At 35.6% G+C, this 71,669-nt stretch overlaps 1 protein-coding gene and 1 long non-coding RNA gene across 4 annotated transcripts; one reads left to right on the forward strand and one right to left on the reverse strand.

Annotated features, from left to right (window-relative positions):
- Positions 1 to 24,663: 24,663 nt before the first annotated feature.
- Positions 24,664 to 44,190, reverse strand: LOC150032017 (uncharacterized). 3 transcript variants are annotated; one of them, XR_016525084.1, is made up of 4 exons: positions 43,118 to 44,190; positions 38,806 to 38,865; positions 30,228 to 30,417; positions 24,664 to 25,034 (listed from the first exon to the last, which is right to left on the reverse strand). It is a non-coding gene; the product is annotated as an uncharacterized LOC150032017 (long non-coding RNA). The 3 variants fall into 3 exon arrangements; XR_016525083.1 differs by having other exon boundaries at positions 24,664 to 25,602; XR_016525082.1 differs by lacking the exons at positions 24,664 to 25,034; positions 30,228 to 30,417 and adding an exon at positions 32,092 to 32,651 and having other exon boundaries at positions 43,118 to 44,182.
- An 8,591-nt stretch (positions 44,191 to 52,781) lies between these two features.
- LOC120067853 (serine/threonine-protein kinase STN7, chloroplastic) lies at positions 52,782 to 58,420 on the forward strand. Its single transcript, XM_039019455.2, has 10 exons — positions 52,782 to 53,563; positions 53,682 to 53,768; positions 54,611 to 54,733; positions 55,754 to 55,855; positions 56,172 to 56,340; positions 56,420 to 56,513; positions 56,880 to 56,973; positions 57,067 to 57,123; positions 57,478 to 57,891; positions 58,030 to 58,420. Exons 1-10 carry the CDS (start codon positions 53,126 to 53,128, stop codon positions 58,189 to 58,191), a joined length of 1,740 nt encoding a protein of 579 aa, XP_038875383.2. The 5' UTR covers positions 52,782 to 53,125; the 3' UTR covers positions 58,192 to 58,420.
- The last annotated feature ends 13,249 nt before the right edge of the window (positions 58,421 to 71,669 follow it).

Raw genomic sequence — 71,669 nt, forward strand, 5'->3', positions numbered from 1 at the left:
ATATCTTGTAAAACCAAAGTTACAAGAAAACTCACCCGGCAAGATCTTGGCCAAAAGTCAGATAAGATTACTAAGGTTGAAGGTTTTTAAGTTGACGGTTCACGGAATACCTACTACCTGGAGATCGAGCCAGGGTTTGAGTTAGGTTAAACCAATTTTTTGAGCATGCGTGAGCGGTGTCAGGTAATAAAATTTGTTTATCACCTAGACATCGTAGGTTAAAAATCCAGTATAAAATTTATACTCTAGACTTAGGATATGTTTAGTTAGCCGAAATGTATCGCTAAGTATTTTATACCCTAACCATCTAGAACACTTCAGCTAGAGAGAAGTAATGTACTTTTAGCTCTAGCGTCCCTGAGAGTTCACACCGTGAGATTCTTGCTTGACTTTGGGCCACCTTGGGAGCGGACTCCATTCAGAGAGTGTTTGCATGAGTCAATACCAAGGTGAATAGGGGAAGTTGCTCATAGTAAGTGGGAGAAGAAAGTGTGTCGACACATCCTATGGTTTCTTCCATTAGGTCACACCATGGGATTCCTATAATGCGCATGCATGTCTGCCCTGAAGCGACCTTACCAATCGGAGGGCTGTAATATAGGATTTGGAACTCCGCGAACTCTAGAAATAGATAGGGTCTCTAAGGTCTGTTTTCATTCTTGTCTTTCCAACTTTGGGAGCATAATGATTCTGATCTTTAAGGTCTGAAAATGGAAGGTCACACTTATGAGAATTACTAAGTGTTAATAAATTCTTGACCAAAGTAGCGATAACTGAGTTACTATAGGAATAAGAGTTATTCTGGTGATAGTATCTAGTCAAGATAGCCTTGGTTCAATGGAGGAATAGTCAATCACCCTTCGGTGGAGGTTATTCTAAACCAATGAAATATCGTTGCAAAATATAATAATGAAGGGTACATTATTTGTTTTTTTTTTTTTTTTTTGGCTAAACTTGATTGGATTTAAAAGATTAATGTTTTTTACTAAAAATGATATGTTTCTTTTCAGCATGACTAGCTCTCTAGATCAACTCTTAGCTTCCGAGAAACTAAACGGCGATAATTATTCAACATGGAAAAACAATCTGAATTTCAACACTAGTAATAGATGTCCTGAGATTTTTCTTAACAGAGGAATTTCCTCAGGCCCCTGCCTTGAAAGAAGCATAAGGTAAATATGATTTACTAGTTGCTGAGACATGTTTAATGGAGGCTAATACCTCAACTTGGATATTGGATTCATGAACCACTAATCATATTTGCTTCTCTTTTCAGGAAACTAGTTCCTAGAAAAAGCTTGAAGAAGGTGAGATCACCCTCAAGGTTGGAACAGGAGAGGTTGTCTCGGCCGAAGCAATGGGAGACTTAAAGTTGTTTTTCAACGATAGATATATCATACTTAAAGATGTTTTGTATGCACCTCTTATGAAGAGGAATTTAATATCTATCGCTTGTATTATAGAACAAATGTATAAAATATCTTTTGAAGTTAATAAAGCGTTCATTTTCAAAAAAGGCATTCAAATTTGTTCTGCTATACTTGAAAACAACCTATATAAGTTAAGACCAACTAAAGCAAAATTTGTCTTAAATACTAACATGTTTAGAACAGTCGAAACTCAGAATAAAAGACAAAAAGTTTCTTCTAATACCTATCTATGGCACTTAAGATTTGATCACATATATCTTAATAGGATTGAGAGATTGGTTAAGAATGGACTCCTAAATCAGTTAGAAGACAATTCTTTACCTCCATGTAAGTCTTGTCTTGAGGGAAAAATGACTAAGTGATCTTTTACTGGAAAAGGTCTCAGAGCCACAATACCCTTAGAGCTCGTACATTCGAACCTCTATGGAGCGATGAATGTTAAAGCTCAAGGTGGATATGAATATTTCATCATTTTTATTGATGATTATTCAAGGTATGTTTATATTTACCTAATGCATCACAAGTCTGATTCTTTTGAAAAGTTCAAAGATATAAGGCTAAGGTTGAGAACCAGTTAGGTAAAACAATTAAGACACTACGATCAGATCGAGGTAGAGAGTACATGGACTTAAGATTCCAGGACTATATGATAGAACACGGAATCAAGTCACAACTCTCGTCACCTAATATGCCTCAGCAGAATGGTGTATCTGAAAGAAGAAACAGAACCTTGTTGGACATGGTTCGCTCAATGATGAGCTTTGCTGAGTTACCTGATTCCTTTTGGGGTCATGCATTAGAGACTGCTGTCTATATTTTGAATAACGTTCCCTCTAAAAGTGTTTCAGAAACATCTTATGAGCTATGGAAAGGGCATAAAGCCAGCGTCACTTTAGGATTTGGGGATGCCCAACACACTTGTTGGTGCAAAATCCTAAAAAATTGGAATGTCATTCAAACCTATGCCTATTTGTAGGTTATCCAAAAGAAACAAAAGGTGGTCTATTTTACGATCCTCAAGAGAATAAGGTATTTGTATCGACAAATGCCACATTCTTAGAGGAAGACCACATAAGAAGTCATCAACCTCGTAGTAGACTAGTATTGAATGAAATTTCCAAAGAGCTACAGATAGAACTAGTTCATCTGCTAAAGTAGTAGATAAAACTAGTACATATGGTCAGTCACATCCTTCTCAAGAGTTGAGAATGTCTCAACATAGTGGGAGGGTTGTTCATCAGCCTGACCGTTACTTGGGTTTAACAAAAACACAAGTTGTCATACCTGATGACGGCATAGAGGATCCATCATCTATAAACAGGCGATGAAAGATATTAACCGTGATCAGTAGGTCAAAGCCATGGACCTCGAAATGGAGTCTATGTACTTCAATTCTATTTGGAAACTTGTAGATCAACCAAATGATGTAAAACCAATTGGTTGTAAATGGATCTACAAGAGAAAACGAGACCAAGTCAGTACAGTACAGACTTTCAAGGCTCGACTTATGGCAAAGGGTTATACTCAGAGAGAGGGAGTGGACTATGAAGAAACTTTCTCTCCCATTGCCATGCTTAAGTCGATTAGAATACTCTTATCCATTGCCACCTTTTATGACTATGAAATTTTGCAGATGGATGTCAAGACAGGCTTTCTAAACGGCGATCTTGAGGAGAGTATCTATATGGCTCAACCAGAGGGGTTTATTGCACAGGGTCAAGAACAAAAGGCTTGTAAGCTTTGGAAATCCATTTATGAGTTGAAATAAGCTTCTAGATCTTGAAATATAAGATTTGATACTACGATCAAATCTTATGGCTTTGAACAGAATGTTGACGAACCTTGTGTTTACAAGAAGATCGCCAATTCTACTATAGCGTTCTTAGTTTTATATGTTGACTATATTCTACTCATTGGGAATGAAGTAGGTTACCTAACTAACATCAAGAAATGGCTAGCAACGCAGTTCCAAATGAAATATTTAGGAAATGCGCAGTATGTTCTCGGGATTCAAATTATTCGAAACTGCAAAAATAGAACATCAGCCATGTCTCAAGCAACTTATATAGACAAAATGTTGTCTAGGTATAAGATGTAGAATTCCAAAAGAGATCTGTTACCTTACAGATATGGAATTCATTTGTCAAAGGATCAATGTCCTAAGACACCTCAAGAGGTTGAGGATATGAGACGCATTCCCTATGCTTCTGCAGTAGGGAGCCTGATGTATGCAATGTTATGTACTAGACCTGACATATGCTATGCAGTAGGGATAGTCAGTAGGTATCAGTCCAATCCTGGATATGATCATTGGACTGCCGTTAAGAATATCTTCAAGTATCTAAGGAAAGAAGGAACTACATGCTCGTGTATGGTACAAAGGATTTGATTCTTACTGGATACACTGACTCTGATTTTCGTAAAGAGTCAGTTTGAAAGAAAGCTAGCAAACCACTAACTTCTAGAAATATTTCATGAGGTGACTGTCGTAAAATTAAGTTGACTCTAGTATATACGAAAAAAATAGAAGCATGTGTTTCATCATTGAAATCATTGGCAAAGAGAAATCATGCGGTGACTTACTAAATTTATCAATGTTAAATGATTGCGGTAATCAAAGAGGATGCGGTGATAAAATTTTCAAAATTAAAATGTGATGCGATAGTGCAGAATTTGGAATAAAGTCAAGGAAAAATACAACCCTTAAATTTCTGTTGTCGCCCGCATTATTTGTTGATGCATCCTGGTTTGTGGCGATTTTCTTTCTTTGGATTACGGTGACGGAATAAAGTAATTGCGTCTTCGCGTAGCACCTCTGCAATCGTTCACCTCGATCGTTGCACAAAACACATTGAGAAGGTCAAATAAAAAAACAAAGTTAACAAAATCGCTTACCACAATCATTTTTTTTTAAAGACAAAGATAGTGAGATGAAAATACTAAGTAGAGAAAAGTTGAAGATTTCATGATTCCAACGGGTACTTCTATAAACTTGCGCCCCTGATGAATTTTGATCATCTGATAGCACAAGGACCACCCACCTCTTTCTCATTCAGAGTTTCTCAGTTCCATGGAGTTGACTTGGCGATGCTAGCCTTCTCTATTATTCACCTTCACTCATTGCCCATTAACTTTGAATATGTTGGTTCCATCATCATTAGATAACTCGACCGCACCATGCAGGAATACCTCTCTGACTATGTCCAGACCAACGTGACTTTAATTTCTCAGGGAAGAGTCGTAGTCGTGAGTTGAATAGTAAGACCCTCTGTCCGACTTGGAGGTTCTTGCAGCATATGTGTTTGTCGTGCCAATGCTTTGCGCTCTCCTTGTAGATCTTTGTGTTCTCATATGCATTGATCCTCCATTCCTTCAGCTCGATCAATTGAAGTTTTTTTGCTTTTCCAACTGTTTTCAAGTCAAAGTTTAGCTTCTTCACCACCCATAGCACTTTGTGTTCCAACTCCAATGGCAAATGACATGCCTTACCAAATACCAACGCATACGGGGACATACCTATCGGTGTCTTATATGCAGTCCGGTATGCCCACAACGCATCGTCGAGCTTTGTTGCCCAATCCTTTCACGAAGGCCTTACCACCTTCTCTAGTATCAGCTTGATCTCCCGGTTGGACACTTTGGCCTGACCATTCGTCTACGGATGGTATGCGGTGGCCAATTTATGAAGGATATTATATTTGCGCAGTAATTCTTTGACTGTATGATTGACAAAGTGGGACCCTTCATCACTTATTATGACACGTGGAGTGCCAAAATGAGTGAAAATGTTTTTCTTCAGGAATTTAGAGACTACCATCGCATCGCTTGTGGTGCATGCCATTGCTTCTACCCATTTGGACATGTAGTCGATGGCTAAAAAAAATATAATTTTTACCATTCGATGGTGGGAATGGTCCCATGAAATCAATACCCCAAACGTCGAACAACTCTAGTTCCAAAATGGTATTGATGGGCATTGCATGTTTCCATAAAATGTTACCTATGCGTTGGCACCGATCACACTTCATCACGTAGTCAGCTGCATTCTTAAACAATGTTGGCCAATAGAATCCACCCTGTAATACTTTAGCCACGATACGCTGTCCTCCAAAGAGCCCACCATATGGTGAATCATGACATTGCGATAATATGCGTTGTTAAGCAGCATTTGGTACACATAATCACAGAATCTGGTCTGCCCCCTTCTTATACAGATTTGGCTCTTCCTAAAAATATGATCTGCATTTGTACTTGAGCCTTCTCTTTTGGTGGTCGTGTAATCTTCAGGGAATTGCTCACAAACCAGATAATTTACCACGTCTGTGTACCATCGTAATTCTTCAATATGAAATAGCTACTTGTCTGGGAACACCGCACTCACTTCTGACTGATTGCGGTCAACCTCTGGATTTTCCAATCTGGACAAGTGATCTGCAACTTAGTTCTCCATCCCCTTGTGATCAATTATTTCTATGTCAAATTCCGGGAGGAGGAGAACCCATCTGATCAACCTCGGCTTCGTGTCCTTTTTTGTCATCAAATATTTTATCGTCGAGTGGTCAGTGTGGATGAGTATTTTTGTTCCCAGCAAATATACTCTAAATTTTTCCAATGCAAAAATTACCACAAGTTGCTCTTTTTCTGTGGTGGTATAGTTAGTCTGAGCAAGATTCTTTGTCTTACTCACATATGCGATGGGATGTAATATTGTTTTTCTCTTCTGTGCTAAAGTTTCTCCCATCACATACCCACTTGCATCGCACATTAATTCAAAGGGAAGTGTCCAATCTGGTGCAATCAACACGGGCACGGTCATCAATGCATTCTTCAAAATTCTGAATGCATTGAGGCAATTGTCGTCAAAGTCAAATTTTCTGTCAGCCTCTATCAACGCACTCAATGGTCGTGCTATTTTTGAAAAGTCCTTGACAAAGTGTCTGTAGAATCCGGCATGCCCCAAAAAACTTCTTACAGCCTTTACACTTGTTGGAGGTGGGAGTTTTTCAATTGCTTCTATTTTTGCCTTGTCCACCTCCAACCCGTCTCGAGATACCTTGGGCCCCAGCACAATGACCTCCTTCACCATAAAATGGCATTTTTCCCAGTTAAGAATGAGATTCGTCTCCTTGCATCTTTTCAATATTTTCTCCAGGTTGGCAAGACAGACTTCGTATGTGTGCCCATAGACAGAGAAGTTGTCTAAGAAAATTTCAACAAAATCCTCAAGATATTCTAAAAAGATGGCCATCATGCACCTTTGGAACGTGCTCAGCACATTGCAAAGGCTGAACGACATGCGGCGAAAAGCAAAAGTCCCATATGGCAGGTGAATGTGATCTTTTCCTGATCTTTGGGAGCAATCATAATCTGATTATAGCCAGCATACCCATCCAAAAAGCAGTAAAAGTCATTTCCAGCTAGACGATCTAGCATTTGGTCAATGAATGGTAAAGGGAAATGATCTTTCTTCGTTGCCACATTCAGCTTGCGGTAAACCATGCAAATACGCCATCCAGTAATAGTTCTTTGCGGTATCAGCTCATTATTTGCGTTGGGGACTACCGTCATCCCACCTTTTTTTGACACACACTGCACGGGGCTGATCCACATGTTGTCTGCTATCAGATAAATAATGCCCACCTATAACCACTTGATTATCTCCTTCTTAACGACCTCTTTCATCTCAAGGTTGAGTCTGCGCTGATGTTCAATCGATCCCTTATTGTCTTCTTCGGGACGAATTTGATGCATATAGTATACGGGGCTAATTCCTCGAATGTCTACGAGCATCCAGCCAATCGCTCGTACATGTTTTCTTAGAATGCTCAACAACACATTCTCCTGGTCTTCATTAAGTTCAGAGGAAATAATTACTGACAGCTTCTCATTCTGCCCTAAAAATGCATACTTTAAGTGATTCGGCAGGGTCTTCAATTCCATTATTGGTGGTTCTTTCAAGGACGGTTGTGTTGTTTTTCTTTCTTTATTTATTGTTGGCTCTTCTTCTTGGGTTGCAATCATCTCAACTTTCTTGTTTGTTTTTTTATGATCGCGTTACATGCAACAATGGATGCGCTTGCATCCTCTTCTTCATTTTCATCATCAGGATTTTCTTCTTCATTCAAATTCTGGTCCTCGTCTGATTCATTCAGGTCTTCTTTGTCAGGAAACTTCATGGCACGGATGATGTTGAACTTGAGCTTCTGTCCATTCACACTCAAGGTGATCTTTCCTTTATGCACATCAATCTGGGCATGACTTGTTGATAAAAAAGGTCACCCCAGGATGATGGGCATATGTTTGTCGGCTTCGTAATCTAAAATGATGAAGTTAGCTGGTAATATAAATTTTTCGATGGTAACCAACACGTCCTTCACCTTTCCCTCTGGATGCACCAGAGATCTATCTGCTAGTTGGAGAGTCATGGTCATGGGCGCAAGTTGCCCCACATTCAGCTGCTTAAAGATTGACAGAGGCGTCAAGTTGATGATGGCTCCCAGGTCACACAATGCTTGCTCGATGTACAGTCCTCCAATGGAGCAAGTATAGTAAAGCTCCCAGGATCGCTAATCTTTGGTGGGATTATTGATTTCGAGCTCTGCGTCAACGCCACCGTGGCAAACTTACCAGTGCCCCTCTTCTTGGTTACCATATCCTTGAAAAACTTCGCATATGCGGGCATCTCCTCAATCGCTTCACTGAACGAAATATTAATATGCAATTGTTTAAACATAATCATAAAGCGTTGGTACTGTACCTCGTCATTCTTCTTCTTTCCGAGTCTCTGCGGGAAAGGTGGCAACTATACTCTCACAGTCCCCATTTCTATTGGCTCTGAGGTGGATGCAACTTCTGGCTCTATCGTTTCTTTTTCTCCTTCTTCTTCTCGAGTCACCGCAATTTCGAAATCTAGCGCAACTGAAGTCGTCTGGCTAGGCTCCTTTCTCTCCTCCACCATAGTCTTTCCACTCCCAATGTCACTACTTGACATTGCTCTTTACCTGTTCCCCCTGTGGGAGTTCTATTGAACTCGGCAGGGCCCCTTGCGGTCTGTTCTCTAGTTCGCTCGCAATCTGGCTCATCTGCAATTCCAGGTTACGGATGGACATCAACTGGTTTTGAAGCACAGTTTCATTTTTCTCGATATACTGCTTCAACAAACTTTCCAAGGAGGAAGATTGCGGCGGTTGCGAGCTACTAGCTTGATTGCTCTTCTTACCATTATTTCGCGGGAAGAATCCAGGTGGCCCTTCTTTTTGCGCCACAGATTGAAAATTTGCTGTTGATTCTTCCATACAAAGTTGGGGTGGTTTCTCCACCCGGGGTTGTAGGTGTTAGAGAATGGATTGTTTTTCACAAAATAAATAGACTGTGGGTTCTGCGGGCATTCTTCCATTACGTGTCCTTCACCGCAAGTCGCACACCTTGCGACATGCTGATTAATTGCATTCACTTGCCCACTGTGCGATGTTAGCTGTTGATGTGCGATTCCCTGAATTAGGTTCATCATCACATTCATCTGACTCTGAAGTGAAGCGATAGCACCATGGTTTTCGTCGTTATCCTTTATTCTCAGTCTTTGATCGCTGTCTCTCCGATCTTCATGATTTTTAGAGATGCGATCCAGGATGTTTTTAGCCTCATCATATGTTTTGTCTAGCAGGCCACCAGCGGCTGCCGCATTGGCAACGGTCTGCGAAGCGGGATTTAAATCGTGATAAAAGATCTCCATTTGCAAGCAGTTTGGTAATCCTAAGAACTTTTCAAAAGAATCAGACTTGTGATGCATTAGGTAAATATGATCATACCTTGAATAATCATCAATAAAACTGATGAAATATTCATACCCAGCTCGAGCTTTGACATTCATCGGTCCACAGAGGTCCGAATGTACGAGCTCTAAGGGTATTGTGGCTCTGAGACCTTTTCTAGTAAAAGATCTTTTAGTCATTTTTCCTTCAAGACAAGAGTTACATGGAGGTAAAGAATTGTCTTCTAACTGATTTAGGAGTCCATTCTTAACCAATCTCTCAATCCTTTTAAGATTTATGTGGCCAAGTCTTAGGTGCCATAAATAGGCATTAGAAAAAACTTTTTGTCTTTTATTCTGTGTTTCGGCTGTTCTAAACATTTCAGTATTTAAGACAAATTTTGCTTTATTTGATCTTAACTTATATAAGTTGTTTTCAAGTATGCAGAACAAATTTGAATACCTTTTCTGAAAATGAACGCTTCATTAACTTCAAAAGATATTTTATACATTTGTTCCATAATACAAGCGATAGATATTAAATTCCTCTTCATAAGAGGTGCATACAAAACATTTTTAAGTATGATATATCTATCGTTGAAAAACAACTTCAAGTCTCTCACTACTTCGGCCAAGACAACCTCTCATGTTCCAACCTTGAGGGTGATCTCGCCTTCTTCAAGCTTTTTCCAGGAACTAGTTTCCTGAAAAGAGAAGCAAATATGATTAGTGGCTCTTGAATCCAATATCCAGGTTGAGGTATCATACTCCACTAAACATGTTTCAGCAACTAGTAAATCATATTTACCTTGTGCTTCTTTTAAGGCAGAGGCCTGAGGACATTCCTCAGTTAAGACAAATCTCAAGTCATCTATTACTAGTGTTGAATTCAGATTATTTTTCCATGTTGAGTAATTATCGCCGTTTAGTTTCTCAGAAGCTAAGAGTTGATTTAGAGATCTAGTCATGCTGAAAAGAAAAACATATCCTTTTTAGTAAAAACATTAATCTTTTAAATCCAATCAAGTTTAGCAAAAAATACTAATAATGTACCCTTCATTATTATATTTTGCGACGATATTTCAACAGTTTAGAATAACCTTCACCGAGGGGTGATTGACTATTCCTCCGTTGAACCAAGACTATCTTGACTAGATACTATCACCAGAATAACTCTTATCCCTATAGTAACTCAGTTATCGCTACTTTGGTCAAGAATTTATTAACACTTAGTAATTCTCATAAGTGTGACCCTCCATTTTCAGACCTCAAATATCAGAATCATTATGCTCCCAAAGTTGGAAAGACAAGAATGAAAACAGACCTAAGAGACCCTATCTATTTCTTGAGTTCGTGGAGTTCCAAATCCTATATTACAGCCCTCCGATTAGTAAGGTCGCTCCAGGGCAGACATGCATGCGCATTATAGGAATCCCACGGTGTGACCTAATGGAAGAGACCATAGGATGTGTCGACACACTTTCTTCTCCCACTTACTATGAACAACTTCCCCTATTCACCTTGGTATTGACTTATGCAAACACTCTCCGAATGGAGTCCGCTCCCAGGGCGCCCTAAAGCCAAACACGAATCTCACGGTGTGAACTCTTAGGGATGCTAGAGCTAAAAGTACATTACTTCTCTTCAGCTGAAGTGTTCTAGACGGTTAGGGTATAAAATACTTAGCGATACATTTTGGCTAACTAAACATATTCTAAGTCTAGGTGATTCATCCGAGTATAACTTTTATACTGGATTTTTAACCTATGATGTCTAAGTGATAGACAAATTTTATTACTTCACACCACTCACGCATGCTCATAAAACCAGTTTAACCTAACTCAGACGCTGGCTCAGTCTCCAGGTTGTAGGTGTTCCTTGAACCGTCAACTTAAAAACCTTCAACTTAGTCATCTTATCTGACTTTTTGTCAAGATCTTCCCGGGTGAGTTTTCTTGTAACTTTGGTTTTACAAGATATCGACCTATTTTCTATGAAAATTGGGATTGCTTGATGGTTAACCCTAAATGAGCATGCATTTTATCTTTGTTATAGATTTTAGAAGTCTAGGTTATTTTATAACAATTATAACCATAGAGCATTCATCTATAACATGCTTTCTTCAATCAAACATGCTTTAATATAACACTTATATTAAGACTAAGCATGCATAGTATATGTTTTATAACACTTATAAGATATAACAAATGCATGTCACATACTTTTCCTATAGTGGGGTTTTAAAACTATATGGCATACTATATGCACACATAATCAAACAACATTATACATCACATGCATAATAGGTAAAAAACACTAAAGTGGACCGATTTTGGAATTAAAAACAAATAAATAACTAATTTATTACATAAATCAGCAACCAGCATCCCAAAATCGATTTCAAACACTTTGAACCATCTAGAACCGCTCAAAAACCACTCGAACTAGCCCAAAAACTACAAAAACCAAGTTGAACTGGTCAAACCAGCTCAACCAGGTCAAACAGACCGATTCAGACTGTCTGGACCGGCTGGTCAACGTTCGCTGGCACGGTCAACGGAAGTGCGGGTGGGTCGAGCGAAGGAAAGCGCAGGTCACGGAGCACGAGCAAACGAGCGATGAATTGGGTCGGTGCACAGGTGCGCGGGTCGCACAAAGCAGAGCAGACGCGCGAGTCGAATCCGGGCGGGGCAAGCATGCGAAGCCAGGCATGCATGCGAGACAGCTTCGAATCAGGTCGGGTCTGGGAGCTCTCTTCTCGGGTCTGGTGGCAATTTTGGGTTTGTGAACAATTTTTCTCCATTTTTGTTGTTGTTCTCTCTCCCGGACTCAAGCAATTACAACTTAATTTCAACTCTAATGACTTCAACAAATTTACAGACCCTTTTTCACACATTAATGCTCATAAACATGTGAGCAATTACAAATTTCCACAAGAAATTTAAAGGAAAACAATGCCAAAATAATAATAAATCCACTTTAGTCCATATTTCATTCAACACTTGAATAGTATGGAAAAAAACACCCACCAAAAGCAATTGAGCGTAATTAAAGTATGCTCTGATACCACATGCTGGAACACGAGACATACGCAGCAGAAAAATGACCTAATTACACTCTAATTGCTTTTAATTTAAAGGAACAAATGCATGCAATTGAAGGAATTAAAAATTACCTTTGAAGCTCCCGAAACCCGCTTTTCCTTGCTGAATCTTGACCCAAACATGAACGGACCACCACTAGACACCTATTATCCTCTGGACTCAGAACTGGGTTGTGGGACCCGGTGGATGAAGAACCCGAGAGAGAGAAAGAGATTGAAAAGAAGATGGAATTTGGGTAGGGTTTGGGTTTTTTTTTCCAGCCCAATTTTGAAAACAAAAATTGGCAAATTGTCAAAACCTTTTTTCATCCAAATGAAAGCCCATTTTATAGAAAAAACCATTCAACAATTGCATGAAATAAATTCATCAAAACCCAACACCTAGAATCCACTATCTAAGTGGGCTTAATGTCTCCTCTATAAGCCAACACCTAACCCACTATTTTGTTAGTAGAATTATCCAATAAAAGTTTGGATTTTCCCATTAACTTTAGTCAAAGGGCAAAATAGTCATTTTGTCAAAACCAAACTTTGACCATGATTTTTCCCGTGTTGACTAATTTTGACCTCCCGAGCATGAATCCGCATTCATTTTCTCGAAATTAAAATCACATTTGAATATAAGGTCGGTCAAAGTTTTACTTTTCAAAGTCAAAAGTCAACTCTTTGAGTTTTTACATCTTTGACCATTTCCATTATTTTCGAGCTTCCGAATATGAACGTATTCATATTCTTGATATTTAAATCACATTTAAATATTAAATTTGTATCTCTAAACTGAAGAACCGACCACTATATCACATATACTCGTCGGTTTATATCTCTTCACCTAATTCGAACAATTCAAATTATTCTATCATACTGTTCTAAGTTTATTCCATATGAGCTAGTAGGGGAACCTAATGGACCTACAGATCATGGGCTCCAACAATCCAAGATTAATCGTTAAAACTTTTTGACCTAATTAATCAACATTTGTTAACTTACGGGTCATTCCACTAAAGTCTATTAGTTGGACTCCCCTCACTGTAGATATATTTCTGTCCATCTGATATAACCATAATCAGTAAGCTAATCCTTCACAGGTTGTTCATAATCTCGACTGGGTCATAAAAACCGTTTTACCCCCAAGACTACATCTTGTTGCTTAAGTTCCACTGATCCTCTAAAGAACAATTGGTTTAAGGTCCAACCTATAAACTGAACCCCTCTCGGGCCAAGGAGAGGGTGAAGCTCCTTGTTCAAGACCTGGATTCAGTACTAAACGGAAAAACCTATCTACTATCCCTATAACGAGTAGGAGTGAATTCCATCTTGCACCTTATGTTCCCAGCTGTCCACCGATCTTACCCCTGAAATGGGAGGCTTATTGGGCCAGCGATGATGAGCTGCCCTCACCTATGCAAATCTAAGGATAATTCCAAGTGAACAGGAGTTCATAGTTAGCTCAAGATTAAGATTAAGTTACCTAGGTCATCAATTAACGAAATAATCAGTTTTATACATAAAACGGCATTTAGAACGTAAAAAGTGACTATTTCATGGTTCAGTCTTATGCAAACTCATTGCATAGGATGCCCCCACTCACATATCTCTATATGAACGATTCAGGATCACATCGTTTGCACTAACTACAAAGTGGGCCGCATCCATAGTGTCCCCAGAATAAGGCGCTCAACCTTATTCATATACTATAGACCATTTTAGCTATATATTTGAACTTGATTCACATTTATGTCACTACATAAAGTTCAAACTACATTAAATAGCCTCAGGACCTTAGTTTATTGGATTCAAGATTACAATTTCAATAACAACTTTATCGAAAAACAAAACAAAATATGTTTATTAGTTTATAAATTACGAGTTTTAGGATATAAAATCCAACAGCCTAACACTTCCTAGGATGCGTTCATGTTATGCGATCATGGAACACACATACGATAGCAAATCATCTCTCGACACAAATGTTATAGCTTCTAATACTAGAACGCATGCGATATATGCAATGAGTCTATAAGACCTACACATAAGCCTCTATTCTTATTTATGCGATGACAAAATGACACACACACAAATAAGGTGACCACATAATACCATAACCTATCTCTAGGGTGCATGCGATGCAGGTTGGAAAACAGAGCTTATCTGCCCGTTATCAATAACAATAATAACTAAATTATTACAAAATAAGTACAAAACAGCTTCAATTATGATCTGAACCGCACGAACTGGCCCAAACCACTATAGCTCGATAGTTACATTCTCCTCACTGTAGATATATTTATGTCCATTTGGTTTAACCATAATCAGTAAGGCGACCCTTCACATGTTTTTGTAATAACGACTGAGTCAAATGCAATTTATCCTCGAATTTACATCTTGCTCTTTAAGTTCCACTAATCCTCTAATGTGTTGGGTTTTATGTCCTAAAACTTGTGGTTTGTAAATAATAGAACTTATTCTGAAAATTCAATAAGTTGTTATTGAATAAATGTTTTGCTTATTAGAAATCCAATATACCTAAAAGTCCCCATGACTATTACATGAGTGCTTAAACTTTATGTGGAGACAGAAAAGTGGATCAGGTTTGAGTAAATAGTCAAAATGATCTATGGTATATGAATAAGGTTGGGTGCCTTATTCTGGTAACACTATTGGATACGGCCTGTTCTGTAGTTGTTACAAAGAGTTGTAAAGTGCTACAAATGAAGTAGTCCTAATTCATACATGTTATGACATGAGGAGTGGGGGCGTCTCTGTGCAAAAGGGTTTTACAAGATCAGACTACGAAATTAGTCACTCTTACTTCATAACATTGTTTACTATTTAAGACTGACTACTTCAAAGCGATGACCTAGGTAACTTGACCATAATCCTAAGCTAACTATGAACTTCTGTCTATTCGGGATTATCCTTAGATTTTCATAGGTGACGGTTGATTGAACAATGCCAGCTCAATAACCTCCCATTTCAAGGGTAAGACCGGATAGATAGCCGAACATGGGGTGCAAGATGGAATTCTCTCCTACCCGTTGTTAGGGATAGTAGAGAGGTTATTCCCTTAAGTGTTGATTTTGGGTCTTGAACAAGGGGCTCCACCCTCTCATTGGCCTGAGAGGGACTCGGTTTGTTGATTTGATCACAAATCAATTGTTCATTAGAGGATCAATGGGACTTAAGGAACAAGAGGTAATTTCGGGGGTAAAACAGAGATTTGACCCTGTCGTTATTACCAACAACCTATGAAGGGTTAATTTACTAATCATGGTTATATCGAGTGGACATAATATATCTAGAGTGAGGGGAGTTCAACTATGGGCTTTAGTGGAGTGACCCATCAGTAAAGGAATGGGGGTCAATTCGCTCTAATCAGTTTAGCCAATTAATCTCGGATCATTGGAGCTCATGATCTGTAGGTCCGCGAGGTCCCCCTACTAGCTCGTAAATAGATTAGCTCTAGAGTAACGTGATAAGTTAATTTGAAACGTTCAAATTAGAATTAAAAGAATTAGTAATTATATGAGATATAATTACACGTTTAATTTTAGAAATTAAACGAAATTGGAAAGTTAATATTTAAATATGATTTAAATATATAAAGGTGGATTTGTGTAAAATTAATTTAATATTTGATATTAAATTAATTAGAATAATTTAAATTGTTTAAATAATTATTTATTAATTTTATTAAAAAAATTAATTTATGAAAATTAATAATTTTTTATTTCCTAAATCAAATTGTTTTTCTAAAATCAAATTTGGATTTTCAAATAGAAAAGTACACAAAATAGAAAAATGGTATTTCCATTATCATCTTCAAGTAGCTCATCCATAACCAACCATCTTTAAGCTTCAATTACTCCAAGCATGAGCTGCATCTCATGCAGCTATCTTCCTTGCATGATGGTCTGCAATATATTGAAAAGATTGGAGTGAATTTGGGGCATGCAATCTATAGAATTTTTGCTGAAAAATTCGTGTGAAGAAGGTGTTCTTCAAAGTGGGTTGATGTTGTGAGTTCTTCTTTTAATCCCCTTAAGTCAAGCTTATTTTGAGTCCCACAACTCAATCTAGAGCACCAAAAGAATAGTAGGGAAGATCTTGTGGTGGTCTACAACAAGATTCGGAGAGATTTGCAGTTGGAAATCGAGATTTCAAGGGTTCTACAAAGGTATGACTTGAAACCCATTTATTTCTGCAAGAGCATGCTTTATATTCTGCCAAAATTAATGAATTAGAGTGTTTAATGATCCTTGTAACTATTGCTGCTTGTTGATACAATTTAACATAATGAACCATTTGTTTGTGATCCAATCACTAAATCAGATCCCTCTTAGGCCAATGAGAGGGTGGGGCCCCTTTGTTCAAGACTTGGATTTAGCACCTAAGAGAACAACCTTTCTCTCATCTCTAAATTGAGTAGGCGAGAATTCTATCTTGCAGCCTATATCCCCAGCTATCTACTCGACCTTACCCCTGAAATGGGAGGCTTATCGAGCTAACACTGTTGAGGCAACCCTCACCTATGCAAAACTAGACACTGTTGAGGAAACCCTCACCTATGCAAAACTAAGGATAATCTCGAATAAACAGGAGTTCATAGTTAGCTCAGGATTAAGATCAAGTTACCTAGGTCATCTAAGCGAAATAATCAGTCTTAAACAGTAAACAACATTATAAAGTAAGAGTGACTTATTTCTTGGTCTGATCTTACGCAAACACATTGCATATGACGCCCTCATTCCTCATGTGAATACATGAATGAATCAGGATCACTTCGTTTGTAGCACCTTTCAACATATTGTAACAACTACAGAATGGGTTACATCCAATAGTGTTATCAAAATAAGGCATCCAATCCTATTCGTATACTACAGACCGTTTTGGCTATTTACTCGAACTTGATTCATCTTTATGTCTCCACATAAAGTTCAAGTATTCATATAATAGCCATGGATCTTAGTTTATTGATTTTTAGTCTTTACAAATGCAATTTAAAAAAAATCAATAACAACTTTATTGAACAAATGTCGAATAACATCTTTATTGATAATAGAATATGCTTAACTTTACGAACTGTGAGTTTTAGGACATTCAACACAACACAAACCTCGTGTTCCAAGATTTAGATACTCATTTCAATCTATAGATGGTCCGATTGAGCTTGCAAACTTTTTGCTCTTGAGCCTGTACTATGAATCCTTCTAGTTGAGTCATGTAGATTATCTCTTCAAGATTACCATTCAAAAAGGCAGTCTTGACGTCCATTTTTCATATCTCATAGTCAAAATATGCAGCAATAGACAAGAGAACTCGAATAGATTTTATCATAGCAACAGGAGAGAAGGCTTAAGGCTTCTTCATAGTCCATCCCGTCTACCTAGTTATAACATTTTGCTACTAATCTATCCTTGAAGGTTTGCACCTTTCCATCTACACCTCTTTTCCTCTTTTAGATCCACTTCCAATCTATAGGTTTTACCCTTTTAGGTTGGTCTACAAGTTTCCAGACAGAATTGGAATACATAGACTCCATTTCTAGATTCATGACCTTAATTCATTCACATTTTTCAACATCTTCCATTGCCTTCCTATAAGATAACGGATCCTAAATATCATCATTAATAATTTTTTGGGGTTTTGTTAAACCCATGTAGTGAACAGATGGGTTCACAACCCTCCCACTACGTCGAAGTAATCTCAACTCTTGAGATGGATTAGTTTGACTAGAACTGACATCAACAACTCTTGTTGATGTACTAGCCTCTTCAACAACTTTTGTTGAAGTTTCAATAGTATTTTCATAAATTTTTCTTAAAGCTATTTTGCTTCGTGGTTTCTGGTCCATCATGTAGTCTTCCACCGAGAATGTAGCATTTGTCAATACAAACACTTTAGTTTCATTTGGATCAAAGAAGTACCCACCTTTCGTTTCCTTAGGGTAGCCTATAAATAGAAATACTTTCGAACGAGGTTCCAATCTTTTGGGATTTGTCATAAGCACATGGGCTGGACATCCCCAAATTCTGAAGTGGTATAAACTACTTTTGCCTAGTAGAAGTTCGTTTATAGTTTTTATAATATAATTTAAATATTAATTTTTTTATCAAAGCAATTAGTGGAATTTCCTAATGTTTTAAGCGGATGAATATGTAATTTCTTTTTCTTTTTTTAGGGTTGTAAAAAGAATAAGAAATCTTTTGTTTACTCAATTAAAATAATTAAAAATGGTGCCTTTTTTGTTCAAAGAATAAAATAAATTTACGAGTTAACCTTTCTTTTTCATATCTTTGTTTTATGATTTTTGGGATGGGGAAAATTAGAATCCCCATCACCCCAATAAACCAAAAAGTTTTTATTGATTTTTTGTTTTATTATATATTTTATATATAATATCAACTATTCATAAAGCATTCATACTTCCTTCACCTAAAGCAGAGCTTGATTTAGTAGCTCTTTCCAAAAGGCATGAAAGCAAATAAAAAACATCTCTCGGATAAGCTTTGTGACCCGACAGTCTTTATAAAATAAGAGACATTTGTCGATAAGCTTGTGCTTGTTTGGAGGGATCATCATAAATGATTGAAGTGTGTTGTTTCTATACATAAAATATTTAGCCAAAGCTACTCTTATATAAGGGGCAAGGTATTGTTATGTAGCCAGAGAATTTGTCGTTTCGGCTACTATAATAGTGTATTCCATTGCCCCCCTTTCCTATAAAGTAGCACTATTTGAGCCACAAAAGATGCATTTTGACCAATAGCTACACAAACACATATTACATTTTGCCCTTGTTTATTGAGAATCGTATTCGTGGCTACTACAGCTTTACTGGTCTACCTATCCCTACCTTTCCACAACTTCAAAGGTGTTTCAGAAATACTCTTTGATGGAACGTTGTTCAAAATGTAAACAACAATCTCCACTGCAAATCCCCAAAACGAGTCAGGAAGTTGAGTTTCATCATAGACCGTACCATGTCCAACAGGGTTCTATTTCTCATTTTCGATACATTAACTAAGGTGTACCAGGGACTAAGAGTTGAGACATTATTCCATGTTCTATCATATAGTTCTGAAATCTTACGTCCATATACTCTCCACCACAATCAGATCGTAATGTTTTATCTTTTTACCTAACAAGTTTTCAACCTCAGTCTTACATTCCTTGAACTTTTCAAGTGTTTCAAACTTGTGTTGCATTAGGTATAGAAACTCGTATCTTGAATAATCATCTATAAAAGGGCTGAAATACTTATGCCCTTCTCTTGCTTTTACATTAATTGGACCATAGAGATCTGAATGTATAAGTTCTGAGGCTTCTTTGGCTCTATAACATTTTCCAGTAAAAGGTGGCTTTTGTTGGGAATGGCCTAAACTCGCAGTTCGTAAATGTTGTTAACATACTCTATTTAACAATAAAAAAGTTGTTGAGTTTTTATTTAATAAATTACTATTGATATTGCCTCCTTCTATGAAAATCTAACAAACGAATCCATGGCTATAACATGAATACTTTAACTTTATGTGGTCACATAAAAATGGATAAAGTTTTAGTAAGTAGCCTAAATAGTCTATAAGTATACGGATGAAATTGGGTACCTCATCCTGGTGACACTATTGGATGTTGCCCATTTTGTATATTATACAAATTATGTGATCCAAAACTCATTCATGTAGAGACATGTGAGTGGGGGCATCCTATGCAATGAGTTTGCATAAGATCAAACCTCGAAATAGTCACATTTCTTTATAACAACCATTTACTATTAAAACTGACTATCTCAAACTGAATGACTTAGGGTAACTCATCTTAATTCTAAGCTAATTATGAACTCTTGTTTATTCGGGATTATCCTTTGATCTGCATAGGTGAGAACAGTCCAACAATACTGCTCAATAACCCTCCCATTTTGGGGATAAAACTGGATAGATAGCTGGGGACATAGCCTTGCAATTTGGAATTCACTCCTACCCGATTAAGGGTTAGCAGATGGGTTGTTCTCTTAAGTGCTGACATCTTGTCTTAAACAATGGGTCCCATCTTCTCTTGGAAGAGAGGGTTATGATTTATAAGTTGGACTATAAATCAATTGTTCAATGGAGAATCAGCGGGAGCTTAAGAAACAAGATGTATTATAGGGGTAAAACGATAATCTTTGACCCAGCTGTAAATACGAACGACCTGTGAAGGATTGACTTACCGATTATGGTTAAAATGGACAAAATATATCTATAGTGAGGAGAGTGGAACTATCGAGCTATAGTGGAATGTCTTGGTAGTTAACAAATAGTAATTAATTTGTTTTAAGGAGTTTAAACCAAAATTACAAGTCGATGGAGCTAATGATCTGTAGGTCCATAAGGTCCCTCTACTAGCTCGTAATTTGGATTAGTAAATTGAGTAATCTTAATAATATTCGAAATTAGGGTTTAGAATTTGAAATGTTCAAAATCAGTTAGGGTTTCTATTTATTATATTCGATACAATTAAAAAGTTTAATTTTATTGAAATTAAATGAAATTGGAGAAACGATTAATGTTTAAATATTATTTAAATATTAATTAAATTAATTTCATTTTGATGAATTGGATTTTATTAATTTAATATTAGATATTAAATTAATTTTAATTAAAAGGTTTAATTATTTAGTCTTATTTAGAAATTAATTAATTGAATTAATTTTATAAAACAAATAAAATTAAATAAGTTTAATTTACAAAATTTGATTTTGGAAATCATTTTTGGAAAATCATTTTGAAAATTGTTTTTTCAAGGTGGAGATTTCCAAAATGTTGGAAATCTCCACTATACAATGAACTTCCTTATTCACTTCTCCATTTTCTCCATCAAGTAGGAGTTGCCCTTCATGCAAACCATGTATTTGCATAGTGAAAGCTCTATAAATTTAAGTGTTGAAATTAATTATGATTCATACTTACTAAGAACTTCAATAGAAACTCTGAATAAATTATCAAACCCTTTTCATATCTTATATACTTCTAGCTCAATTTAGTGTTTCCACTACACAATCCTTGCAAGAGAATAGTAGAGAAGGTTTTGGTGGTTGTCTACTTGAAGATTGAAGCTCTTTCACGTAGAACTCAGCTGGATTTGATGTGGATACTTCAAAGTGTTAGAGTTAGAAAACATACAGCAGAAGTAAAATGGATCAATAAGCATTCTAATTCATTATTTTTGGCTTTAAATTAAGCATGTTCATAAACTAATAAGAGGGTTTCATGACATACCTTTGAAGAACAACTTGAATCTCGATTCCAGCTGCAAATCTCCTCCAAATTTGATTGTAAACCATCTCAAGGTCTTTCCTACTATCCTCTTGGTGCCTTAGATTGAGTTGTGGAACTCAAAATAAGCTTTGATCAAGGGAATTTGGAGAAGAAGATCGCTACTGCACCATGGAAGATGACCTTCTTACACCTCAAGTTTTTTAGCAAAAACTTAACAAGTGCATCCCCAAATTCCACTTCAATCTTCTCTATTTATTGCAAGACTTTCATGCAAAGAAGATTGTTGCATGAAATGCACCTCATGCTTGGAAAATTGACTCAATGCAAATGGTGGAGAATGTGTGAGTTACTTGGAATGGAAAGGGGAGAAATCCCACTTTTTCCATTTTCCATCTTTTCAATTTTGATTGGGATAGTAGTAAATATAGACATTAGATCCAAAGTATTAGCAGATATAACATAATGTAAAAAATTGTAAATATAGCCAAATTTAAATAGTCTATGAATGATAGACCATATTATTGGTAGAGTCTATCAGTGATATACAATATCACTGGTAAGAGTCTATCCACGATAGAAGTCTATAGCTGATAGACTTGGGAGTCTATCAACGATAAAAGTCCATCACTGATAGACTTGTCTATATTTGTAATTTTCTTAAATGATGTCATGACCTTGGTTATTATTCCTAAAATTGCTACCAGTTGCAATTACCCATTTTGATTTCTAGATTGATTTCTAAAATCAATTTTTGTATTCAAAAATGAATTTTTTATTAATTTTATAAAATTAATTCATTCATTAATTTAAACTTAATAAGAAATAATTAATTAAATAATTTAATTAATTCTAATTAATTTAATATCAAATATTAAATTAATTTAACACTAATTCCACTATTATGAATCTTTATTCATGAATTTGATATTTAAATCATATTTAAATATTAATTGATTCTCCAATTTCGTTTAATCCCAAAATTAAATGCATAATTATATCACATATAATTACTAATTCCCTTAATTCTAATTTGAACGTTTCAAATTAACTTAACACACTACTCTAAAGCTAATCTATTTATGAGCTAGTAGGGGGACCTCGTGGACCTACAAATCATGGGCTCTAACGATCCGAGATTAATTGGCTAAACTCTTTACACCGAATTAACCCGCATTCGTTAACTATTGGGTCACTCCACTAAAGCCCAGAGTTGCACTCCCCTCACTGTAGATATATTATGTCCGCTCGATATAACTATGATTAGTAAGTTAACCCTTCACAGGTTGTTCCTAATAATGACTGGGTCAAATGGTTGTTTTACCCCCGAGATTACCTCTTGTTCCTTAAGTCCCATTGATCATCTAATAAAAAAATTGGTTTGTGATCCGATCAAAAAACCGAGTCCCTCTCAGGCCAATGAGAGGGTGGGGCCCCTTATTCAAGACCGGAGTCAGCACTTAAGAGAATGACCTCTTTAATGTCCCTGAAAGCGGGTAGGAGTGAATTCTATCTTGTACCCTATGTCCCCAGCTATCTACCCGGTCTTACCCCTGAAATGGAGGTTTACTGACACGGTGCTGTTGAGCCAACCCTCACCTATGCAAATCTAAGGATAATCCCAAATAAGCAAGAGTTCATAGTTAGCTTAGGATTAAGGTCAAGTTACCTAGGTCATCGCTTTGAAATAGTCATTCTTAAACAGTAAACAGCGTTATAAAGTAAGAGTGACTTATTTCATGGTCCGATCTTATACAAACTCATTGCACAAAACGCCCCCACTCCTCATATCATGACATGTACAAATTAGGATCACATCATCTGTAACACTTTACAACTCCTTGTAACTACTACAAAGTGAGCCGCATCCAATAGTGTTACTAGAATAAGGCACCCAATCTTTATTGATATACTATAGATCATTTTGACTATTTACTCGAATCTGATCCACTTTTATGTCTCTATATAAAGTTCAAGTATTCATGTAATAGTCATGGATCTTTTAGTTTATTGGATTTATTTCTAAAACAAAATAAGAAATTCATATATTCAATAACAACTTATTGAATTTTCAGAATAAGTTTAGTTGTTTACAAACTACTAGTTTTAGGACTAAAACCCAACAAACTCCCACTTGGGGTAAAACTCTAGTGGTAAGATATATATCTGAATATATAATACTGATTTTTTGAGTTTTTACAGAGAAATACAATAAACTAGGGCAACACATACCCATGGTTTACCATTCAATATCTCATACCCAGTTTTTCTTCCACTTGCCATAGGTTATTTACCTGGTAGTCCAGTCCTACTAGGAGATTCTGAAACACTTTAGCCAAGAGAATTGTTGTAAACATGTTAATGTACAATTGACTTCTTATTAAACTATATGCAGAATGCATCTTATTTTCACATCAGTTGTTTCTCAATAATGGCTAGGAAGTCATACATTCCTCCCACTACATTGAGGTACTCTCAACTCTTTGAGTAAGATGCATCTGACCTATCTAAACAACCTTTATTTACGTTGTATGTTTTAATCAATAACTCTTTATTGATATATATGCAAGCTCTAATAGAAACAAATAATACATGGTGATCTCGAACAATATTCCAACACTTAAGGGTTTGATATTGACACTTATATCAATCTTTTCAGATTTCTGAACTATGTAAACATCTTTTACATATCATAAACAACGTTTATGAGTTCTCCATATCTCATATGGATTTCAGAAATACCTTAAAACTGAAATGATGTTTGAATACAATTAAGGAAATTAGGTGTAGAAAGTGTTCACTGGATTTCATGTTCTACCAAATAGTCCTAGGAATCTCAAACTTTCTATATTTTGATCCAATCGAAGTATTTTGGTTTTATTTTTTGACTTTTTAAGTGCTTAAACTTATCACTTAGGTTAAACAACTACCTGCCTTTATTTATTTCTAGTCGTTTTAAATATCTAAATATTTGCAAAATGCTTTTAACTAGGTTGGTTCTAACGGAAGTTGTTTTACAGTAGAACAAACATAACTTTTGCTAATGAACATTTCATTTACAACAAAAATTTATACAATTTGTTCTTTATAATAAGAAAAAAATAAATTTTATTACAATAACAAAAGTATATAAGATCATCTTCAGATAGCAATAGCAACATCTCCCACTGGTCAACCGAAGTACAGTAAGCAATCTACAGGAACTAGTTTGCCTGTTTTACTTTCTCTGCTCTCTTATTTACAAGGTACTAAGGGTAGTTTCTCTTCCAGTGTCCTTCTTCATTGTAGTGGAAACATTTTCTTTTATCTGCAACGTTAGCCTTGCCTTTTCTACCAGTGGGTTTCTTCTTCCCTTTCCTCTTGTTCTTTTTAACTTGAATACTCTTAGTCTATGAAGAAGAAGCAATATCAGGCTTTGTGGAGGACATTCCCCTCTTCTCAGTGGTTGTAACATCTACTTTCGATTCTAGACCTTTTGCTCTCATCATAGTTTGGTAAGCCTGTAACTCATTTAAAAGAGTAGTCAAGTTGTAGTCTATTTTATTCATAAGTGTGTTCGTGTAGAAATGTAAAAAACTCTTCGGAAGAGATTTTTGACTAAAACCAACTTGACTCCTCTCGTCAACAACAGTCCCATTTATTTCTGCCACATTGAAATGGGCCATCATGTCCAGGATATGTTCTCTAATAGAGGCCCCTTCTTTTATGACAATTGTAAATGTATTTTATAACATCATACCTCAGGGGGAAGGACGGTTGTCCAAACATCCCACGGAGAGATTCTATAATCTCTTTGGCAGTATCTATACTCTCGTGTTTCTTTGCCAAGACATCAGATATGCTAGCAAGGATATAGGCACGGGTTTTTTCATTAGCCCCGATCCATCTTTCGTATGCAACCCGAACAGTTCGGTTTGCATTTGAACTAGGAATGGGAGGACATACCTCTGTTAAAACGAATCGTGGATCATCTATCACCAATATAGTATTCAGGTTTTCTTTCCAGGTGGCATAATTATCCCCAATAAGTTTATCAGACGCCAACAATTGTATAATGAACTCATCATTCTGAGAAATATAAACAATTTTTATCAGTGAATTGCTCTTTTAACCCAATCAAGTTTTAACAAAGTAATAACCCAAGATTACTTTTATAATGATATTACAACAAGACATTGTTGACTAAATACTATCTCTAGAATAACTCATATTTCGATAGTCATTTAGCTACCGTTTTTTGTTAGAAATTACTAACTCTTTAGTAATTCTATAAGTATAACTCTCTGTTTCAGACTTCGGAATTCGGCCCTAACGATGCTCCCAAATTGGAAATTTAAAGTTAAAAATGACTTTAGAAATCCTATCCATTTCTGGAGTTTGATTTATCCTGAATCCTATGTTAAAACCTCCGAGGGGATAGCCATCGTTAAACGACTAGCAAGGTCGAGGAATCTCAAGGTCCAAACTAATAGAAGAGATTGCAGGATATGTTGACACATATCCTTCACCCACTTACTATGCTACTTCCCCCATTACTTTGATCTTGACCTCATGACGAATAATTTTTGAATGGAGGTCACTCCTAGGGTGACACAAAGTGTTGCACGGATCTCACGGTGGGAATTTTCTAAGGACGTGAGAATTGAAATCAATATATCGTATATTTGATTTTCCATTGAACAACTTCCCCTCATTCTCCTTGATTGATTCACACAAACACTATTCGAATGGAGGTCACTCCTAGGGTGACACGAAGTGCCCATGAACCTCATGGTGTGAACATCTTGAGACATGAAAATTAAAATCAAAACATCATATTTGATTTTATGGTGAACAACTTCCCCATTCACCAAAATCTCAATTCATGTAAACGCTTTTTTAATGGAGGTCACTCCCAGGGTGACATGAAGCGAAACATGAATTTCGATTGTGAACTCTTAGAGACGTGAGAGCTAAAAATAATCATAATCATATCATATATGTTTATTAATCTTCCACCGAAGCGTTCTAACATATCATATACGTTATTTATTTTCACTGAAGTGTTCTAATAGCATATCATATATGTTATTAAACTCCTACTGAAGTGTTATAACGTTAAACGGGGTATACATTTCCTTAAGATTATTCCGACTAATTAAACAACCCAAGTCTAGGTGTTTATCCAAGTATAACATTTATATTTGGATTTAATCTACGATGTCTAGGTGATAAACCAGTTTTCAAACCTCACACCACTCATGTATTGCTCATAAAACCAGTTAACAATGCTCAATTATTCGGTTATAATCCTCAGGTAGGAGGTGTTCTGTAGGCCGTCAACTTAAATACCTCCAGCCTTAGACAGGATTATATACTGGTTGAGTTTGTAACCCTAGTTTTACAAGTTTAGCGACCTATTTTAACTATTAAAACAAGTGGTTAACCTACATGAGCATGCAACTATTCTTTGTTATGAATTTTAAATGTCTAACCCAATTTTATAACAACTTACAAAATTTTAGACACGTTAAATATCCACAACAAACATCGAAGGCATTCAATATTTAATATAACACATATTAAATAAAAAAAACCCTAAACATGCATACTATATATTATAACACTTTATAACATACTTTTAATGCCTGTAACATGCTTCCTATGGTGGGATTTTAAATCTACATGGCATACTATATGCACATACAAGATTTCTTTAATTATAACATACATAACATGTATAAATAATAAAATACATACTGATATGGTTTTAGTTTTAGCATTTTCAAGCAAACAAAGGCCAAATTATTACAAAAAAACCAGCAAGAATCGGCTCGAAAACGCTTCGGGACCACTCGAACCGCCTCAAACTAGACCCGAACAGCTTGAACGGGACCTGAATTCCCTAAACTGGACCAGCCAAAAACCATTTGAGGTTGAACGAGACCGGACAAAAAGAAAACCGATCAAATCGGCTCAAACTCGCTCGCCCACTCGTCAAACCGGTTGAGAACTCGTTGCTCGATAGTTGGCTAGTTCAAACTCACTGCTCGATTGGTTCAACTCATGCTCGATGCTCGTTGAAACTCGATCCTCAATAGCATATGAGCAGCGTTGCAACGCTGCTTGGACAGAAGCTCACAAACAGATTTCTGCAACTTGGCCTTCTTCACTTCTTTTTTCAATTACAACTTAATTTCAACTCTAATTATTCCAAATAAATTAAAGACTCTTGAGCACACATATAAGCTCATCAATCAAAAGCCAATTAAAAATTTAACAAAGGAATCAAAGAGAATTTAAATGCCAAATCTTAGAAAACCATATCGGTGCACCATTTTCATATATCTTGTGAAAATGTTGGGATTGGTGTCCTAGTTCTCCCGGAATCTCATTGTTTTGTAAAGATACACATTGTTTAATGAATAAAATAAGTGTTATTTAATTCTGGCATTTACTCATATCCAATAAACAAAGCTCCTTGGTTATCTTATGTGAACTTAAGCATGTATATGTGATATACAAGTGGATCATGCCTTAAGTGATAACCTAAATAGGTCAGTAGTATAAGGATTAAGGTGGGATACCCGATCCTGGTGACACTACGGATACGGTCCGCTTTGTAGAGATTTGTAAGTGTTGTAAACTACTACAGTTGGTAGATCTTAACCATTCATGTGGAGACATGCAAGGAGGGTTGTCCTATACAAAGAGTTTGTATAAGACCTGGACCACGAGATGACTAGACTCTGTATATAACACTGTTGATACTAGAGATTTGTATCTCACCTAAACGACCATAGGTGACATGATCTCAATCCTGAGTGTTTTGGGGACTCCTGCCTTTGAGAGCGGTCCTTTGATTAGTATGGATGAGAATGGCTAGATTTCCAACTAACATGCCTACCTTTTTGGGGACTTGTCTTATCTAGGAGCTGGGAACTCAATCCACAAGATGGAATTCACTTCTTTCCCAAAGCAGGGATAATTTGAGAGATTTCTCCCTTAAGGGCTGATTCCAGGGCTTGACCATAGTAGCCACAGCTTCTCTTTGGAAGAGAAGACTATGTCATAGTAGGACTATGATTTATGTTCATTAGAGGGATCAATGGTACATAAAGAGTTAGATGTAACTATAGGGGCATAACGGTTATTGGCCAACTGTACTTACGAGCGATCTGTGAAGGGTTGTCGCACTACTAATTGGTTAAGATGGACATATAATATACTTGTGGTAAGGAGAGTTCAACTGTCAGTCTTTAGTGGAGTACCTGGAAGTTAATGGATAGTGGATCTCGTGACTAAAGAGTTTAGTCAGTTATTCACGTACCATTGGAGCTTCGAGCTACAGGTCCATGAGGTCCCCTTGGTAGCTCAATGGATTCAGTTGAGGATCAGTTCTTGGTATTGATTTGAAATGTTCAATTTGACAAGAGGTTTTTTTATTATATATGATATAATCGGTATGATGTATGAGATACATCTAGTGGAGGATTGATGTAAATGAGATTCACATTAAGCACCATGAAATAGAAAAAGAACTATGGTTTATATGTTTCATGAGATGAAATATTAAAACCCATATATATGGTATGATAAGTTGGTTATCATTTACATTTATAATAATATTAATTATTGGATAATTAATTCTTCTTCTTTAATAACCAATTGAATAGGTGGTTATTGGTAATTCATGGTAAGCGTGAGATAAAAGAAAAATGGTTTTCCTAATTTTAGTAAGTTTTACAAAAGGTTGAAATTTGGTTTTGAGATTTCTCTCGGCAAAAAAGGATCTCACGAAGTTGTCAAGTAAATACAGATTTACTAAACAATAGCTTAAGCGAACTAAACGATCGTGCAGTGGCGAGCTGAACAATCGTACAATATTTACTAAACAATCGCGTAGCTTTTGCTAGACGATCGCTTGCCCAAAGTAAACGATCGTGTAGTGTCTGTAGGCAACAGACTGAGCTAAACGGTGAGCTAAATGATCGCATAGTTTTTGCTAGACTATCGCATAGCTTTAGCTAAACGATTGGGCATCGACCTATACGATAGGTCTCCACCATCTCTCACTTGCCTAGTCGTGTACACGATCGGTGTTTCCTCCTTCGTCTGCCTCATTCCAAGTTCGAACAGAGCCCACCCTCTGGATTCTCACACCGAGAATACTAAGGTAGCCTTGTTGGTGGTGTCATACTCAACTCAACATCTCGAGGTGCTTTGGAGACCGTTCGTGTTGTTGCTGAAGAGTTCGTGACCAAAGTAATCATTGAGGACGTGCGCGAAGTGTTCGTGCTTTGTTGCGGTCGTGTAGATCGAGCATTCGAGGTTAAGGAGCGTCGAGACACATCTTCAAATGTTCGTACAGTTTTCTCTTTGTTCATTTGAGTCTTCATGCTATAATTTCTATATTAATTGTATAACCACTTGTTGTGTAGACGACTGTAATATGTGATGTTCATTCATGATTGTGATATTGAATAATCTTATTTTCGCTGCTCATGGAAATCTCTAGTCTGATATCCTTCAGAAAAAACAGCCACCAAACCAAAATTAAACCAAATTGAATGCTTAAAAGATGCTCTGATACTAATTGTTAGAGTTAGAAAACATACAGCGGAAGTAAAATGGATCAATAAGCATTCTAATTCATTAATTTTGGCTTTAAATTAAGCATGCTTATAAACTAATAAGAGGGTTTCATGAAATACCTTTGAAGAACCACTTGAATCTCGACTCCAGCTGCAAATCTCCTCCAAATCTGCTTGTGATCCACCTCAAGGCCTTCCCTACTATCTTTTTGGTGCCTTAGATTGAGTTGTGGGACTCAAAATAAGTTTTGATTAAGGAAACTTGGAGAAGAAGATCACTGCTGCACCATGGAAGAAGACCTTCTTACACCTAAGTTTTTCAGCAAAAACTTATCAAGTGCATCCCTGACTTCCACTTCAATCTTCTCTATTTATTGCAAGACTGTCATGCAAAGAAAATCGTTGCATGAAATGCACCTCATGCTTGGAAAATTGACTCAATGCAAATGGTGGAGAATGTGTAAGTTACTTGGAATGGAAAGGGGAGAAATCCAACTTTTTCCGTTTTCCATCTTTTCAATTTTGATTTCTAAATTGATTTCTAAAATCAATATTTTTTCTAAAATGAAATTTTTATTAATTTTACAAAATTAATTTTTTAATAAAATTAATAATTAATTAAATAATTTAATTAATTCTAATTAATTTAATATCAAATATTAAATTAATTTAACACTAATTACACCATTATGAATCGTTATTTATGAATTTAATATTTAAATCATATTTAAATATTAGTTGATTCTCCAATTTCGTTTAAATTAAATGTGTAATTATATCACATATATTTACTAATTCCCTTAATTCTAATTTGAACGTTTCAAATTAACGTATCACACTACTCTAAGGCTACCATTTATGAGCTAGTAGAAGGGCCTCGTGGACCTACAAATTATGGGCTCTAACGATCCCAGATTAATTGGCTAAACTCTTTATACAGAATTAACCCTCATTCGTTAACCACTGGTTTACTCCACTAAAGTCTAGAGTTGCACTCCCCTCACTGTAGATATATTATCCACTCGATATAACCATAATTAGTATGTTAACCCTTCACAAGTTGTTCGTAACAATGGCTAGGTTAAATTGCTGTTTTACCCTTGAGATTACCTCTTATTCCTTAAGTCCCACTGATCCTTTAATAAACAATTGGTTTGTGATTCGATCAACAAACCAAGTCCCTCTCAGGCCAATGAGAGGTTAGGGCCCCTTATTGAAGACCCGGAGTCAGCACTTAAGGGAACAACCTCTCTATTATCCCTAAAAGCGGGTAGGAGTGAATTCCATCTTGCACTTTATGTCCCAAGCTATCTACCTGGTCTTACCCCTGAAATGGAGGTTTATTGAGCCGACGTTGTTGAGCCAACCCTCACCTGTGCAAATTTAAGGATAATCTCGAATAAACAAGAGTTCATAGTTAGCTCAGGATTAACATCAAGTTACCTAGGTCATTGCTTTGAAATAGTCAGTCTTAAACAGTAAACAACGTTATAAAGTAAGAGTGGCTTACTTTGTGGTCAGATCTTGTACAAACTCATTGCATAGGACGCCCCCACTCCTCATGTCATGACATGTACGAATTAGAATCACATCGTCTGTAACACTTTACAACTCCTTGTAACTACTACAAAGTGGGCCGCATCCAATAGTGTTACTAGAATAAGGCACCTAACCTTTATTCATATAATATAGATCATTTTGACTATTTACTCGAACCTGATCCACTTTTATGTCTCCACATAAAGTTTAAGTATTCATGTTATAGTCATGGATCTTTTGGATTTATTTCTAAAATGAAATAAACAATTCATATATTCAATAACAACTTATTGAATTTTCAGAATAAGTTTAATTGTTTATAAACTACGAGTTTTAGGACATAAAACCCAACACAAAGGTATTATATTTAGCAAACTCGCTTCTGTAAAAGTTACTTTGAAGCATGTTTATACTCAAATTAAGTATAATTAGAGTGCTTATTGATTCTATTTTTCCTCCACTGCACGTCAATATACTCTAACAGTTTTGTCATCTTGCCCTCAAAGCACGACTCACATATAGGTAAAGAATTTTCTTCTAAACTATTTAGAAGTAAATTTTCCACCAATCTCTCAATCTTATTGAGATTAATCTGACCTAACCATAGATGTCAAAGGTGGGCATTTTCTTTAGGAGAAATCCTTGGTCTCTTAGCAGTTGTTGTCATTTTGAATATTTCATGTCACACCCCACCCCAGACTACTCTCTGAGCCCGAGAAAGGGGATGACTAGAGCAGTTATCAACCCTTTTGTTGACACTTACTGCCTAATAACTCTTACGGATACCAATGAACAAATTCAATGACCAACTGATTAAGTCAATGAGGCAAACAACAACTGATTAGGTAAGCCCATTTTATTACAACTAAGTAAAGTTTATACAACTCCTAGACTTAACAACAAAGTTTACAATCAACAACTCTTTAAAACCCTCCAGAAGTGTAACTGTGGCTTGTGGCAGACCTTGACCTTAGCAGCACCCTGGAACTCCTTACCTTTCGCTACCTGGGGGGCGGAGGGAGGGGGGGAGCCCAGTGAGTGGTGTCTTTAGATAAACAAATAACTTTAACTATAGAAATATATTTTTTGGAAATCAATGCATAGTCAACAAGAACATCACCACAAGTTCACAATTATTTCTCCAGCCAGACCGCTGGATTAACCCCAGCTCAACTGCTGGTTAAAAATAATAAACTCTAGCTTGACCGCTGGTTATTATATGATATAAACATCCCCAGCTTTACCACTGGTTATCCCTGGCATGATCATACTTTTTCCCTAGCACTTTCACATGTATACTAAAGCAATGTATCAACAATCCCTGTGGAAACTTTCCCTGTACCCTATTATCCCGCCAATGTGCACATCGACTATTTTCCCGCTAGCTATGCTTAGGTAATCTATCTATATTTCCCACCGGTCTTCACCGAGTATAATTTCCCGCCGACTGAAGCCGACTATATTTTCTTGCCAAGTACCTTTTCGAGCATGCTAACTATATATTCCTGGTACAATTTCAGTTTCCGACCCAAACATACAAACAATAACTTAACAAGCATAGTAACAAGATAGACATATATCCCTGATCATGCCAATTTAATATTATTCCCTATATATATATTAACCTATATATAGAAATTATATCAATCAATACAACAACACAATAACCACTCACCTTGGTTGGTTAGGAACTTTCCTTTCCGAAGTTCCTTAGGTTTCCTTGGTTTCCCTTTTTAACCCTACAATCCAGGTTCAACTTAAAGCTCAGATTACTCATAGTTCTAGGCTTTATCTCGAGATACTTTCTTCTAAAAATATGCTCTAAAATTTCTCAGGAAGCTTACCTCATAATCTTAGCTCAGAACTCTTCGTGGTTTGGTCGGAAACATCAAGACTGGCCCAGCTTACCCAACAGCTCGACCCCTTTTTTTGTCCTCATTCTCTAGCCCGATTCCTTGGAGATTCTTCTCTGGAAGCCCTACCCTTCAAACTAGACTCTTTTAGCTTTCAGATGGATTTAGAATCACTCCAAACGCACGAGTATTCTGGGAGAACTCTTCTTCCCAATTTGATGCTACTTCTTGTCCTTTTTGTTTGACAACATCTCCCCTCTTGGAACCTCTTGACCAACGCATGGTCTTGCTACCAATGCATAGTCTCCTCCCAATGCACTTTTCTTTATGTCCTTTGAAGAGAATTTGAGTTCTCATCTGAAGTCCTCGGCCCTATTTATATGCGTCCAAGATCTCTCTAAGGCCGACACCTTCTACTTGGCCGCATGTTCAAGTGTCTTTGCCATACACTATTAACGCAATCTTGCATCAGTGTAACCCAAGGTGTCTTGCTCCCCTTTTACCAATGCATAGCCCTTAACTTTGCATGCCTTCTTATGAATCCACCTCATTTTCTTAAGGCTTAAGATTTCTTCTCAACAAGCCATATGTCTGGATGACGTCCTTGAATGCATCCATCCTTCATATGCGTACATCCAACTTCATATGCGTTCAACTAGGATATTGACCAACACTCGTTCAACGCATACTACTAGTTTGTCCTATGTGCCCACATGCCCTTGGATGTCCAACGCATAGCACATCACCAATGCATAGCATATCACCAATGCATTGCACATCACCAATGCATAGTGCATCACCAACACATAGCACATCACCAACGCATTACATATCACCAACGCATTGCATTTCACCAACGCATAGCACATCACCAACGCATTGCACATCACCAACGCATAGTGCATCACCAATGCATAGCACATCACCAACGTATAGTGCATCACAATGCATAGCACATCACGAATGCATAGTGTAGCACTGTCACATCCATCGCGTCCATCGTATCCATCGCTACTTGCAATCGTATAACACTGTCGCGTCCATCGCGTCCATCTCATCCATCGTGCAACATCACCGCATGCCATCGCATCCATCATATCCATCGCATCCATCGCTGCATGCCATCGCATACTACCAATGCATTCCTTCAGCCGCATGCCTCCAACACATTCCTTCGGTCGCATGCCTCCATCGCATACTACCAACGCATTCCTTCGGCCGCATCACCACATGTCATCAATGCATAGCACCGTCGCATAGCATCACCATGTGACACCAACGCATAGTGCTACAGTATACCATTGACGCATACCCCCATCACCGCATGCCATCATACCACCGCAACCTACCAACGCATCTCCTTCCGCTACATGCCTTCGGCCACATGGACGCATACCATTGTGTCCAATGCATCCATCGCAGCTGTCGCACCCCATGCGTTGATCTAATCTTCAGCCGCATAGACGCATGCCATCGTGTCCAACGCATCCATCGCGCCTGCCTCCATCGCCGCATGCCTCTATCCATCGCATCCAATGTTCAGTGCCCTTGGATGAGCAACTTGAGGTTGCCGTATGCGTTTTCTAACCCCTTCAAGACCTTGGCTGCTGCATGCACTACTAACCTTCCAAATAACCTCTCAAAGTCTAATGACCAACGCATGACACCACATCAACGCATAGTCCAACACTTAGCCATTTTTCTCCTTGGCTTCCAACGCATGGTTACTCTTGGCAATGCCTCTTGCCAATACTACGGCCAATCATGCATCCAACCTTACAAATGCATGGTTGCCTTTTCAACTTAATTCACACATGGGTCCTTTTGACCTTACGTTTAGCCAAATTCTCTCGATTAAAGCTTAACTCAAAACTACTCAAGGAAAATCTATTCAACACTTAGAAATTTCCTTCACTTCAACATAGTATTTAACTTTCACTTAGTTAATTTCCTTAACCACCTGCTTAAGTAGGAATAATGAAAATTCGGGTTTCACATTTCAGAATTTAGGACAACCTTTGTAACTAATAACCTTAGTACATATAAGTTACTTTTTTTGTAAGCAAATCCTATCTCTATTCTGTTTTTAAAAATAAACACTTTGCTTCCAGAAAACAAGAGAGAATAATTGTGTTCAATCAAACAAGAAATAGAGTTTAAATTCCTTTCCATTTTAGGAACTACATATACGTCATCTAATAATATCTATCATTTATTGTCCAAAAATAACTTATGCCTGCCTACGGCAACAACTGAAATGGCTTCACCAGTACCAACTCGAAGAGTCATCTCCCGAATATCCAATTGTCTCCAAGAATTAAATCCCTGATAGGAAGAACATACGTGATTAGTAGCCCCTGAATCAACTATCTAGCCAGAATCATTATTCTCTACTAAGCACGACTCCAGGACAAGTAAATCAGATTTACTGTCATTGGATCTTTTCCTATTCTGGAGAGCACTGGGATAAATTTGAACACCCTTATTATGAACTCCAAGTTTTTCTTTCAAGGTCAAATCTCTTTGATAAACTTCACTAGACATAGCAACTTTTGCTTCCTCTATTTGTCCCTTGACATTTAATACAAACTGGAGCTCAAATAGGGAGCTGACATTACTAGTTTCATATCTATATCAACCCCATCTTGCATGAATTGTGAGGATACTCGCTCAAACAACTCTTGCATTGATTGCATGATCTAAAGTGCAGTGACTATGCTCTCAAATATTTTTGCCAAGGCATCAAGTATGCTCGCCAAAATGTGAACTCGAGCCTCAAGATTGGCCTTCATTCACCTTTTGTATGCATCACGAACATTTTGTGTTGCATCAAGGGTTGAAATTGGAGGACATTCCTCAGTAAAGATGAAGTTAAGGTCATTAGCCACAAACATAATTTTAATCAATTATTTCCAAGTTGTGTAATTGAATTCGGTCAATATTTCAGCATTAAGAAGATTCATTGAAGTGCTTGTCATTTTTACTGATATAAAGCAAATTATTTTAGACACTTATGCAACCATTCATTTTAATCCAATTAATTTATCAAAAACATATAATGAACCCAACATTATTTCATTTTGCAATGATGCTTCAGTGCTTTAGGACAAAAGCCATCAAATGGTGGTCCGTCACCCCTTCCTTGTATTGAGACACTTCTTAACCAATCATTACACCAAAATAACTCTTATTCCTAAAATAATTAGTCACCATTGATTTGTTCAAGAAATCATTAACTTTTTTAACAATTTCTTGTAAGTGTGACCCTTCATTTTAGACCTTAGAGTTTCATCTCAATAAGCCAACCGAAGGAAAAAATCGATTGGGGCAAAAACTAAAGTGATCCTATCCAGAAACCATTTCTGAAGTTTACCCTTGATACTGACCTAATGCAATAACCATTCGAAGTGGGACACTCCTAGGGCATGTTGAGGCCATGCAAAAAGGTCTCACGATGCAAACCAATGAAGGAGACCATAGGAAATGTTGGCACATATCATTCTCTCATTTACTATAAACACTCTCTCCATTCACCTTGATACTCATGCAAACAAAATCCGAATGGGGACGCTTTCAGGGCACCTCGAGGCTAAGCAAGAGTCTCACAGTGTGAACTTTTAGGGAGAACGTGAGTGAAAAAAATTGACATATCGTATATATCTTTTTCCTCCCACTGAGTATTTTACAAAATGGGCTTAGTAACTTAGTAAAAACCGGCTAATTAATTTTAACTAAATCTTTGTTAATTTGCTCAATATAACGCTTATATTGATTAAAAAAAATATGTGACTTAAGTTGTTAAACTTTTTAACGAAGTCAATCACTTATTGTATGCTTATAAAATATTTGTCTAATTCACCTTCCAAGTTGGTTCCCAAGTCGAGGTGTTCCGTTCATCAGTTTAAATACCTCAGCCTAAACAGAACTTTCCTTAGACAAAGGTCCCTTAAGGGCAATTAGTTATAAATTTAATCTCTTATTGAAATTCCTTTTAATCCTATTAAAACGAATTAAAAGATTAACCTATTTCTAATCTCATTAGAAACATGTTTAGCATAAGTCTAAGTGAATTAATTTTAAACCTTTAAAATTGGACCTATGTTTGCTTACAACTCTTTATTATAGATTTTAATTCTAATTTCATTATACTTATAACTATTATAAAATAATGAAAATAAAATCTATAATTGCATTCGAATACATTTGATTAAATATAACATTTATATTTATTTAAGTAATGTCATCACAGTGCAAATTTTATTTTAATTGAAGAATATAACACTTTTATATAACAATTATTAAGCGCACATATCCATCATGTCATCATACATTATAACAATTATAACCTAACATGATGCATGAACATGCTTGATGTACAATATATCTAAAATAATATAACACTGATATTAAGATGCATGAACATGCTATTTAATCATGCATCTAAAAAATATAACACATACATTTTGACGTGATGCATGAACATATTTATCCTAAGGTGAGATAAATCTAAATGACATACTTTATGCACCATTCAAAAATAATTTAAATCATACATCTCATGCATAATTAAATTAACAAAATAGCAAAGTTGACCAGCTATTGGCATTCCTAAAAAATCAACTAAAATCTAAAACCCTGGATTTTAGAAAATCCTAAAAGAAAACAGAAAAATATTTATATAAAAAAAAATGCTTTTGTTTAGTGGCGACGGCGGATAAACCTGGACTCAAAATGGTGATCCAACCATTCAAAATGAGACCCTAAGTGTCCTGAATATATTGACCAAATTTCAACATGATTCAACGATTAGTACTATAGTTATCGACAACCTAACTCACTGCATTGTTTCTCTCCATTTTTTCTTGTTTTGCCTTTTTTTTCCCAGGTTCTTTTCACAGCAACTTTTTGCTATGAAAGACACAGACTTACAGATTCAATTTACAGTAAACAAAAATATCCATAAACACTGGATTTTGCATTGATCTCATCAATTAAAGCTGTAAATCTAAATGCCAAAAGTCTAAATAGTCAACCCGAAAACCACAAATAAAACCACATATATTTCATGCATATATTTTAAAAATAACCCACCATTCTATTCTGATTTTGTTACTAAAAACTAAAAATCAAAATTGCTCAAATCGGGCTCTGATACCAATTGAAGGGATCAAATTCCAAGTGAAAGTGTGTGATCGCCTTGTAATTTTGTTTCCAATTTTACATAAATAAAATACGGTATAAAAATAATAACATAATGGATAAACAATCAAGATTAGTATGCAGAAGAAAAGAGGGAAGAGCTAAACCTTACTTTTGTAGATTCCCAAATTCTTCACGATTCCCTCCACGTCTTCTCCGTAACGTATCTTCAATGATCAAGAAACACCACCATTAGTGAAACCTTGTTATTCTTTAAGATCCCAAGAATTGAATGTGTGGTCTCCAAGACTTGGAAATTGAAAAAGAAGTAATAAAGAAAAGAAGAGAGATTTTAAGAGAAGTAGTAGGAGACTAGGATTCAGTATTCCTCATTCAACTGTATCACAAACATGAGTCATGAAGACCTATTTATAGACAGGAGCGGTGACCCCCTTCTCCTAGTCTTTACTATTCCTACTCTAGTTCTAATTTAATTAAATAAATTTTATTTAATTAATTAGTCTAATAATTAAATAACCATATATATTAAATTCAATAAAATATACACAATAAATAAATAAATAAACATCACGTGTTTATTTATCTCTACTTTTTAAAAATTAATTAATTAACCATTAATTAATCAATTAAACGACTATATTACATCATATTTAATATAGAATTAATCAACATATTATTGTCATATATTTATATGTATACATCTCTTTAATATTTGAATCTTATTCAAATATTTTTCTTTCTTAATTATAGATCACATTTATAATTAACCATATTATACTAATCTTATTAATATGCAATTGATTTGAAGAGTTCAAACTATTCCTCTTATATATCATTTAGTGAGCTAACAAGTGGACTTTATGGACCTACAAATTAGAAGCTCAAATGATATAAGATTAATTAATTAAACTCTTTAATTAAATTAATCAATTTTCATTAACTATCGGTCACTCCACTAAAGAGCGATAGTTGCACTCTTCGCACTATAGATTTATTTTTGTCTGCATGGATATAATCAAACAACAGTGAGTCAACCTTCACAAATTGCTCATAACTATAGCTGGATCAAAATACCATTTTTCTCCTAAAGTTACATCTTACTCCTTAAATACAACTGATCCCTTTAATGACAAATAGTTTATAGTCCAACTATAAACTAACACCTCTTAGCCAATGAGAGGTTGAGGCCTTAATGTTCAAGACTTCGAATTAGCTATTAGAAGAGCAATTTTATTTATTTTCCCTAAAGTCAGAAAAGGAGTGAATTTCATCTTGTGTAGTTGTGTTCCTAGCTCCCTACTCGGACAAGTCTCCAAAATGGTAGACTTGTTGAGTTGGTTAACAAGGTCATTCTCACCCATACAAATCAAAGGATTGCCCTCATAGATAGGAGTTCACAACTCACTCAAGATTAAGGTCAAGTCACTTATGGTTATCCTAGTGAAATGTAAATCTCTTCTAGCAACAGTGTTATATAGAGAGACTACTCTTTTTGCAGTTTGTTCTTATACAAACTCTTTGTTTAGAATACCCCCACTCACATGTCTCCACATGAATGATCAAGATCAAATAATTTGTAGCACTTTACAACAATTATAACATTTATAAAGTACGTCATATTTGTAGTGTCACTAGGATAAGGTGTCCAGCCTTATCAATCTACTATAGACCATTTAGGTTATTACTTAAACATGATCCACACGTATGTCTCTACATACATGTTTAAGTTTCATAAAATAACATTGGATCTTATTTTATTGAATTAAATTAATGCAGTCTAAACATTATAAAATACCTCTTATTTTATATATACAATTTGTCTTTATAAACTACAAGATACACTTGCTTTAGGACATTAACTCTAACATAGGGTACCCTTTAGAGTGTGTATTTCAGGCACTAGTTGGTATATTATTTCTTGAGTATTTTAATGCTTGATGATTGGTGCAAGAGCTAGAGTAGGGAGAAAACTGAAGAAGCTCAATTAAATCTCAAGTCAGTTATTGAGTTTTGAATTAAAGGAGAATTCACACACTGACGTAGAGAATAAAAAATTTTGGCTTTATAAACTCTCAATGAATAGGATGTGTATCAATTTTTCTGTGGATAGGTGTTGCATGTATTGAGAAGTAAATGAGATTGGAGTTAAGAGCATGCATATTTGGGATTCCATTTATTCAGTATTTGAATTATTCTTCTTTTCCTCTTTTTCTCATTTCTTTTCTTTGCTCGAGACTAGCAAAGCTTCAAGTTTGAAAAACACCTAAAATGTGTTTTTTCTTACCTTCAGATTTAAAGCTAGTTTTGCTAGTTTGTGTGATTTGACGTGGTTAAATTAGTTAATTTTGGGAAATCGAATCATAAGAGCAATTCGGGCTTAATTGGAACGAAAATTGGTGCAACTTTCTCAATACAAGGACTCTAGGACCAACCATGCAAAGAAAAGTGAAATAACAAGGTAAAAAATCATGAGTTGAAGAAAAGGCAGAGCACAGCTGTGTTGAGGCAGGCACTGGGGTCGGGTTGTGGACCCGAGAGCACTCTTTTGGAGAGAGCCATGGCGCTCCATGCTCCGAATTTCAGCACGCATATCATCAGCGTAGCACGACTGCAGTTCTCACGAGTGCAATGATGCTTCGACACAAATTCTTTTTTTAAACCCTCGCCATTTACATGATTGGATAGGAGTTTTTTTATTAGGATTTTGACCAAAAAGAGAAGAGAGACGTCTAAGAACTCAGCTACCATTGGAGATCAATCCAGAGCTCAACGACGAGAGTCAAGAGATCAAGATTGCAACTTAGTTACAGTGAAGGAGATTCATTACCTATTTATCTTTCTTTCTTGCATTCTATGATAAAACTCTGTATTACATCTATCATTTTGACAATCATGAGTAATTCTAGGGTGTTGTTCATGTTATGAATTCATATTGAACTGATTATTAATATTTGGGTCAATTATATGAAGGTTGGATTTTAATCTCTTTGTGCAAATTCTTTTGTTTGATTGGCCATTAAACAATTGCTCTAGATTGAATTTTTTGCTTGTGAAATAAAAATTTAGCTGAATCTGAGTGATTAAACTATTATTTACTAATGGATGAAAATGATTAAATAATAATAAAGCTGAAATTGAAGAATCTTAATGCGACATTGGTATAACCATTAGAAAGAAATTCAAATTGGTATATTCATGCTAGAATGGATTAAGCTTGACAAAGGACATCTTGAATTCAGAATTTTAGGCTCATTTGATCTAATTAGTTGACTCGTTTGTTAACAACGATTCAGAAATTCATAACGGAACGACACCCTATAATCATTTTTCCATTGAACTGTTAGATCTATTTTCTTTGTTTACTAGTTTCAACAACGAACTTTTTAGTCGATTATCCCAAATAAAATTAGCAAGTACATAACTCTTCATCACCAATCTCTTAGGACAATACCTATTTCAGGATTCATTATAGCGATACATATGCTTGTGTGCTATCATAGTGCCTTAGGGAGTCTTATGTACCTAATGGTATGTACTATACCTAATTTAGCCCACTATTCCAGTTTAGTAAGCAGATATATGGTGAACTCAAGGAAGACTTATTGGGAAGCTACCAAATGTATGTTTAGATACTTAGTTGACACTTAAAAGAAAGGTATTTTTTATAAACACCCTGATACAACTAGCCTAAATCTAATAGGCTACTCAAATTCAAACTTTGTTGGTGATATGGATAAGCAAAGGACTCTAACAGGGCATGTGTTTCAATTTGGTGGAAATATTATAAGATGGAAATCAAACTTACAATCTATTATAGCCTTATCTACCATAGAAGCCAAGTTTATAGCTTTAACAGAAGTTGTAAAAGAAATGAAGTGGCTATAAAAACTTCTAAAGGACTTAGATTTAAGTATACATGTGACAAACAAAGTGCTACTCACCTAACAAAGAATCCTCAGTTTCATGATAGAATAAAACATGTAGACATATATTTACATTTTATCATAGATGAGGTGGAAAAAGGTGAAATTAAAATTGAAAAGGTTACGACAGAGGATAATTTATCTGATTTCTTAACCAAGATAGTTATACGCTCCAAGCTATAGTACTATCTAGGTATATTAAAAATAGTAGACCATCTAGCTGAAGAATAAAGCTGACAAGGAACAGACCAAGGTATCAAGTTAATTTTAGCTCAAGGTGGAGAGTTGCAATTACTTTAACAAAAGCTCAAATTACTGAAACAACTCTATCTTCTGCAATTAGCATAACAGAAAATAGTTAAGGAAATTGTTGTAACAAGAAACAATTTAATTGATTTTTCAGCTTACCTGTTATGAAAACAAAATTGACAAATCTGTATATATAAATAAAAATAAAGGAAGATAGAGTGAGTGATTTTTACTCTGAACATTTGTAATAAAAAACTTGAGTTAAATAAGAGATCATAATTCATACCTTGGAAGTGGATATAGGCCTTCTATAACCGAACCACTATAATTGTTGTGTACCTCTTCTTCTCTTCTCCATGTTTTCTACTTTGGATGTCTGATTCTTCTTTACCTCACTTATCAATCTCCATTTGAGCACATTGAAGACAGAAGGAAGAAAGAAGAGTTATGTAAGAGAGTTTTGTTCTTCTTAAATTTCTGTTAAATTGGTAGAAAGAATGAGGAAGAGATGAGATCTTACCCACTTGAAGAATTTTAGAGCTACATGGCATCACTCTGCTCACACACGGCAACAACAATTTTGGATAAGATTTCTTTTGGATTTTTGTTTTCAACTTGTTGATAAAAAGTCCATTAACACATTTTGGTCATCCCAACCCTCTAAAAGTTTAAGCTCTCATGGAAGAACAAATAGTGAAGGTGGACATAATGATAGTGGAAAATATGATGTATTGTAATATTTGAGCATCCATTACAAGATGATAAAAATATAAAGTGAAAGACTAGAAAATGAAAAGATAATGGTGGTCGGGATGGAGATTGATTGTCTGAGCAGTCTCCTGCTTTTCAGCTGCTTGATGAGCATCGATTGCAAAGTGAGATGGTGCTGGCGGTGTGCTGGAAGAAGGCTCTTTTGAGTTCTTCTCCCAAGCTTTTTCAGAAGGGATCAAATCTCGTAATGGAAGCTCGTGAACACAAGTGCTTTTGGTTTACATTTCAAACTTACAAAAAAAATACAGAGAAATATAAATGTATTAATTGAGCATGCTTTTAAAGGGAAAGAAATCTTATCTTTGAAGACCATCTTCAACGAAAATCATTCCCGTACGACCTCTCATGAACTCCAAACCTCTTTGTCGATCAAGAACCAACTAAAGAGACACTACCATTGGTGTTACCTTGCTATTATCTGGAAAAAAAAAGTCGAATGGTGGAATCCAAACTTTTAGAGAGGGACAAATAATTTTACAGAAGAAATTTTTTCTGTAAAATCCTTTCGAGGGAGAGAGCTTTTGTGAGAATGTAGAGAGTTCTTGCAATGATATACTTTTTTTCAACTTCTCTACATAACTCTAGTAAGTAAAAAAATGGACTTAATTGGAAGAGTTATAACTCCCCTCCACTAACTCATTAGATAACTCCCAATCTTATATAATTTATATTAAATCTAATTTAAATATAATTAAATAAATAACAATAACAATGAATTAATATTTAATTAACCATTAAGTTAAATATCACATATGTAACTAAAATAATAGTTAAATCATATTCAAATGTAGTCATCTCTCATAACATATAATTTTAATATAAATCTCATTCATATTAATTTTAACTTATAGTTTTATATAAATCTCATTTATATAATTAATATTTGAACTTTATTCAGGTATATATCTCTCTCATATTATAAAGTTTAGTTTTGAATCTCATTCAAATTAACTATATATTATAACGTATCCATATACATTATATTAATGGCATCTCATACAATTAATTTGTATTCCCTCATTTAATTTGAACAATTCAAATTAATCTAAAACTAAATAATTATGGTTTTATCCTTAGTGAGCTAGCAAGGGAACCTAATGGGTCTACAAATTAAAAGCTTCAATGATACAAGATTAATTAATTAAACTCTTTAATTAAATTAATTAACATTCATTAACTGTGGGTCACTCCACTAAAAACCCACAATCACATATATATTTCTGTGTCGATGGATATAACCAATTATCAGAAAGTCAACTCTTCACAAACTAAGTGTAACTATAGCTAAGTCAAATTACTGTTTTATCCCTGTATTTACCTCTTGCTTCTTAAGTCCCAGGATCCTCTAATGAACATGTTTATGGTCCTACCCAAGGATGAAAATATCGTTATCGGTATAAATATCGTTACTCAGATTTACAAATATATCGACGAATATTTTAAGAAAAATCACCAATATCGTGGAAATTTATAAAAATATTGTGAATTCCTTTTAGTAAAATTTTAGAACAAACTTATTTAAGTAATAAACTATAACTTTGAGCATATAGATTAATAATTAGAAGTCAAATATGATTGATAATAGAATAATAGATAATAGTGAAGATTGAAAAAATAGTATGAATGTAATGTTTCATTAATAAAGTCTAGGTCATACAAATAAATGTCAAATGTTGTACTAATAAAAGTAAACTTGAATAATTTGTAAATTAAAATCTGGATCAACAACTACTTGGTTCATAATTCAACAATAATTTGTAAATTAAAATCTGGATCAACAACTACTTGGTTCATAATTCAACAATAACATGATTTTATTGGATATTCCAACAATAATATAATAACAAAAACTATAAATTATATTATACAATATAAACAAAAATGGAAAACGAAAGTAGCGAATAAATTAAAAAATAATAGATAGGGAAGATAACTATAAATTTTACTTATTAAAAAATATCAATTATAGAATAATCAATAAACAAAGTTAGAACATGAAATAGAAAATATATTGATGGAATAAAAAGGAAAAAATGGAGAGAAGAGCTAAATGAGGTGTAATGAAAAAAACTTGAAAATAAATAGGAAAGAAGTGACATGAGTAAGAAGTTAAATATGATTGGTAATGATAATAGATAATACCGAAAATTGAAATAATATTATGAACTGAATATTTAATTCAAGAGTTAGTTAAGTGAATTAGTGGTATAATTTACAATCAAGTATGATCGATTTAGTTTAGAAGTAAAATCAATCTAGTTTAACATCAATATTTTTCTAAAAATGTGTATTTTCAATATATTATAGGAAGGAAAATCAAATTAAAAATTAAAAAAAGGGAAAAATAGAGGAGAGGTAAAGAGAGGATTGGGATTATGAACTAGAAAAAAATAACAACAAAATATAAATTATATAATATACAAAATCAAAAAAGTATATATATAGTGAGAGAATTAAAAAAAGATATGCAATTAGAGAATTAAGAACAGATAAGAGGAGAGAAGATGGTTATGAATTATAGAGAGAGAAAAACAAACTAAAAAATATAAAAATAAAATTTATATCATATTTAATAAAAAGGAAAGTTAAGCATACGTTGAGAGATTAAAAATTGAAAAAAAAAAAAAAGTAAGAGGAAATAAGGATGGGAATGAATAAAAAATCTGAAAAAAAAAAAAAAACCTAAAGCTGGATTCAGGCTTGGATGCTCAGGGTTATTGGAATGACACTCTACCAACCTGACAACAACAATACTTGATAAATAAATCAAGGTGAATATATCTTATAACTATAAATGTTGTAGAATTTTAAAATATATATATACATCACCACAATATCGGCGATATCAGCAAAATATCGGTAATATCATCTTCTATATATATATATATAAGACATTAACCATTGATATCTCTATATGTACCTCGATTTTGGACAATATTTTGACGATATTTCAACGAAATATCGCGATTTTTAATCATTTGTCCTATCATAAACAAAACCGTGAGAGTGAGAGGCTCATTGTTCAAGATCCAGAGTCAACACTTAAGGGAGCAATTCATCTACTGACTCTAAAGATTGGAAGGAATGGATTTCATCTTGTGTAGTTATGTTTCCAGCTCCTTACTCAGACAAATTCCCAAAATGGTAAGCTTATTGAATTGGCGATTCAGGCTACTCACTCATATAAGTCAAATAATTGTCTTCATAGACAAGAGTTCATAACTCACTCAGGGTTGAAGATGGGTTACATTTGGTCATCCTATGAAAAGTTAAATAAACAATGTTATAAAGAGAGATTAATCATTTTGTGGTCCGGTCTTATAGAAACTCTTTGTATAGGATACCCCCACTCGCATGTCTCCACATGAACGATTTGGATCAAATCGTTTGTAATACTAACTCTTGTAACATTTACAAAGTGAGTCGTATCCGTAGTGTCACTAAAATAAGGCACCCAATCTTATCCATACATATCACTTAGGTTAATACTTGAACATGATCCATCTGTATATCATAACATACTGTTCGAATGAATTAAAATAACCTTGGATCTCTCCTCAATGGATAATTGCATATATAAAATAATCAACAATTATTTCAAATAACTTCTTAACTACGAGGCTTAAGGGCATGCATCCCAATAATCTTGCACTTGCACTAAAGTCGGTGAGACATGTATCCTAGGACATACTCTATACCGAACCTCCTTTCTCACTTGCCCTAGCACACTAGAGACTATTGGGTTGTATGTCCTAAAACTCGTAGTTTGTAAAGTTAAATATATTTTATTATCAATAAAGATGTTATTTAACATTTCTTCAATAAAGTTGTTATTGAATCTATAAATTACAGTTATAAAAACTAAATCCAATCAACTAATATCTGTAAAACCCGAACCCTAATTACTTTAAGTAAGAGTAAGTAGTATAATATCTTCTAATGAGTTAAATGAAGCCATGTTTAAGGAGGGATAGAGGATGGAAGCAAGAAGAAATAAGCTCTTGTGTAACTAAGTGTAAACCCCGAATTCTAAGTTTCCTAAACAAGCATGTTTAGCCAAAAGAATGATATATTACATATCTAATAAGTGAAAATCCATGTTATTTATAGGAGCTATAGAGAAAGAAAAAGAAAAACACAAAATAAGAAAGCTCACTTATTGGTTTGGCACGTGGCGGTTAATCCTTGAATTCGGGAGGCGGCAGGAAGATTAAAAAGAAGAGGAATTTCGAAAGCTTGGTTTCAGCAATCTACATGAGCAAATTAGTAAAATTAGTGTCATTTGAAAGCTGGGAGAAACTAGTTTTCGAAGTTGTCTTGCTGGAGAAAGATTTCAGGAGGAGAAGAACAAAAGTGAAGAAAGAGCAGAAGAGGCAGAATCTCGGATTAATCAGGGCCCGAGGTGAAGATTGGAAGCTCTAGGCCAAACTATAAGTAATTTTTGGCTGAAATTTTAATTAACTCAATTCTAAACAAGTTTTTAGAAGGAAGTTTCTTCAAAAGAGGTATGGATTTTGAGTTATGAATTTTTGAAGTTGTAACAGAGAATCTGGCATAAGCAGACAGCTACTTGGGAGAATAAGCAAACAACTCACCATGGAGAGTTATAGCGAGATATGGAGAATGAGGATCTTGCTTATGAAGAAAATCTCGCTAATTTTATGCTGAGGATCTCGTTCAAGAAGGAAATCTGGCTAGAAATTGGACTGAATCTCGTTGGTAAGGTTAATATCGCTAGGATGAAAGTTTGCCAAGAAAAGCTTGATCTCGCTCATGAGAAAGAATTTACTCATGATGAGTATTTCACTAGTAAAGCTGTCTTTGATGGTGAAAGTTCCATTAGTAAATGAACTATTTGAGGTATTTTGCTAAGAATTCTAAGTAGTTAACCGGGAATTATGTCCTTTCAGGCCAAGAAGAGCTAGAAGAGGCGTATAACTCGTTAAGAGGGCAACGAGCTGTGAGTGACTATGTGATGATTTAATGTTTTAATGATTTAGAAACTATGATTTCTTTGAAGTTATTTCTCATGCTAAGAAAAGCATGTTTTCCATGAAAATTGACACGATTTAAATATGTTATCTTGTCTAAATACTTTCAGCATGTTTTAGTAACTCCGTTTTCATGATGAACTAGTTTGATGATTTGAGCACTAAGCCTTAGTGTTCAACTAAATGTTTGTGATTAGTTATATGACGGATACTAAAAGACAATGAGAAAGTATCCTAGCTAAGTATCTAAGGTATGACAGTGCTGATGTACTATGCTTTAAATACCTAAGGTTGTCAAAGTACATACATTGGTATTTCTAAACATAATGAAAAGGGATACTGAAGGTAGGGAATGTATCCTAAAGAGTTTTCTATGCTATATTTGAAAACTATTCTTTTAATGCTCTTCGAGAACTTGATAGTTTAAGTGAGTCGGATATTGAAGGTAAGGAAGGTATTTGAATAAATGTACCGAAGGTGTTGACGATACATAGAAAACACCACGTGCACGTTGGTAATACGACGTCGAGGGATTGAGCGAAAGGGTTCTCCCCGACTAAGGTTGACGTTGAGGGATTGAGCAAAAGGGTTCTCCCCGACTAAGGTTGACGTTAAGGGTTAGATCTAGTAGTTCACTCTAAACTAAGGATAAAGGAAGGTCGAAGTATGGATCTCCTAGGCCACATACCAGCAAATGGAGGTCAAAGTATGGATCTCCTAGGCCATATACCAGCAAGGGAGGCCGAAGTATGGGTCTCCTAGGCTATATACCAGCAAAAGGAGGCCGAAGTATAGGTCTCTTGGCCGGTAACAGACGTTGGGAACTAGAGCGATGTATGCTTGTTCTCAACTAAGGAATAATGATGTTTAATGGTGGTTTTAAAAGTTTTGTGTATATATTTGCTTGGTAAATTTTAGTTCCAGTATTATGTTTTCGAGCTTTCAGTTTAAGCATGAGATTTATGTTTTTATTAAGTCACTCACAAGGCTTTTAGCTCACGTTTTCAAATGTTTTCCTTTTTAGGTAGCGGTCAGAATCCTCGAGGTTGATCCTGCTGCTGTTTGCCACTGAAAAGCCCGGCTTGTTCAAAAGAACTTAGGTTGATGGCTTGTTTATGTACACATGTTTTGAGAGGGACTAGGACTTTGTTAGGAATGTTTTAGGGCGTTTGTGAATATTTTTCCGTAGATGTTATGTCATGGTTATATGCATGTGTTTATGTATCTTTGTAGAACCTTGAGGGAGGCTTGCTGTATGCATATACTACTAATGTGTTAAACAAGTTGGTATTTAGATTAGAAGGCTTTGATGGTGGGTACTGGCAGTAGGGTTAGTAACTACCACGGTCATATCCTTATCCAGATTAAAAGGATAATCTGGAAGGGGATGTGACAATATCCATGGCTATTACATGCGTATTTGAACTTTATGTAGAGACATAAAGATGGATCAAGTTTGAGTAAATAACCAAAATGGTCTATAGTATACGAATAAGATTGGGTGCCTTATTCAGGTAATACTATTGGATGCGATCCACTACGCAATTGTTACAATTTGTTATAATGGTGCTACAAACGAAGTGATCCTAATTTGTTCCTATATTGACATGAGGAGTGGGGGCGTCCTATGCAATGAGTTTGCGGAAGATTGGACCAAGAAATAAGTCACTCTTACTTTATAACATTGTTTACTGTTTAAGACTGACTATTTCGCTTAGATGACCTAGGTAACTTGATCTTAATCTTGAGCTAACTATAAACTCCTGTTTATTCGGGATTATCCTTAGATTTGTATAGGTGAGGGTTGGCTCAATAGGACAAGTTTAATAAGCCTCCCATTTCAGGGGTAAGACTGGGTAGATAACTAGGAACATAGGGTGCAAGACGGAATTCACGACTACCCGATTTAGTGATCGGAGAAAGGTTGTTCTCTTAAGTACTGAATGTAGGTCTTGAACAAGGGGTCCCACCCTCTCATAGGCTCGAGAGGGATCCGGTTTAGTGATTGGATCACAAACCAATTGTTCATTAGAGGATTAGTGGAACTTAAGGAGCAAGATAATATATTAGGGGTACAACATATTGACCCAACCGTTATTACAACACAACCTGTAAAGGGTCAACTTACTATTTATGATTAAATCAAGTGGACACATATATATCTACAGTGAGGAGAGTGTAACTATCGAGCTACAGTGATGTGACTTAATACTAATTAATTTGGTCTAAAGAGTTTTAGCCGATTAATCTTAAATCATTGGAGCTCATGATTTGTAGGTCCATAAGTCCCTCTACTAGCTCGTAAAACATGAACACCTTGAATTAATAAATCGAGTGAATTTGGAATGATATCAATTTGAAGTGTTCAAATTGAAATTAGGGTTTGAATTTGAATAGTTCAAATTCAAATTAGAGTTTGTACAATTATATTCGATATAATTAATCAATATTTTTTTAATTTATCGAAATTAAACGAAATTGGAGAGTTTTTCAAATATTGATTTAGATATTAATTACATGAATAGGATTCATGTTTAAAATTAGATGTGTGATTATAATATTTGATATTAAAACTGTTATTTAGTTAATTAAAAACCAAATTAATTTTCAATTTCAATTCAATTTGAGAAGTTGAATTTTGATATTTTAGATTTAATTAATTATGAATGAATTAAATTAAATTTTTTAGTTAATTTTTGAATTAATTAAAATTTGGATGTAAAATGGGAATTAGTTTTTAGTTTAGTGGATACATCCACAATCTTATTAAGCAGGAGGTGTTCTCCTCTTAAATTACACACCTAGCACACTTGATTTGCTAATTGAAGTGCCATGCTTAAGGGCTTGCATGTTGATTAAACATAAAAACTCTTCCATTCCTGCAGATTTAGAGAGAGAGCTGGAAAAGAATGTTTTCTGCTGCTGCTGACTTCTTCATCTGAAAATCATTCCAACTTCCTTCACAAAAATTCACTCTAATTTGAGCTCCACCACTCAAATTTAAGGCTGAGAATAGTAGAGAAGATCTCTGGGTGGTTCATTGAGGAATTTGAGCTGGAATTACTTGAAGAAGTAGCTTGGATTGGAGAAAATTCATCAAAAGTATGTTACTTGAAACACACTTATGAAAAATGTGTTTTAATATGCTTTTAGAACTCAAGATTAAATGTAATTAGAGTGCTTATTGATTATGTTGCTTCTGTTACATGTTAGCATATCCTATTGGAGACATGTCTCATAGTTCTAGACCTTCTAGGAGATCCTTTCACACTTTAGCCTAAAGAATCCCGTTATATAATTCAAACTATTATGTCAACAAATACCATCTGGTCACCACCAGGATGTTTCTCTTAATTTTTTTTTTATTCCTACATCTTGGTGTTTACAAATATCCTTTACTAGGTCCTTGCACCACACACTCTCATAAAGTGGATAAACTAATTCATATATGAAACAACTTTCAAATATTTAAGGATATATTATGGCTATGCAAATTATTGCCTCAAAAGCAAAAATATTACTTTGTAGTCCAATTTACACAACTCAGGATAAATACATGGATTTCTCTAAACCCTATATGAGACAGTGTATCTTGTAAAAGATCAAATTTTAAACTTTATACACCAACATCTCATTATTCATAAATTTTAATTTTCAAATTCAATGGTCATACTATTGATTTAATCAACCAATTGTATATTAGATGTTAATTAAGTCTCATGTAAGAGTTACAATCCCTCAACACTTGACTTTAGCATTATACACTATCATTCCATCTGAAGCTATTGTATAAAAAACTATTGTTAGATTTGTAAATATTCATATATATATTTTGCTACCCATTACAATTTCTCATAAGCTTATCATATTTTCTACTTAAACAGAAGTTTTTATGAAATGTCTTATTGCTTACTCGAAAATTACTTTCACAAAATTTTAAGTGAGGCCCATAAACAAATCGTACTAGTTTAGTTTTTTTAGATGGCCAATGAAATATAATTCAATGTATTAAAGATTATATTATTGGCTAGATCAGAAGTTAACATTTATATTATGATCATTACTACCATTATTATTTGAACAAATATGGGTTGAGTGTCAAAAATTTCAACTCTAGAGAAGATAATTTGTGTAGTCCAAACTCCAAAGGGTTGGAGAAGGAAGGACCATAAGAAGTTAGCAACACATAAGCCAAGCGTGGACCTGCCATAAGAGTAGACGACACCAAAGTTTAATAATGAACTTGGAAAACGAAGAATACCAAATTACAGATACGCAACTCTGCGTCTCATTCTCATTTGTATTTTGTGGTGTTTATCACTTCTTCAATCCAACCCAGCGATTCACCTCCACATAATCACAAACTACCTGAAAATTATTCAACAAAATAAAAAAGAAAAAAAATCCAAAAATGAAATTTCGATACACTTGTGGTTGAAATTCAAATCAAAGCTTAATTCAATCAGCGCCAGTATCTGTTCCCTGGCGTATCCTTTCCCCGTTGCGGATTACCCCTTTCACTCTTTTCATCCATGGCCGCCGTTGCTGCAGCAGGTGGGGTTAGTATTGGAGTGACCAACCTCCAACTGAGCCATTTGAAACAACCCATTTCGCCATTTATCGGGAAGAAGCTCAGCTTCAAACACAAATCGGCCTATCTTTGGAGAGTATCCGTTCAGAATCCCAGAAGGGTACTGGTTTCGGCTCTGGGCGCCGAGCTGATCGATGTGGTTCATAATCTCTTTGTGGGTGTGGGAGTGGGGCTTCCTTGTACGGTGATGGAGTGCGGTGATATCATATACAGAAGCACTTTGCCTAAGTCTAATGGCTTAACCCTCACAATTCCTGGTGCTATTTTGGCTTTGGGCACTCTTTCTTATCTCTGGGCCACTCCTGGAGTGGCTCCTGGCTTCTTTGACATGTTTATTCTTGCATTTGTTGAGAGGATTTTGAGACCCACTTTCAGAAAGGTTTGCCAATGACTAGTTTCTTTTTATATCTGCAATTTTCTTTGGTGACTGATCCTTGTTGAGAATTTTAGTCGTTGAAATGGGAAAACGCTAAGGAAATGAAGTTTTTCATTTGCAGGATGATTTTGTTTTGGGAAAGAAGTTGGGAGAAGGAGCGTTTGGTGTGGTCTATAGAGTGTCACTGGCTAAAAACCCTACAGACAAGGTACACTCGGAGCTTGCCATGTTTTACATCCCTTCTCATTTTAAGTTAATTTGTTCTCTCAGATGATTGTTCTACGAGCACCTTATTTAAGTTAGTCATTATTCTACATTAAGAATGAATTTGAGATGAAATTTAAATTGGACTTTTGAGTGTAGGATATTGAGCAGTTGTTCTGGAGTTGCCACTTTTGCAGTTGATTTGAGGTCGCTTTTGAACTCCTTTGGGGTTTCTTTTGTTCCTTTTAAGGGCACGGGGAAATTGTATTTATTTGTTGTTATTTTTTTGATTTTGTGGTGTTATTGAAAGAAATAGTAGGACCTGTAGAGGGGTTGATCGTCTTGAGGCGTTTCTGGAAAATACTAGGTTTTATACTTTCTTGTGGGTGGTGGCTTCTAAGGTCTTCTGTAATTATCAGTTAGGTGCTATTCTTTTGGATTTGAGGCCATTTTTTAGGGTTAGGGGCTCGCCTTGTGTGAATTATTTATTAATTTTATTTTTTGTATGGCCTTGTATATCCTTTCATGTTTCTTAATGAAACTTCGATTTCTTATTAAAAAAAAGAAAAAAGAAAAAAAGAAGAGAGTTTTGACTTTTGAGTGTAGTGCTTTTGGTAAAGCATGGTTCAAGAAAAGTTCTGTTGTAATTACCACTTTTAACTATGAAATTATATGCCATGAAAAATTATTACTTGTTTAATGATCATCATCATAATAATTGTTGATTTACGATTTTAGTATTATTTGAGGAAGACATAAGCATAAAATGAATGCTAGCTTTAGCTACTGAATGTGCAAAGAATGCATGTATACATGTGTTAAAACGTCATTTTCTGATTTTACCAGAAGGAAGGTGACCTTGTCTTGAAAAAGGCTACCGAGTATGGTGCAGTTGAAATTTGGATGAACGAGCGAGTTCGACGTGCTTGTGCTAATAGCTGTGCAGACTTTGTGTATGGCTTCCTTGAGGTGTTGCTACATTGGCTTTTATTTTTTTATCACTATTGTTTTTGTTGATGAGAGATAATTTCATTAATGTATGAAATTACAAAATAGGGGGAAAAAGAAACTCCAATCAAAGAAGTTACTATAAACATTTCTAATTGGACAAAGGAGAGAAAATAGAATAGGAAGAGAAGAGAGAATTCACATTACACCAAAAAAGGCAAGATAAAGGACATCATAAAAAAAATGCTATAAGTAGTCTCTTTCGATTCAAAAGTCCTATGCTTTCTTTCTTTTCCATATTGACCACAAAAAAGCCTGAATGAGATTCGTCCATAAAATTTCCTTTTGCAATCTGAATGGATGGCCCAATAAAATAACTTCAAGGAGAATGTAAGGATCCTTTGGAAGGATCACCTATCAATTAAAAGGCTTTCTCACATCGATCCATTGGCTATATTAACCCTTCAAATTTAGGACATCATTTTACTAATTGCCTGTTTCATAGTTATTTTGGGTTTTTAGTGTTTAAAACTAAGTTAGTATACCCGATCATTTCTTAAACATTTGAGGCCTTTCCATTCTTGATCCTCCCGTTTTAGGATTAGGGATGATTTTGCAACACATAGTGTCTATCAACTTTTTAAGATTGAAGACATTTTTCTTTTTTGATCCTCCCATTTTAGGATTAGGGATCCTCACCCTTAGGACTCAAGGATACAATTGCACGACCTATAAAACAGATCCGGTTCCCGAATGCATTTCAGCAACTATTACCTTTTATATTTCCCAATTCCTAGTATTCCAAATATAATATATTGGTAAATTTGAAAAACTAGAAGTAGTTGTAATGGGAAGTCTGTGTTTGTAAAATATGGCTAAGATTTCGATAATGTTTGTAGAAAGGGAAAATCAAATAGTACAGTAGTTATCAAATGTAGCCTAGGACTTCGAAAACTTGCTATTACATAAAATAACAAAATAACCATTATATATTTTGGAGTTATTCTGTTGTTTTAACTATAATGTTGAATTTACTCCCAGAACTCTTCAAAGAAAGGAGATGGTGAATATTGGCTCATATGGAAGTTTGAAGGGGAAGCTACATTGGCAGATTTAATGCAAAGCAAAGAGTTTCCCTATAATGTTGGTACTTTCTCTCGGCTGTTATTTTCTTAGAATGCTGTTGGAACTAATTAGTATGACAATATATGGTTTTTGGAGGTTTCGGAAAACAATTTTTTTTCCCCCCTATTGGAGGAGGCTTGGAAGTAAATACTTGAGAATTTTTTCTGTCACATTATGTTTGAGAGTTCATAGTTGTCAATGGAGATTCATTTGTAAAATAAAAAATTCTAGCCAAGTACTTATGGATTTGAATAAGGAGTTAGTTTGATGTAAATCACTGCTGTAACTAAAAACTTTCCAAATTAGATAGCTAAGTGGTGGCTTTGAAAGTCAGGTAGAGAGGATGATTCTCGGCGAGGGGCAGCAGTTGCCCAAAGGGTTGGAAAGGGAGAATAGAATCATTCAGACAATTATGCGACAGCTCTTATTTGCATTGGATAGTCTTCACTCGACAGGGATTGTGCATAGGGATATCAAGCCACAGAATATCATTTTCTCTGAAGGTTAAAAGCAGCAAATGCAAATAAATATGGCTTAGATTCAAATTCATTTTTCTTATCTCATTTTATTAAACCTGAGCAGGATCTCGCACTTTCAAAATTATTGATCTTGGAGCTGCTGCTGATTTGCGAGTTGGCATTAACTATATTCCAAAGGAGTTTCTATTGGACCCCAGGTATGTTCACAGAACCTATTGGGGCGGAAGGGAAAGATTCTCTGAATTTCTTCGTCATTTTGCAATTGTTTCCTTGTTTCAATAGAAAATGAAACTGGTTCCTGTCGATACTCTTGTATTCTCTCTCTTATTAGCACAAGTTTCTTTTTAGAGAAAAACAAGGAATGTCAGAAAGATACATATAATCATCCTTTGACTGTACTGTCTATTTCACTGATGACACATGATCAATTTTAAAGCAATGCCAATTCCTTTCTAAAAACAAGCATGACTAAACTGGATGGTGGCTAGTCCAAATTATTCATTACTTATATTTTTAGTAGTTTTGGTTTGTTATTACATAAATGTATGGTTCTTCCATTGAAGATATGCGGCCCCAGAGCAATACATCATGAGCACACAAACACCGTCTGCTCCCTCAGCTCCTGTGGCAACTGCACTTTCCCCAGTCCTTTGGCAGGTGCAGAATTGTATAACATCCATGTGGCGATGCGAAAATTTCTAAGCTTCATTTATGGTCTTTGACTTTGATGATATGTCATGTCCTTAACAGATGAACCTCCCAGATAGATTTGATATCTACAGTGCCGGTCTCATCTTCTTACAGATGGTAAGTCGATCACTGCCTTAACTGTCTAAATTGTTATAATTGTAGTCTACCAACTTTGTTTCTTGTGTTGTGCCTAATTATTTCTTGAAATATAAAAAGTTCCAATGTATGGACGGATATTAAATATATCACATCAAATGTTGTATGGTTAGTCACTTATCTTGAAGAATTAGTCACAACATAGTAGGCTGATGAAAAATTGTAGTTTTATTAGAAACAAATCGTGAATGCAGAAAATGAACAAATGTAGACAATATTGAGATGTTGATAGATTTCTAGCAAAGAGGTGATGTTTCAACTTCTAGTTGATGCATATCATTTATTTGTGACTTGTAATCGGGTTTCTTCTCACAGGCATTTCCAGCATTACGGACAGACAGCGGCCTGATACAATTCAACCGTCAGTTGAAAAGATGTGACTACGACTTAGTTGCCTGGAGGAAAAGCGTAGAGCCTCGAGCTAGTTCCGACCTAAGGAAGGGCTTTGAATTGTTGAATTTAGATGAAGGAATAGGATGGGAACTCCTGACATCAATGGTTCGATACAAAGCACGACAAAGAACAAGCGCTAAAGCAGCTTTAGCTCACCCATATTTTAACAGGGAAGGTTTATTAGCTCTGTCCTTGGTGCAGAAACTGAGGTTGCAGTTCTTTAGAGCTACACAACAGGACTACACTGAAGCTGCTAATTGGGTCATTCAGCTAATGGCAAAATCAGGAACCGAGCAGGATGGTGGCTTCACTGAAGCTCAGCTTCTTGAGCTCAAAGTTTGTTTATGAAAAATATCTATTTTTTTAATCATTCTTCTGTGAGAAAAATGAAAGAATGTTTTGGAAAGTTTGGTTCTCTCTTCGAGCTTCTCAAATGTAGATTCTGATTGTTGTTGTCTCGTTATGAACTTGCAGGAAATGGAGCCGAAGAAGAAAGCAAGCGCTGAAAGAAATGCTTTGGCTTCGATTCTCAAGCTGCAACGGAAGATCTTAAAAACGTTAAATGAAAGCATGGATGAGCTAAGTCGACGAGGCAAGAGCCTGTGGTGGAGTAGGTGGATTCCCAGAGAGGAATGAAGATAGTTTGTATGTATATATTTTGCAAGTTTTCTTCTTTTTCCTTCTTTTGGTTGTAAATTTTGTGTAGTCATTCTAACTAAACACAAGTGAAGATATAGAAGCTGAAATCTAAAAGATACGTACTAGAAGTCTCTCAAACAAGCATGAACTCTTATGACAGTAAAAACATTGATTTTAACTGTATTGTTCGCCAGAATCCTATATATTATAGATAAGTTTTCACTAACAGAGACGTTTATGCAATTTCTTGGACCATTTTACATGGTCATGTTGGTCAAACTTTATTTTATAGTTCAATTCTATCAAATTGTACCTTGAATTTAAATAAATTGTGAAATTCAAGTCTGTTCCGTAGTGATATTTTTAGTGGTTTAAGTAAGCAGATAGTAAGCGGATCAGACAATAGCTTTCATAGGGTAATAGTAAGCGGGCTAGTCTCCGAAAATGCTTGTTCTTCTAACGTTGGAGCTAGCGTTTTAGCTGCTTGGCCCAAGTATGAGCTTTTGTTATTGCATCAATGTGGTGTGATACTGTTGCTTTTTGTGGTGATTAACAATGACAAAAAGGGAAAGTCTTTGTTTGGATGTTTGAAATTTGAGTCGGCGTCCAGTCCTGGGGGTTGATTTATTTATTTTATTATTATTATTATTATTTTTTCAATAGGGGCTTAGGGAAAAGGATAGCTTGAATAAGTACCCAAAGGCCATTTTTTAGGGGCTTAGAAAAAAGGAATTGCCAAAACCAGGCTGTAATCGTACAACTAAATTCTATCATTATAACTATCGAGGTATTATAACTCCTATAATCTAGGAGTATTTTCTCCGACATAATTCTTAATTGAAATGTAGGAAACAGAATTATATTTTAACAGTTTCTAATGACAATGGAAACTTTTAAGATGTCAGAAGAAAAATTGAAACTAAGTCTCTAAGTGAGGTCAATTTTGAACGGATTTTTTTTTACATCTTATTTTTGCTATTTTATTATTTCAATTTTATAGGTGTATCTGATATACTTTTTGTCTGAAGATGAAGATGAGCGTTTAGGCCACCCTCACCATGATTCCCATCTTTGCTTGCCCACTTTTTGAGATTAGATGCCTAGAAATTTTCCGTCTGATTTCTGATTGTTGATGTTGTTTTTATGATCTTAGCTTTCTTTACCATCACTACAATTTTCTTCTATAAAGTTAAAGAGATGTTTTATGAGCAATGTTTAAAAAATTTTTTGTTGAAGATTTGGAGGCTTTGAAAAGCTACATTCGGGACTGATGAGTTGCATTAGTAAACTTAGTTGTTTTTATCTAATTTTCATTATTTTAATCTTAGAATTATTTGTTGTCTTTAATTAATTTTTAGGTTTTAAATATTAAAATTTATGTCTAGTCAATGTTTATAGAAGAAATGTATTAAATATGGTAGTTGGAAGATGGCCGCTGTCATTAATGGAGTTTACATTAAAAGGTGGTTGGAAGATGAAAGTTGAGAAGAGAACTTTAATGCTTTATTTTGATTTTTGTTTATTTGTATAAAATACATTAGGATCTCTATAAGGCTATATAAAACCTTCTATCCTTCATTTGTAATGAGATTAAGATTTTTATGAACGAAATTTGATTCATATTTGAAACTTTTCCCTTAGAATTTTGCAATTCTTGTCATAGAATGTATGTGAGCTATTCAATCTAACTTTGATCAAGTTGATTGTGGAGTGACTCAATCTAGAACAAGATTTTCCAATCTTGCTTCTAGATCTTCAATCGATAGATAATCTAATTCTAGCATTTTCTCATGTTTGAATTAAATCGTATAGGAAGGTGTTAATTTCTTAGATTCATAGGTTCTTGCTATATAATAGCTTGGGTCTTTAGGATGAGGGTTAGGGTTGCCTTATGTAGTAAAAAGTTTTGCTTTGAAAACAAAATAGATCTACCTTCACTAGCTCTTTCACATAAGCTCACATTTTTAACTTTTCTCTCATTTTTCTCTTTAGACCATAAACTAATCTCGTGCTTTTCTGTAAACCCTCGAGTCTTACTTAAGTGAGTTAGGTCAAACTTAGATAATAAGGAAAATAAGTGGATATTCTAAGGGAGTTTGAGGATGATTAAAAGAGGAGGAAGATACCTAAAGTGTTGAGAATAAGACTTTTGATGACTAAAAATAAAAATGTAACTAGTTTGGTTATGAAGGGAAAAATTTGGCTAAGTATAAGTGTGCCCATGTTAGATTTTATGTCCTAAAACTCGTAGTTTGTAATATCATATTCATGTTCAATAAAGCTGTTATTGAAAATCTTTAGTAAATTTAAATTCTATATTCATGAATCCAATAAACTAAGGTTTCGAGGCTATTAAGTTTAAGTTTGAACTTTATGTAGTGACATAAATGTGAATCAAGTTCAAATATATATAGCCAAAATGGTCTATAGTATATGAATAAGGTTGGACGCCTTATTCTAGAGACACTATGGATGCGGCCCATTTTGTAGTTAGTACAAACAATGTGATCCTAAACCGTACATGTGGAGACTTGAAAATGGGGCATCCTATATAAGGAGTTTACATAAGACTGAACTATGAAATAGTCACTTTTATGTTCTAAATGTCGTTTAATGTATAAAACTGACTATTTCATTAATTGATGACCTAGGTAAATTAATTTTAATCCTGAGCTAACTATGAACTCCTGTTCACTCGGAATTATCCTTAGATTGCATAGGTGAGGGCAGTTCATTATCGCTGGCCTAATAAGCTTCCCATTTCAGGGGTAAGATCAGGTGGATAGCTAGGAACATAGGGTGCAAGACAGAATTCACTCCTACCTGTTATAGGGATAATAGATAGGTTGTTCCCTTTAGTACTGAATCCAGGTCTTGAACAAGGGGCCCCACCCTCTCATTCGCCCGAGAGGGGTTCGGCTTATAGGTTGGACCTTAAACCAATTGTTCATCAGAGGATTAGTGGAACTTAAGGAATAAGATGTAGTCTCGGGGGTAAAACGGTTTTTATGACCCAGCCGAGATTACAAACAACCTGTGAAGGATTAACTTACTAATCATGGTTATATCATATAGACACAAATATATCTATAGTGAGGGGAGTGCAACTACGGGACTATAATGGAATGACCCGTTAGTTAACGAATGTTGATTAACTTCATCTAAAGAGTTTAGCCAGCTAATCTCGGATCGTTGGAGCCCATGATCTATAGGTTCATTAGGTTCTCCTACTAGCTCATATGGAATAAACTTAGAACAGTATGATAGAATAATTCGAATTGTTCGAATTAGGTGAAGAGAGAGAAACCGACAAGTATATGTGATATCGTGGTCGGTTTTTCAGTTTAGAGATATAACTTTAATATTTAAATGTGATTTAAATATCAAGAATATGAATACGTTCATATTCGGAAGCTCGAAAATAATGGAAATGGTCAAAGATGTAAAAAGTCAAAGAGTTGACTTTTGACTTTGAAAAGTCAAACTTTGAACGACCTTATATTCAATTGTGATTTGAATTTCGAGATAATGAATGCGGATTCGTGCTCGGGAGGTCAAAATTAGTCAACATGAAAAAAATCATAAAAAGTCAAAATGTTGACTTTTTGGTCAAAGTCAAACTTTGACCAAATGACTATTTTGCCCTTTGACTAAAGTTAGTGGGAAAATCCAAACTTTTGTTGGATAATTCTACTAACAAAATAGTGGGCTAGGTGTTGGCTTATAGTGGAGACATTAAGCCCACTTAGATAGTGGATTCTAGGTGTTGGGATTTTGTGAAGTTTTTCATGCAATTTTGCATGACCCTTTTCTATAAATATGGGCTTGTGATTTTGGATTAAAAACTTTTGGACTTTTTGCCAAAATAGTTTTCTAAAATTGGGCTAAAAAAAAACTCAATCCCAACCCAAAATCCCTTATTCTATTTCCATCTCTTTCTCTCTCTCGGGTTCTTCATCCATCGAGTCCCACAACCCGGTTCTGAGTCCAGAGAATAGTAGGTCAGCTCTAGTGGTTTTCCAGTTCGTGTTCGAGCGGAGATAGACGAGTTTCGGGAGCTTCAAAGGTATTATTTCAAAATAACCCTAATTAATTCATTTAGGGTTGCATGTTTAATTTGGGCAATTAGAGTAAAATCGATTCTTATTTCTACTACATATGTCGATTTTTCCGTCATGTAATATCAGAGCATGTTTTAATTTTACTCAATTGCATGTGGTGGGTATCAATTTATTAGATAAAATTGAGATTGGAAACTAAAATGGTTTTTAGGTTTTGGCAATTAAATTAAGTTTTTTTTGTAGTATTAATTTGTAATTGCTCACATGTTTATGAGCATTAATGTGTGAAAAAGGGTCTGTAAATTTTCTAGAGCCATTAGAGTTAAAATTACGATGTAATTGCTCGGTTCAGGGAAAGAGGACAACTTCAAAATGAAGAAAAAAAAAAGCTCACAGACCCGGTTTTGGCCACCAGACCCGACCCGAGAGAAGGCTCCAACCTAGATTGCTCGCACGCTGCCCCACTCAGATCCGACTAACACGATCCGCACGCCGTGCGTCGACCCAGTTCGTGCCCGCCTACTCGCGCCCGCTCCGCCTCTGTTGACCCGTCCACTTCCGTTGACTACACCAGCAAACGTTGACCGACCGGTCCAAACGGTCTGGACTGGTCCAGTTGAACCGGTTTGACCGGTTCAACCTGGTTTTTGGATTTTTTGGGCCGATTCGAGTGTTTGAAGCTAGTTCAAGAGTGATTTTATGTACTACACCAAATTATTATTATAATAATTTAGTTGTTAGCTTAATTTAAGAGCCAAAATCAATCCATTTTAGGGTGTTTAATTAATTATGCATGTTGATGTATGTTTTAATTAAATTTTGAATCTTGTTGTGCATATAGTATGCCATATAGATTTAAAATCCCACCGTAGGTAAACATGTACATGCATTTAATATATGTTATAATTGTTATAATGTATATAGTATGCATGTTAAGTTTTTTTTTTTTAATATAAAGTGTTATATTAAAGGCATGATCATTAAGTATAAATGTATGTTATAGATGTATGATTCTAGGGGTATAATGGTTATAATTTTATTTTATAATTGTTATAAAATAACCTAGACTAAAAAATCTATAACAAAGGCAAAAGTTGCATGCTCACCTAGGATTAAATTGGTGCAATTTCAATAAGTTTTTCTAAAGAGTTAGAATAGGTTGATTAGTTAAACAAAGAGTTATTTACTTACCCGGGGAGATCTTGTCTAAGGTTAGGGGTTCTTAAGATGACAGTTTACGAAACATCTCCTACCTGGAGATCAAACTGGCGTCTAAGTCAAATAACCCTAGTTTTAATGAGTATGCATGAGAGATGTGAGGTAATAAAATTTGTTTATCATCTAGACATCATAGGTTAAAATCCATTATAAGAGTTATACATGGATCTATCACCTAGACTTAGGATATGTTTAATTTAGCCGAAATATATCTCTAAGTATTTTTTTGATACCCTAAACCGTTATAGAATACTTCAGCTAGAGAGAAGTAGCGTACTTTTAGCTCTAGCGTCCCTAAGAGTTCACGTGAGGTCCATGCAGGGCTTTGGGTCGTGCTTAGGAGCGGACTCCCTTCGGAGAGTGTTTGCATGGATCAATATCAATGTGAATAGGGGAAGTAGTTCATAGTAAGTGGGTGAGGGATATGTAACAACATATCCCATGATCTCTTCCATTAGGTCGTACCGTGAGATTTCTATAATGCGCCTACATGTCTGTTCTGGTGCGACCTTTCCCTTTGGAGGGTTGTATTATAGGATTTGGAACACTGCAAACTCCAAATCTGGATAGGCTCTCTTTTCCACTTTTAGGAGCATGTTGATTCTGGTTTCTGAAATCCAAAAATGGAAGGTTACACTTACAAGAATTACTAAGTTGTTAGTATATTCTCGACCAAATTAGCGATAACTAAAAGTGCTATAAGAATAAAGAGTTATTCTGGGGTTAGCATCTAGTCAAGATTGTCTTGGTTCAAAAGAGGAATAATCGACTACCCTTCAGTGGAGGTTACTCTAAACTTTTGAAATATCGTTGCAAAATATAATAATGAAGGGTACATTATTAGTTTTTTTTGGCTAAACTTGATTGGATTTAAAAGATTAATGTTTTTTTTTACTAAAAAGGATATCTTTATCTTTTCAGCATGAATAACTTGATAATTCAACTCTTAGCTTCCGAGAAACTAAACAGCGATAATTATTCGGCATGAAAATCAAATCTAAACACAATATTGGTAGTTGAAGATTTAAGATTTTTCTTAACTGAGGAACGTCCTCAAGCCCCAGCCTCAAATGCTAACCGAACGAAGCATATGATCGATGGGTCAAAGCCAATGAAAAAGCCCGTGTTTACATTCTTGCCAGCATGTCTGATGTTTTGGCAAAGAAACATGAATCCTTAGCTACGACTAAAGAGATAATAGATTCATTAAGAGAAATGTTTGGGAAACCATCATGGTCCCTTAGACACGAGGAAATTAAGCACATTTACACAAAGCGGATGAAGGAGGGGACCTCTGTTAGAGAACATATCCTGGACATGATGATGTACTTCAATATCGCTGAAGTAAATAGCAGACCCATTGATGAGGCTAACCAGGTTAGCTTTATCTTACAATCTCTTCCGAAGAGTTTTATACCTTTTGAGACAAATACGTCTTTAAATAAGATAGAATTTTACCTAACTACCCTTCTTAACGAGCTCCAACGATTCCAAAACCTTACTTTAGGTAAGGGGAAGGAAGTGGAAGCAAATGTTGCTACTACTAAGAAAAAATTTATAAGAGAATCGTCCTCTAAAAATAAAGCTGGACCCTCTAAAGCTCAAATGAAAAAGAAGGGAAAAGGGCAAGCTCCCAAGATAAAAAAGGGAAAGAAGGATACAGATAAAGGAAAATGTTTCCACTGCAACCAAAACGGGCATTGGAAGAGAAATTGTCCAAAGTACCTTGTAGAGAAGAAAGCTGAGAAAATGGCACAAGGTAAATATGATTTACTGGTCGTTGAAACATGTTTAGTGGAATATGATACTTCAACCTGGATCTAGATTCAGGAGCCAGTAATCATATTTGTTTCTCGTTTCAGGAAACTAGTTCTTGAAAAAAGCTTGAAGAAGGTGAGATAACCCTCAGCGTTGGAACAGGAGAGGTTGTCTCAGCTGAAGCAGTGGGAGATCTAAAGTTGTTTTTTGAAGATAGATATCTAGTACTTAAAATTTTTTTGTATGCACCTCTTATGAAGAGGAATTTGATATCTATCGCTTGTATTATAGAACAATTATATACAATATCTTTTAATATAAATGAAGCGTTCATTTTTTGTAAAGGTATTCAAATTTGTTCTGCTACACTTGAAGACAACTTATATAATTAAGACCAACTAGAGAAAATTTTGTTTTAAATATTGAAATGTTTAGAACATTAGAAACTCATAATAAAAAAACAAAAGGTTTCTTCCAACGCCTATCTATGGCATCTAAGACTTGTTCAGATAAATCTCAATAGGATTGGGAGATTGGTCAAGAGTGGACTTTTAAGTCAGTTAGAAGATAACTCTTTACCTCCATGTGAATCCTATCTTGAAGGAAAGATGACCAAGAGATCTTTTACTGGAAAAGGTCTCAGAGCCGAAGTACCCTTAGAGCTCGTACATTCGGACCTTTGTGGACCAATGAATGTCAAGGCTCGAGGTGGGTATGAATATTTCATCAATTTTATTGATGATTATTCAAGGTATGGTCATGTTTACCTGCTTCATCACAAGTCTGATTCTCTTGAAAAGTTCAAAGAATATAAGGCTGAAGTTGAGAATGAATTAGGTAAAATAATAAAGACACTTCGATCAGATCAAGGTGGAGAGTATATGGACATACGATTCCAAGACTATTTGATAGAAAATGGGATCCAGTCATAACTCTCTGCACCTAGTACGCCTCAGCAGAACGGTGTATCAGAAAGAAGAAACCGAACCTTATTAGATATGGTCTATGATGAGCTATGCTCAATTGCCTGATTCCTTTTGGGAATATACACTTGAATCTGCTGTCCATATTTTGAACAACGTTCCCTTTAAAAGTGTTTCAGAAACACCTTATGAGCTATGAAAATGGCATAAAATTAGTTTACGTCACTTTAGAATTTGGGGTTGCCCAGCATATGTGTTGGTACAAAATCCCAAGAAATTGGAATATCATTCAAAGTTATGCCTATTTGTAGGTTATCCAAAGGAAACAAGGGGTGGCTTGTTTTATCATCCTCAGAAAAACAAGGTATTTGTATCAACAAATACCACATTCCTAGAGGAAGTCCACATTAGAAATCATCAACCAAGCAGAAAAATAGTGTTGAAAGAAATTTCAAAAGACGCTACAGAAAGAGCTAGTTCATCTACTAAAGTAGTAGATAAAACTAGTACATCTAGTCAGTCACATCATTCTCAAGAGTTGAGAATGCCTCGACGTAGTGGGAGGGTTGTTCATCAGCCTGACCGTTACTGGGGTTTAACAGAACATAAGTCATCATACCTGATGACGGTATAGAGGATCCATTGACCTATAAACAGGCGATGAAAGATGTGAACTGTGATCAATGGGTCAAAGCCATGGACCTCAAAATGGAGTCTATGTACAACTGTCTGGAAACTTATAGATCAACCAAATGATGTAAAACCAATTGGTCGTAAGTGGATCTACAAGAGAAAACGAGACCAAGCCGGTAAAGTACAGATTTTTAAGGCTCAACTTGTGGCAAAGGGTTATACCCAGAGAGAAAGAGAGTGGACCATAAAGAAACTTTCTCTCTCATTGTCATGCTTAAGTCGATTAGAATACTCTTATCCATTGCCACTTTTATGACTATGAAATTTGGCAGATGGATGTCAAGACAACCTTTCTAAATGGCGATCTTGAAGAGAGTATCTATATGGCTCAACCAGAAGGGTTTATTGCACAGGGTCAAGAACAAAAGGTTTGTAAGCTTCAAAAATTCATTTATGGGTTGAAACAAGCATCTAGATCGTGGAATATAAAGTTTGATACTGCGATCAAATCTTATGGCTTTGAACAGAATATTGACGAGCCTTGTGTTTACAAAAAGATCGTCAATTCTACTATAACGTTCTTAGTTTTATATGTCGATGATATTCTACTCATTGGGAATGATGTAGGATATCTTACTGACGTCAAACAATGGCTAAATACACAATTCCAAATGAAAGAATTAGGACATACGCAGTATATTCTTGGGATCCAAATTGTTCGGAATCGCAAGAATAGGACACTAGCCATGTCTCAAGCATCTTATATAGACAAAATGTTCTCTAGATATAAAATTCAGAATTCCAAAAAGGGTCTGTTGCCTTTCAGACATGGAATTCATCTATTGAAAGAACAATGTCCTAAGACACTTCAAAAAGTTGAGGATATGAGAAATATTCCTTATGCCTCTGCATTTGGAAGCCTGATGTATGCAATGTTATGTACTAGACCTGACATATGCTATTCAGTAGGGATCGTCAGTAGATACCAGTCTAATCCTGGATGTGATCATTGGACTGTCGTTAAGAACATCTTAAAGTATCTCCGGAGAACTAGGGACTACATGCTCGTGTATAGTGCTAAGGATTTGATCCTTACTGGATACATTGACTCTGATTTCCAAACTGATAAAGATGCTAGAAAGTCTACATCTGAATCGGTGTTCACTCTTAACGGAAGAACAGTAGTGTGGAGAAGCGTAAAATAGACCTGTATAGCTGACTCCACAATGGAAGCTGAATATGTAGCTGCTTGCGAAGCAGCAAAAGAAGCAGTATGGCTGAGAAAATTCTTGATAGATTTGGAAGTTCTTCCAAATATGCATCTACCCATCACCTTGTATTGTGATAACAGCGGTGCAGTTGCAAATTCAAAAGAATCTTTAAGCCATAAATGGGGAAAGCACATCGAACGCAAGTACCACCTTATTTGGGAAATCGTACACCGTGGTGACGTTGTAGTGACCCAGATACCTTATGAGCAAAACATTGCTGATCCTTTTACAAAAACCCTCACGGCTAAAGTTTTTAAGGGTCATTTACAGATTTTAGGTCTATGGTGTTTTTCTAAACTTGGATAAGTGAGAGATTATGTTAGGCGTGAATGCCCTAGTTTATTGTATTCATATGTTTATTGTACTCATATGTAATATTAATTGCTCACAGTTAAATTCAGCATCGTTTGATCCTACTAGGAGTTTTAGTCCAAGTGGGAGTTTGTTGGATTTTATGTCATAAAACTCATAGTTTATTAATATTCTTGTTCAATAAAGCTGTTATTGAAAATCTTTAGTAAATTTAAATTCTATATTCCTGAATCCAATAAACTAAGGTTCCGAGGCTATTAAGTTTAAGTTTGAACTTTATGTAGTGACATAAATGTGGATCAAGTTCAAATATATATAGCCAAAATGATCTATAGTATATGAATAAAGTTGGGCACCTTATTCTGAGGACACTATAGATGCGACCCATTTTGTAGTTAGTACAAACAATGTGATCCTAAGCCATTCATGTGGAGACATGAAAATGGGGGCATCCTATATAAAGAGTTTACATAAGACTGGACCATGAAATAGTCACTTTTACGTTCTAAATGTCGTTTAATGTATAAAACTGACTATTTCGTTAATTGATGACCTAGGTAACTTAATCTTAATCCTGAGCTACCTATGAACTTCTATTCACTCGGAATTATCCTTAGATCAGCATAGGTGAGGGCAGCTCATTATCGCTGGCCCAATAAGCTTCCCATTTCAGGGGTAAGATCAAGTGGATAGCTGAGAATATAGAGTGCAAGATAGAATTCACTTCTACCCGTTATAGGGATAGTAAATAGGTTGTTCCCTTTTGTACTAAATCCAAGTCTTGAACAAGGGGCCCCACCCTCTCATTGGCTCGAGAGGGGTTCGGTTTATAGGTTGGACCTTAAACCAATTATTCATCAGAGAATTAGTGGAACTTAAGGAATAAGATGTAGTTTCGGGGGTAAAACGATTTTTATGACCCAACCGAGATTACGAACAACCTGTGAAGGATTAACTTACTAATCATGGTTATATCATATGGACACAAATATATCTACAGTGAGGGGAGTGCAACTATGGGACTATAGTGGAATGACCCGTTAGTTAGCGAATGTTGATTAGCTCCGTCTAAAGAGTTTACCCAGCAAGTCTCGGATCGTTGGAGCCCATGATCTATAGGTCCGTTAGGTTCCCCCACTAGCTCATATAGAATAAACTTAGAACAGTATGATAGAATAATTCGAATTGTTCGAATTAGGTAAAGAGAGAGAAATCGACAAGTATATGTGATATCATAGTCGGTTTTTCAGTTTAAAGATACAACTTTAATATTTAAATGTGATTTAAATATCAAGAATATGAATACGTTCATATTCGGAAGCTCGAAAATAATAGAAATGGTCAAAGATGTAAAAAATCAAAGAGTTGACTTTTGACTTTGAAAAGTCAAACTTTGACCGACCTAATATTCAATTGTAATTTGAATTTCGAGATAATGAATGCGGATTCGTGCTCGGGAGGTCAAAACTAATCAACATGAAAAAAATAAAAAAAAAGTCAACATGTTGACTTTTTGGTCAAAGTTTGACTTTGACCAAATGACTATTTTGTCCTTTGACTAAAGTTAGTGGGAAATTCCAAACTTCTGTTGGATAATTCCACTAACAAAATAGTGGGCTAGGTGTTGGTTTATAGTGGAGACATTGAGCCCACTTAGATAGTGGATTCTAGGTGTTGGGATTTTGTGAAGTTTTTTCATGCAATTTTGCATGGCCCTTTTCTATAAATATGGGCTTGTAATTTTAGATTAAAAACTTTTGGACTTTTTGCCAAAATAGTTTCCATTCTTTTATTTCCATCTCTTTCTCTCTCTTGGGTTCTTCATCCATCGGGTCCTATAACCCGGTTCTGAGTCCAGAGGATAGTAGGTCAGCTCTAGTGGTTGTCCGGTTCGTGTTCAAGCCGAGATAGATGAGTTTCAGGAGCTTCAAAGGTATTATTTCAAAATAACCCTAAATAATTCATTTAAGGTTGTATGTTTAATTTGGGCAATTAGAGTAAAATTGATTTTTATTTCTGCTGCGCATGTCGATTTTTCCATCAGCCCATGCGTTGAAGAGTGGTGCCTAGTGTGCGGCAACCATGATTCATGGTGGTTAGTGAGCGCAAATGTAGGTGTTGAGGATGGGGAGGGCATGGCTAAGGGTTGGCCAAGGATGAAGAGAAGGTCTTACATTGAAGCCATGCATTGGCCAAGCCATGTTGAGGTTAAGACACATTGACGCACGAAAAGAATGGACTTAGGCGAGCAGACTTGTGCATTGATGTGCATAGGCTAGGCAAGGTATGCATGGAGGAAGGCGACGACACTAGGCATTGAGCACAAAGGCATATGCTGGCCTAATAGGGTATGCGCCAAGGAAAACTAGGCATTGGAAGGAGTATGCGGTCATTTAGACTATGCATTGGTCTTGAGGTTAGGTGTGGATGCAAGGTGGGTTATGCGGCCAAGACAAGGCTATGCGTCCAAGTGAGGTTAGATGTTGGATGAGCTATGCAACCAAGAGAAGTGTTAGGCATTCAATTGGGGCTATGCATTGACAAGGTGGATGCAGCCAAGAAGGGCTATACGGCCAAGAGGTGATGCATTGAGTTAAGCAAACTTGGGGAGCAAGGTTAGGTTGACAGTAATCGGGGCAAGTGGCTAAATCTAGTGAAGTTTAGGGTTGAAGCAAGGATGAGGTGGGCGCACCACAAGACATGCAAAGGGAGACTATGCGTTGGCTTAAGAGGATGAGGACACTTCAACCACATGCAAGAAAGAGGTATCAAGGGGGAGGTGTTGGCACTTGCATGGTGAGGGAATCTGAACATGCAAACCTGAAGATGTGTCAAGAAGAGGTGGTCTTGGGGCTTCTATAAATATGGCTTCTCGGGGCTGGTGGTTTTCACAATTCACTCGTGCAATTCAAGTAGAATTTGTGTGAAACTGTTAAGAGGAGAGTGTAGTTGGTGAACCTAGGTTTTTGTCTAATTTGGAGTAGTGAAGAGTGAGGAATTCGCAGTGTAAGGCACAAGGCACAGTTGGTCACACAAGGTAGGCACCATCGCATACACCCACGCCTGGAGCCCAGTGTAGGCGCACGCACGCCCACCGCAAAGCGCGCACACGCCCACTGCAAAGCGCGCACATGTCCATCGCAGACGCGTGCATGCCTATTGTAGATGCGCGCATGCCCATCGCAAGGCGCGCCCCCTGGATGATACAGACGCCCATCAACACGCACGACTAAGCGACCCAGTGCACACCCGTGTAGCGCACACTGCTCAGCACATTGCGCACGCGCTGTCTTACGCCT

The sequence above is a fragment of the Benincasa hispida genome, chromosome 12 (assembly GCF_027475165.1).
Source record: "Benincasa hispida cultivar pf3 chromosome 12, pf3_genome.v1.1, whole genome shotgun sequence".
NCBI lineage: Eukaryota > Viridiplantae > Streptophyta > Magnoliopsida > Cucurbitales > Cucurbitaceae > Benincasa > Benincasa hispida.

Excerpts from the sequence above, each read along its gene's own strand:
- LOC120067853 (XM_039019455.2), top strand. The coding sequence starts at position 53,126 with ATGGCCGCCGTTGCTGCAGCAGGTGGGGTTAGTATTGGAGTGACCAAC. Across the intron at positions 54,734-55,753 it reads TTGTGTATGGCTTCCTTGAG|AACTCTTCAAAGAAAGGAGA; the intron begins GTGTTGCTACAT and ends ATTTACTCCCAG. Across the intron at positions 57,892-58,029 it reads CTCAGCTTCTTGAGCTCAAA|GAAATGGAGCCGAAGAAGAA; the intron begins GTTTGTTTATGA and ends ATGAACTTGCAG.